The sequence below is a fragment of the Hemitrygon akajei genome, unplaced genomic scaffold (genome assembly GCF_048418815.1).
Source record: "Hemitrygon akajei unplaced genomic scaffold, sHemAka1.3 Scf000104, whole genome shotgun sequence".
NCBI classification, from domain to species: domain Eukaryota; kingdom Metazoa; phylum Chordata; class Chondrichthyes; order Myliobatiformes; family Dasyatidae; genus Hemitrygon; species Hemitrygon akajei.
The window spans coordinates 1,181,758-1,253,846 of NW_027331990.1; the positions used below are offsets into that span (position 1 = coordinate 1,181,758).

General features: G+C 42.5%; 1 protein-coding gene across 1 annotated transcript; it reads right to left on the reverse strand.

Moving 5' to 3' along the window:
• Nucleotides 1-2,441: 2,441 nt before the first annotated feature.
• On the reverse strand, nucleotides 2,442-58,207 carry LOC140723194 (uncharacterized). The gene is made up of 11 exons (XM_073037802.1): nucleotides 58,063-58,207; nucleotides 50,309-50,444; nucleotides 49,008-49,084; nucleotides 47,909-48,073; nucleotides 38,691-38,783; nucleotides 35,735-35,827; nucleotides 17,366-17,458; nucleotides 11,948-12,040; nucleotides 10,586-10,666; nucleotides 4,823-4,915; nucleotides 2,442-2,455 (listed from the first exon to the last, which is right to left on the reverse strand). The coding sequence occupies exons 1-11, from the start codon at nucleotides 58,205-58,207 to the stop codon at nucleotides 2,442-2,444; spliced, it is 1,083 nt and encodes a 360-aa protein (XP_072893903.1).
• Nucleotides 58,208-72,089: the final 13,882 nt, after the last annotated feature.

Sequence of the window (72,089 nt, forward strand, 5' to 3'; positions counted from 1 at the left end):
TACCTTCAGACCTCACAGTTTCTCAAGAACCTCCTCTTCAGTTACAGTAATTTCACAGCCTTCTCAAGGAACTGACACAAGGAACTTCCACCATACTGCCACACCACACTCAACTCCCTTTTACACTTTATGTATCTGAAGAAACATTTGGTATCCTCTTTAATATTATTGGCTAGCTTACTTTGTTTTTTAATCTTCACATTCTTAATGTTGTTTTCAGTTGTCTTCTGTTGGTTTTTAAAAGCTTCCCAATCCTCGAACTTCCCAATAATGTTTGCTCTATTCTATGCCCTCTCTGTGGCATTTGTGTTGGCTTTGTATTATCTTGTTAGCCATGGTTGTGGCATTTTTTTTTTAGAATATTTCTTCCTGTTTGGAAAGTTTATGTCCTGTTGCTTGTAAATTGCTTCCAGAAATTCCAGCCATTGCTGCTGTGCTATCATTCTTACCAGTGCCTTTGTCCAATCAATTCTGGCAAACCCCTCTCAAAATCCTCTGTAATTCTCTTTACACCACAGTAATATTGCTATGTATGACGTCATCTTCTCCTCAGATTTTAGAGTGAACTCAATTACCTTATTAGATTAGATTAGATTCAACTTTATTGTCATTGTGCGGAGTACAGGCACAAAACCAGTGAAATGCAATTAGCATCTAACCAGAAGTGCAAAAGGTTAGTATTATTTACCCAGAAGGGTTCTTTTACCTGAAGATAGCCAATCAATTCCAGTTCATTGCACAACACCCCTCCAGAATAGCTGATGCCCTAGTAGGCTCAAACATGAACTGCTCTGAAAAGTCATCTTGTAAGCACTCTAGAAATCCCTCCTCCTGTAACACAGCGTCAAATGCATTTTGTTCCTAATCTACCTGCATATTGAAAACCCCTATGGCTATTGCAACATTGCACTTTTGACATGCATTTCTAAATGCCATTGTAATTTGTAGACCACATCCTTATTACTGCTTGGGGGGTCTATATACAATTTCCATGAGGATATTCTTACTCCTGCAGTTCCACAATGATTCGGCACCTTCCAATCTTATGTCATCTCTTTCTAATGATTTGATTAAACTTCCTGCCTGTTCTTTCAATGCAATGTGTATGCTTGGGCATTAAACTCCTTGTTAAACTCTTCTTTCAGCCAAGATTCTGGGATGCCTAGAACTACAAATGTGCTGCAAATTCATCGACCTTATTCCATATACTGTGCACATTCAAATATAACATCTTCAGTCCTTTATTCACACTTTTCAATTTCATCCACATTTTATGTTGCAACTCATCCCATTGACTGCAATTTTGCCTTGTCAACAGTCTATCCTCACCACAAATTGCCTCTGTTTATAAACCAACTGATTCATGTTCAGAATTATTAACTGCCTTTCCTACAATAACTCTTGCATTGAAATGCTTACAAATCAGGACACTAGTCATACCATGCTCAACCTTTTGCCTGAGGTCTGAGGTCCTGAGGTCAAATTTTGTCTGAGATCTTACCAACATCTGACTCCATAGCCTCACCACTACCTTTTCTGGCACTCTGGTTCCCATCCCCCATCAACTCCAGTTTAAACCCCACATACAGTAATAATAAACATTTCTGCTAGGGTATTAGTCCCCATCCAGTTCAGGTGAAAGCCATCCCCTTCTGTATACATCCCAACTTTGCTGGAAGAGAGCCCAATGATTGAAAAATTTTATGATCTCCCTTCCACACCAACCCCTTAGTCACATATAAAACTGAAAATCATTTCAGTTGAACTCTTTGGTACATGGCTTGGGTACATCCCTGAGATCACAACACTGGAGGTCCTTTCGTTTAATTTAGCACATAATTCACTGAACTCCCTATGCAGAACCTCACTGTGGACCACGATTTCTGGCTGTTCACCTTCCCACTTAAGAATGCTGAGGACTGAATCCGTGATATTGACTCTGGTGCCCAGGAGGCCACATATCACCTGGGAATCTCGTTCTCACCCACAGATGCTCCTGCCCATTCTTTATTACCACTGCTTGCCTCTTCTCCTCCCTATCCTTCTCAGTGGCAGAGAACTGAATGCCAGACTCATTGTGACTAACCTCTGTTAGATATTCTCTCTCCAGAATTATACAAAGTGGTACAACTGTTGTTGAGGGTGATGGCCAAAGCGGTACTCTGTACTGGCTGTTTAATAACTGCCCCTTCCAGAATGGCACCAAGTTTCCTGTGTCCTACACCTTGAGTGTAAGTACCTCTCTATACATTGTAACTATCACACCCTCAGCCTTCCAAATGATCCAGAGTTCATCCAGTTCCAGCTCCAACTCCTTAACCTGGATTGGAAAAATCTGCAGCTGGATGCACTTCCTGCTGTCCGGGAATCTAGAGGACACCCTGTCTTCCCACATCCCACAAGAGTTGCATTCTGCTATCCTGTCTGGCATCTCCACTGTCCTAGCCGAGCAATTCTAAAGGTAAAATGAAAAAAAAAAGCTTAACCTTGAAGCTTTTCATTCATTTGTTTTCTCTTTCGAAAGCTTTCCTTCACTGAAACCTCGAAGAGCTGAAGCCTCAAGATCACCAGTAGATCTCTGCTCACCCAGATGAGGACCGCTGTGTTTACCCTTGCCTTCCTTTAATTTGCACTTTTTAATCAAACCTGAATGCCGATTGGTCACTGGTCAAAGCTATTTTTCATTTCAGTAACCCATTGATGCCTTCTGTAATTGGGAAATGTATCTGATTTAAATCCTCTCCTCTCAAAACTTGTGACATCCAGATTGGTCACTGGTCAAGCTCTTTTCATGTATGGGAAAAGCTTAGAGGAGTATGGACAGACACAGGCATTTGGATCTAACTCAGACAGACACCATTGTCAGCATGCATGAGTCAGGACAATTGGCCTGTTTCCATGTTGTTTAACTCCTCAACTGTATAGGCACCAGACTGTGATTACAGCACACACACCAGGAGTAGGACAAGTCACACGTCTGCCCCAGCTACATTACACACTGACAACATAGCACAGAGCCCTCACTCAGTCCATCTTCTGCACAGGTGGTCCCTCCCGCCTGAAGAAATCTGTCAATTTCCCTGGTCACTCAAATCCTGGACTTTCAATAAACCTCCCCTACTCCGTCTCTCAGCATTCACACCATTCCAGACATCAGGGTATCACATCGTCTCCCCAAGCCACACACATCAGACACCAGTCTCGCTCCCTAATCAACATTAAGTGTGTGTCTTCAGACTCCTGTACCACCGCTTTGATGAGGGCATGTGATGGGCGATGTTGTCTTTAATGCTGCTATTCAGACACCACACCACTTCCTTGTCACCTGTTTCTTACCCTTGGTTCCACACTTTCCCTCTCTTTGGCCTCCTTTTGATCCTCGCCCCTGACGAATTGCGGGGGGGGGGGGGGAAGATGGGGCGGGGATAAGGGGTGCAGATGGGGTATAAGTGGGGCAGAGGGGGATAAGTGGGGCAGAGGCAGGATGTGCGACAGAGGGGGGATATGGGGGCAGAGAGTGTTAGTTTATTGTAAAACTTAACCTGAAGAAGTTAGAGCCAAAGTTAGAACAAATGTAGGCTGGATATTAGTTAAGACAGTGGAATGCTCCTCCTTTAAGGTCTGGTATTTCATGGTACATAATGACAAAACCTGCAGAAAGTGCACATTCTTCTCCTGATTGACAAGACTGAGGAACTGCATCTGGGGCTAAATGTACTTAGGATCATTCTGGAGGCTATAATATTCATAGATGAGACTTCTCCAGAGGTGTTCACACCCAGAGTAGAGACCCCAGATAGTAGATAAGTGACCACCAGGGGAGTAAGCAGATCGTGCAGGGTTCCCCTGTGGCCATTCCCTTCAGCAACAAGTATATCAGTTTGGTTTCTGCTTGTGAGATGACATATCACAGCACAACGGCAGCAGTCAGGACAGTGGGAATAGAGGGGGTGGGGTAGAGGGGTTGGGGTACAGGTGTTGGTGTAGAGCTGTCTCGATACCCAAACAACCTGAACCTCTCTAAAATCAAGGGCACATGTTAAGTGCAGGAGAGAAAGTATTGAGCTAGTTTGTGATGGCACAAATTGCAGGAATCACAGAAACCTGCCTTCTATTGTACCCATAAATGCCCATCACACCCCACCATTTTGGGTTATACAGCACACATCCAATCACCAGTTACAGAATCCGACATCCTACTCCCATGAGCGGTCCTCTCAGCTGCATTACCCCATCAAAATCACCTTCTTTTTCATAAATAGGCCAGAACTCTCTTTGACAAGTACCTCCATTCACACCTGTTCACTAGTCACTCCAGAACAATTCGCTCCAATGCAACATCCAGGGACCCTTGGAACTGACCCTGTACGCTGCAATCACTCAGTCATCCACAGCATCTGTACATTCATTTCACTTCAGATTTATCTCAACACACGACTTTCTGTTCATTCTGTTTACCCATATATCATCATTCATAGATCATGGCAAGCCGACATATTTGTGTCCATTCGCATTAGTCAGACCCGTCACGCAACACTCTTCAGTTGCTCCGTCACTCCTCTTCTATTGATGCCTACATCACCCCACAAACACTCCATCACACTCAACCCTTTGAGGCACATTCTCCCCTTACTCCCCCATCAACGCTGATCACTTACTGTCTCACACACCCCTCTCTCCCTCCCTCCATAACCCATCTCCCTCAGTCACTCGATCAGTCAATCATCATTCTACCCTTAATAAATCCCATGTACTCCCAGATTCTGGTCTGGGATGATTGCAGAGGGGAAACTTGATAAACCTAAATCCCCATAATTGATACCTGAGCTTGTGTTTGGGTCCATGATCGTTGACAAATCATCGCCTGGCTCATAAGTTGTCCCCTTGGGTTGCGGAGTTGGTAAAGATGTTGGATCTTTAATGAACAGGGGTACATTGTGGGAACAGAGGAACAGACAATTGACCACCCAGTAGGAATGAAATTAAACAGAAGGAAACAAGGTGGAAATACTAGGCAGACAGTACAGTTCACCTATGGCTACACCCTCCAGAAAAAAAACATTGTTTTGATACTGTTGAGACAACTGATCACTCAGAAGAAAACAGCAGCAGCAGAAATTTCTCTGATTCAGGCTCAACAGGAATGGTTTACTGGACAAATGTGGGTATCACAAGATGCCACAATTGTGACATCTTTATGGCCCTGTCATATGGCATTATCATTATGTGCCGTGATGTATGATGTGGGTAATCACGGTTCTGGGCAATGTCTTTCCAAGACGGGTGACTCCAGCCATTACCAATGTGCCTTAGAGATTGACTGTGTGGTGTCAAGGGTGCAACACCAGGAGTTGTGATATAGAAACATAGAAAACCTACAGAACAATACAGGTCCTTTAGCCCACAAAGTTGTGCAGACAATTTCTCTACATTAGAAATTACTAGGGTTACCCATAGCCCTCCATATTTCGAAGCTCCAGCTACCGATCCAAAAGTCTCTTAAAAGGCTCAATCGTATCTGCCTCCACCACCATTGCCGGCAGCAACATTCCATGCACTCAGCACTCTCTGAGTATAAAACGTACCTCTGACATCTCCTCTATACCTACTCACAAGCACCTTAAATCTGTGCCCTCTTGTGGCAGCCCTGTGAAAACGCCTCTGACTATCCGCACGATCAATGCCTCTCATCATCTTGTACACCTCTATCAGGTCACCTCTTGTCCTCCGTTGCTCCAAGGTGAAAAAGTCGAGTTCACTCAACCTGCTTTCATAAGGTATGCTCCACAATCCAGGCAACATCCTTGGAAATCTCATCTGCAGACTCTCTATGATTTCCAAAACCTTCCTGCAGTGAGGCGACCAGAACTGAGCACAGTACTCCAAGTGGGGTCTGACCGGGGTACTATATAGCTGCAACATTTCCTCTCGGCTCCTAAATTCAATTTCACGATTGATGAAGGTCAATACACCATACGCCTTCTTAACTACAGAGTCAACCTGTGCAGCTGCTTTGAGAGTCCTATGGATGCGGAACCCAAGATCCCTCTGATCCTCCACACTGTCAAGAGTCATACCATCAATACTATGTTCTGCCATCATATTTGGCCTACCAAAATGAACCACCTCACACTTATCTGGGTTGAACACCATCTGCCACATCTCAGCCCAGTTTTGCATCCCATCAATGTCCCTCTGCAACCTCTGGCAGCCTTCTACACTATCCTCAACACCTCCAACCTTTCTGATATCAGAAAACATACTAACCCATCCCTCCACTTCTTCGTCCAGGTCATTTATAAAAATCAGGAACCAGAACAGATCACTGACCTCGATCCAGAATCTGCCCCATCTACAACCACACTTTGCCATCTGTGGGCAAGCCAGTTCAGGATCCACAAAGCCATGTCCCCTTGTATCCCATGCATCCTTACTTTCTCAATAAGCCTTGCATGGGGCATCTTATCAAATGTCTGGCTGAAATCCGCATGCACTACACCTACTGCTCTTTCTTCATCAATATGTTTAGTCACATCCTCAGGGTATTCAATCAGGCATGTAAGGCACAACCTGCTCTTGACAAAGCCATGCTGATTATTACTAATCATATTACACATCTCCGTATGTTCATAAATCCTGCCTCTCAGCATCTTCTCCATCAACTTACCAACCACTGAAGAACAACTCACTGGTCAATAATTTCCTGGGCTATCTCTATTCCCTTTCTTGAATAAAGGAACAACATCTGCATCCCTCCAATGCTCTGGAGCCTCTCCCATCCCCATTGTTGATGCAAAGATCATTGCCAGAGACTCAGCAATCTCCTCCCTCACCTCCCACAGTAGCGTGGGTACATCTCATCCGGTCCTGGCGACTTATTCAACAAAATGCATTCCAAAAGCTCCAGCACATCCACTTTCTTAAAATCTATATGGTCAAGCATTTCAGTCCTCTGCAAGTCATCACGACAATCACCGAGATCCTTATCCATAGTGAATACTGAAGTAAAGCATCAATTAAGTACCTCTGCTATTTCCTCCGGTTCCATTCACACATTCCTACTGTCACACGTGATAGGTCCTATTCTTTCACGTCTTATCCTCTTGCTCTTGTAGACTGCCTTGGGGTTTTCCTTAATCCTGCCCGCAGAGGCCTTCTCATGCCCCTTCTGGCTCTCCTAATTTCCTTCTTAAGTGCATAATCATTCAATTCTCCAACTTCCGGTAATTCCCTCCCTGTCCTTTTCCCCATGCCAGTTTCATCCTCCTCCAGCTGCCTATCACCTCTCTCATGATTGTGCCTTCTTCTACTCACAGTGCTTTTCCCTTAAATATTCCTTCTTCACCTTTCCTGCCAATTCCCTCCATGCTTCCCCTCCACCGCCCCTTGATCTTTCATCTGATTGGTTTTTCAACTGGCACCTACCAGCTTCTCCTTCCCACCCTCCTCACCCTTCCTTATAGGGCCCCTGCCCCCTTTCTCTTCAGTTCTGATGAAGGGTCTAAGCCCAAAATACTGACTGCTCATTTCCACGGATGCCGTCCAACCTGCTGAGTTCCTCCAGTGTTTTATACGTGTTGCTTTGACCACAGCTTCTTCAGAATATTTTGTGTTTCCTTCTTATGCTCCTTCCTGTTAGCCTTATACTCTTCTAGATCTCCAACAGTACCTAGTTCTCTGAAACTTTCGTAAGCTTTTCTATTCTTCTGGACTAGATTTACTACAGCCTTTGTACACCATGGTTCCTTTACCCTACCATAACTTCCCTGTGTCATTAGAATGTAATTAAGGAGCAGAACTCCACACAAATATTCCCTGGGCATTTGCCACATTCTTCCGTGCATTTCCCTGTGAACATCTGCTCCCAGTTTAAGGTTCCAAGTTCCAGACGGATAGCCTCATAATTCCCCTTACTCCAATTGAACAATTTTCTAAATTGTCTTTCCTATCTCTCTCAGGTGCTATTGTAAAGGAGATAGACTTATCATCATTATCTCCAAATGCTCTTCCAATGTGAGATCTGACACATGGCCAGGTTCATTTCCCAATACCAAATCAAGTACAGTGTCTTCACATGTAGGTTTATCTACATATTCTATCAAGAAAAGTTCCTGAACACACCGAACAAACTACACCCCATCTAATCCCCTTGCTCTTAGGAGATGCCAATCAATATTTGGGAAATTAAAATCTCCCATCACTACCACTCTGTTGTTATTACACCCTCCCAGGATCTGTTTCCCTATCTGCTCCTTGATATCCCTGTAACTATTGGGTGGCCTATAAAAAAGAAACACTCAGTATTGACCCCTTCCTGTTCCTAACCTCCAACGACACAGATTCCATAAACAATCCCTCCATGACGTCCACCTTTTCTGCAGCCCTGACATGATCTCTGATAACAGTGCCATGTCCCACCTGTTTTGCCTCCCTGTCATTTCTGAAACATCTAAAACCTGACACTTCAAGTAACCATTCCTCTCCCTGGGCCATCCAAGTCTCTGTCCATAGGACAATCAAAGCAGGTAGACAGAGTAGTTATGAAGATGTATAGTGTCAAGCAGTCATCAACTGTGGGACTGAGTTCAAAAGCCCTTAGCAAATGTTACAGCTATATTAATTTCATTCAACAAATTAATTTCATTCATTCATTCATTCATTCATCCATCCATCTTGGTCAGACCCCAAATGGAGTGAACTGTTGAGATCTGGTGACCTATCTACTAGAAGGATACAGATACAATAGAGTGAGTGCAGAAGAGATTTACAAGGATGTTGCCTGAATTTGAAGGTGAACCTTATGAAAATAGATTGAGGGCACTTGGCCTTTTCTAATTGGAGCGACGGAGGATGAGATATGTCCTAATCGAGGTATAGAGATGATGAGAGGCATTGATCGTGTGGATAGCCAGAGGCTGAAGAGACTAAAACAAGGGACCAGAGTGTAAAGGTGCTTTAAAGTAGGTACCGAGGAGATGTGAGGTGTGTGTTTTTCACACAAAGAGTGGTGGGTACATGAAATGCACTGCCTGCAGCACAGGTGGAAGTTACTAGAATTAGGTATTTTAAGAGCTTCTTCGACAGGTAGATGGAGCTTAGAAAAATAGAGGGCTATGCGCCAGGGAAATTCTAGTCAGTTTGTAGAGTAGGTTACATGGTCGGCAGAACATTGTCCGCTGAAAGGTCTGTAATGTGCTGTAGATTTCTATGTTCTAATGCTGAGTAGCAACTGCTGTCACTATGAACCCTCCACAATCTCTATCAGCACATCTACACCACAAGATTATGCGCTTCACTCCCTGCTCTACTCATTGCTTACTTACCCTACAAACACCGTTTACTTACTCCATCAGTCCTCTTCCATCAATGCCTCCATCAGTCGACAGACACACCACCACAGTCGTCCCTTCGGTGTCGCATCCTCCCCTTACTCCTCCCTCGCACATAAAGTCGCTCTTCACACCTCACCGCTTTATTCCTCCATCACGCCTCCATAACTCATCTCCCTCCGTCATTCGTTCACTCCATCACCATTCTCCCCTCAGCCATCCCATGCACTCTCTGATTCTGGTCCTGGATGATTTTAAAGAATAGTCTGTATAAGCCTAAATCGACAGAACTGACACCTGAGCTAGTATTTGGGTCATTGATTGTGAGCAAACCATCACCTGGCTTAGATGTTTCAGGAATAAAGTCATGCTATATTCTATTGTTATAAAAAGACCATGGATCTCTTTTAAATCAGGGACAGACGGTGAGTGTATGAGTGGAAGTGTTAAGGCATGAAGTGTTAATCTAGCTCGTGAAGGTACAAAACGGCAGGAATCACCAAAACCCGCCTTCTATCGTACCATAGATGCTCATCACACCCACCATATAAGGCTATACAGCACTCACCCAATCTCCAATCACTGCATCCCACATCCTACTCCCAATGGAGGTCCTCTCAGCTGCCAGATTCCCATCACTATCACCCCCTCCTTTTTCAAAAGTTGGATGGAAACCTCTTTAACAATTATCTCCATTCCTACCCTTTGCATTCATTGGTCACTCAGGAAAAATTCTTTCAGATGCAAAATCCAGGAATACACGGACCTGACCCAGTGTGCTACAATCACTGAATTATCCAGGGCCTCTTTGCATTCATTGCACTTCATGTCTATCTCAACGCACAACTTTCTGTTCATCCCCCTTACCCATGTATAAACATCTACTGCTCATGGCAAGCCAACATATTTGTCTCCCCAAGAGTTAGACTCATGATACAACACTGTTTAGTTGCTCCATCACTCATCTTCCATCAATGCCTCCATCACCCACAAACACTCCGTCACACTCGACCCTTCGGTGTCTCATTCTCCCCTTATTTCTCCCTCACCCTTATCACTTACTCACTCACACACCATCCTGTCCAACCCACACCACTCCCTCCATCCCTCCATAACCCATCTCTCTTGGTCAGTTGATCACTCCATCACCATTCTCCCCTCAGTCAATCCCATGCACTCCCTGATTTTGGTTTGGATGATTTCAGAGAGGAGTCTCGATGAAACTGAATCCCCGCAACTGATACCTGAACTTGTACCTGGGTCCATGATTGTGGACAAATGATCGCTTGGCTCAAGAGTTGCCCCCTCGGTTTGCGGAGTTGATACAGACGCTGGATCTGTAATAAATGGGGATAAATGGTTGGAACAGAAGAACAGATAATTGAGCACCCAGTTGGGATGAAATAAAACTGAAGAGAACAACCGACATTAAAAAAAAGAACTGCAGGTGCTGGGAATCAAAAACTGAAGCAGAAAATACAGGAATGATCTGTCAGTCAGTCGACACTCTGGGAAGAGGAACTGAGACCAACTTTAATTTTGTGTCCATCAGTCAACAGCGATTGACACAAAACTGATAAACTGTAAAATATCAGAGTGTCCTCATTCTCCAAGCTCAGCCCACTGCTTGAGTCATTACAAAATATTCACCATCCTCACTTCATAGTTTCCACATACCTCCATGTCACTACCATACCTTGCGGATGGGCACATTAATCCTAACATCAGGAAAAGCAGAAATGTTAATCAGACGGCACAGTTCACCTCTGGCTGCCCCCTCAAGTGCAAATTACTTTGATACTGTTGAGGCAGTTGATCACTGAAAAAAATAAAACAGCAGCAGCAGAAATTTCTCTGTTTCTGGCTCAACAGGCATGGTGGACAAGTCAATTGTAACCATCATTATTATGTGCGCTGTTGTATGACATCATCATTAAATGACATGTTGTATGATGTGGCCAATCACGGTCTCAATAATCATGACTGTTCTTGACATATTTTTCTATTGAAATTGTTCATCATTGCTTTTTACTGGGCAATGACTTTACAAGAAGTGTGACTCCAGCAATTGTCAATACGCTTTCGAAATTGTCTGCCTGGTTTTTACGGTCCTTAACCAGGATTAGTGGCATGCACCACTTGCTTACATGGCCATTGACCACCTCCTCCCACGCCTTCACATGACCCTGGATGAGGCTTAAGCAGTTGCTACAATTTGATCTATTCATCCCCCTTACCCATGTATAAACATCTACTGCTCATAGCAAGCCTACATATTTGTCTCGCTTCCCATTAGTCAGACCTGCAATGCAACACCCATGATTGCTCCATGATTCCTCTTCCATCACCCCACAGACACTCCATCACACTCTTCCCTTTGGTGTCTCATTCTCCCCTTACTCCTCCCTCACTCATGGTGCCCTCCGTCACCCCCCATCCCTTACTCTCTCACACACTATCCTCGCCAACCCACGCCACTCCCTCCATCCCAGATATCCCTCAGTCAGTTGATCACTCCGTCACCATTCTCCCCTCAGTCAATCCCATGCACTCTCTGATTCTGATTTGGATGATTTCAGAGAGGAGTCTGCATAAACTTAAATCCCCACAAATGATACCTGAGCTTGTATCTCGGTCCGTGATCGTGGACAAATCATCGCTTGGCTCAGGTGTTGTCCCCTCAGGTTGTAGAGTTGGTACCGATGCTGGATCTGTAATAAACATGGGAACACGGTGGGAACAGAGGAACAGACAATTGACCACCCAGTTGGGATGAAATAAAACTGAACTGAAGAACCGTGGATGAGAGTTAAGTTACACTAAGTTAAGCTACACTTTGATCAAGGGCGAAATGCAGGCTAGTGTAGGAAAGGAGAGTCTTGCACTTCATGTTGTAGAGATCTCCACCCCATCACCCAGTTAATAGGAAGGTTAATATGTAGCAGCGCAAGCAGGAGATTCAGTAACCATCAAAAGGAACCAGACAATGGTGTGATTACACCTTAGCATCAGGATCCAGATGACCTGAAACTCATCAAGAGATATAATGATGCCTCCACTTTGTGATTTTTATAAATGATCTGGAAGAAGAAGTCGAAAGATGGGTTAGTAAGTTTCCTGATGACACAAAATTTGGGGGTGTTGTGGTGAGCCGCAGAGCAGTCAGAGGTTACAACGGGACATCGATAGGAAGCAGAACTAAGCTGAGATATGGCAGATGGTCTTCAAATCAGTTAAGTGTGAAGTCATTGATTTTGGCAAGTTAAATTTGAAATCAGAAAATAATATCAAATGCACACTTAGCAGTGTGGAGGATCTGAGAAATAGTGGGATCCATCCCCGCAACACACTCAAAGCTGCTGCACAGATTGACAGAGCAGTTATGAAGATGCATGGTGTAAAGGCAGTCATCAACTTTGGGATTGAGTTCAAGAGCCGTGAGCAAATGTTACAGATGTATTAATTTCATCCATTCATTTTCCTTCATTCAATCACACATTAATTCACCTTGGACAGACCCCAACTGGAGTGAATGGTTGAGATCTGGTCACCTATCTACTGAAGGATATGGATACAATAGAGTGAGTGCAGAACAGATTTACAAGGATGTTGCCTGGATTGGAAGGTATACCTTATGAAAATAGGTTGAGGGCACTTGGCCTTTGTCAATGAAGCGACGGAGGATGAGAGATGACCTGACAGAAGTGTAGAGAGGATGAGAGGCATTGATCGTGTAGATAGCCAGAGGCTTTTGTCCAGGGTTGAAGAGGCTAAAACAAAGGGGCAGATTGTAAAGGTGCTTTAAAATAAGTATTGAGGAGATATCAAGTGTGTGATTTTCACACAGAGAATGGTGGGTACATGAAATGCACTGCCTGCAGCAGAGGTAGAAGTGACCAGCATTAGGTTCTTTAAGAGCCTCTTCGACAGGTAGATGGAGCTGAGAAAAATAGAGGGCTATTTACCAGGGAAATTCTAGTCAGTTTGTAGGGTACGTTACATGATCGGCAGAACATTGTCTGCTGAAGGGCCTATACCTAGTAGCAACTGCGGTCACTATGCAAACCTTCACAACCATACCTTCCCTCTCAATGACAAATGGAAAACACTTCTTTCAGCAATGCACCTTAAAAAGGAAACCTGTATTCTGTTGTAACTCCAGGATCACGCAAGAACAGAGAACTGGTAGATAATTGTCAGCCACAAGGCCACAGAATCCAGTTAATTACTGTTGTCTCACCTTCCCTTAAATCTGAGTTCCTCAACCATATGAATAATTGCCTCTCTCCTCTTTAGACATCCCTAACAATCCAGCCTCCTTCAACCTGGGTAGCAACAATATCCAGAGATTTAAATATAAGGACCTCTTCTTCTGACAAGAGAGCATCGTTCATGACGGTGGACTCACAGAAACCATCCAGACCCAAAGAGGAACCTGGCCGTGTACCCAAAACCCTGAATGAGGGTTAAGCAGTTTGAACACGGGTGAAATGCAGGCTAGTGCAGGAATGGAGAGTCTTACACTTCATTTTGTAGAGATCTCCACCCACCACGTAGGTAACAGGAAAATTAATATGTAGCAGGACATGGAGGAGATTCAGTGGACATCAAAAGGAACCAGAGGATGGTGTGATTCCACTTTAGTATCAGGGTCTAGGTGATCTGAAACTCATCAGGAGGAATAACGATGTCTCCACTTCATGATTTTTGTAAATGATCTGGATGAAGAGGTCGAAAGTAAGTTTGCTGATGACACAAAGGTTGGGTTGTTGTGGTTAGCTGGAGGGTTGTCAGAGGTTACAATGAGACATCGATAGAAGGCAGAACTAAGCTGAGATGTGGCAGATGGTCTTCTACCCAGTTAAGTGTGAAGTCATTCATTTGGGTAAGTCAAAAGTGAAGTCAGAATACAATATTAAATGGAAGACTTGTGGCTGAATGCAGGAACTGGGACATATCTTGGGAACATGGACAGACCCACCTGATCGGCATAAGTCCTTCACTAACTTCTTGAAACCTTCCTGCCTCTACACCCTTCTTCAATCTTCTGCAAGCTTTGCAAAGCCCTCAATTTATCAACCAAATAATTGACAAATAATGTAAAAGAATCGGTCTCAACACAGATCCCAGTAGAACACTGCTAGTTGCCAGAAACCAACGAGAAAAGGCTCCTTTTATGCCCTCACTTTGCCCCCTGCTATGCAGCCACTGCTTCGTCCATACAAGAAACTTTCCTGAAATACCAAGCGGTTATAGCCTTTAAGCAGCACCTTGAACAAAGACCTTCTGAAAATCTGAGGACGCAAGTACAACCGATTCTCCACTGCCTACCCTATATTTTTTATTTCTTCAGTAAATTCTAACAGATAAGTAGGCAAGATTTCCTTGCAGAAATCATGCTGGCTCAGCCTATTTTATCACATGCCTCCAAGTACCTTGAGACATCATCCTTAACAAACAACTCCAAGAACTTCCAAAACAATAATGTCAGACTAACTGGCCTACAGACAACTTCCTTCTTTCTCTCTCCCTTCTTGAAAAATGCAGAGACTTTTGCAATTTTCCAATCTTCCTTAATCATTCCAGAATATAGTGATTCTTGAAAATTCTTCAGTAATGCCTCCACTATCTTTTCAGTCTCCTCTTTCAGAACTCTGGGATCTACAACATCTAAACGAGGTGACTTATCTACCTTCAGACCATTAATTCTTCCGAAAAACATCGTCTCTCGTTATGGTAAACCATCTAGTCAGAGTCCCACTACAGAGTCTTGGGAGAGGCTACATTTCGACCACCCCTACCACTAACATGATGCTTAAGGATTTGTGGACAAATTCATGCTGTACCTTATTGTCACAAAAATACCCTGAATCTCTTTTAAATCAGGGACACATGGTGAGTGTAGCAGAGGAAGTATTGAGCTAGTTTGTGATGACATGAAACTACAGGAATCACAAAAAACCTGTCTTCCATATACCATAAATGCCCATCACATCCCACCATATAACGTTATACAGCAGTCACCCAATCACCAGTCACTGTATCTCACATGCTACTTCTACTAGCGGCCCTCTCAGTTCCCTTATCTCCATTAGAGTTACATTGTCCTTTGTCAAAATGTGGCTGGAGACTTCTTTAAAAATTACCTCCATTCCCACACTTTGCCTGTTCATGAGCCGCTCAAGAAGAATTCTCTTAGTTGCAACACCCAGGGATACTCGGATCTAACCCCGTACTCTACAGTCACTGATTATCCACAGAATCTGTACATTCATTTCACTTCATGTTTATCTCAACGCACTAACTTCTGTTCATCCCGCTCAATGATACATAAAGATTTGTTGTTTATGGCAAGCCTACATATTTGTCTAAATTCCTATTAGTCATACCCTTCGGTGCAACAATCTTCAGTTGTTCCATTACTCCTCTTCCATCAATGCGCTATCACCCCACTATCACTCCGTCACACATCCCTTCGGTATCTCATTTTCCTTTACTCATCCCTCACTCCTCAGTCTCTCTCACACTATTCTGTCCATCCCACACCCCTCTCTCCCACCCTCCATAACCCATCTCACCCAGTCACTCAATCTCCATTCTACCCTCAGTAAATTCCATGCACTCCCTAATTCTGGTTTGGATGATTTCAGAGAGGAGTCTCTTTAAACCTAAATCCCAACAACTGATACCTGATCTTATGTCTGGGTCCGTGATCATTGGCAAATCATTGCCTGACTCAGGAGTTGTCCCCTTGGGTTGTGGAGTTGGTACAGATGCTGGATCTGTAACAAACAGGGGTACATGGTGGGAACAGCAGAAAACACAATTGACCACCCAGTTGGGATGAAATAAAACTGAAGAGAACAACTGAAGTGAAAACACGACGGCAGGTGCTGTGAATTTAAATCTGAGTAGAGAACAGGAATACTCGGTCGGTCATTCAAAATCTGTGAGAAGTGGAACTGAGTCAGCATTTCATTTGGAAGCCATCGGTCAACAGCGATTGACACCAAACTGATAAACTCTCCAATATAAATGTGTCCTCAGTTTCCAAGCACAGCCCACTCACTGACTTATTAAAAGACACTCAACGTCTTCATTTCACACTATCCACAATTCTCCATCTCACTACCATACAATGAGAATGGACGGCATTCATCCTAACCCCAGGAAAAGCAGAAATATTAAGCACACAGCACAGGTCAACTGTATCCACACGTACAGACATGCTGGAGGAACTCAGCAGGTCGGGCAGCATCTGCGGAAATGAACAGTCAAGGTCTCGAACCGAGACCCTTCGTCAGGACTGAAGAAGGGGCCCTGTAAGGAAGGTGGGGAAGGGTGGGAAGGAGAAGGTGGGTGCCAGGTGAAAATCCAATTAGAGGAAAGATCAAGGGGTGGGGGAAGGGAAGCAGAGAGGGGATAGACAGGAAAGGTGGAGAAGGAATGTAAGGGGAAAGCACTATGGGTAGTAGACTACCCAGACAGTATATAAGGTATTGACAGTGTAGTCTCCAGCTCCTTGGTATTAGCATTGAAATCTCATTTTGCAATTATCCAGCCTTCCATGAACTTTCCAGGATTTACTGATTTTTCAAAGATCTTTACCCTTGCCTGTATAATCTCTTCAGGCACCATTTTCAGAATTCTGGGGTGCACTCATCTATCTTTACAATTTAGCTTTATAACCATGAATGTCCCAAGTTGAAATTACACTCTTTAGTTGCTCCAACACTCCTCTTCCAACAAAACCTCCATCACCCCACAAATACTCCGTCACACTTGTCCTCTCGGTGTCTCATTCTCCCCTTACTCCTCCCTCACTCATGATGTCCTCCCTCACCCCTCAACCCTTAAAGTCTTTTCAAGACCATTCTGGCCCTCCCAAACCCCTATCTCCGTCCCTCTATAACCTATCTTCCTCATCACTCGATCACTCCATCACCATTCTCCTCTCAGTCAATCCCTGATTCCCGATTCTGGTCTTCAATAATATGTGAGGAGTCTGTAAAAACCTGGATCCCCACAACTGATACCTGAGCTTGTATCTGGGTCTGTGATCATAGGCCAATCATCGCTTGGTTCAGGAGTTGTCCCCTCAGTTCGTGGAGTTGCTGCAGATGCTGAATCTGTAATACACAGGGGTACATGGTAGGAACAGAGGAAAATACAATTGACCACCCAGTTGAGATAAATTAAACTGAAGGAAACAGCTGACAATAGAAACAGAACTGCACGTGCTGGGAATCTAAAACTGAAGCAGAAAATGCTCTGTCAGTCAGTCAGCATCTGTGGGAAGGAGAACTGACTCAACTGTTCATTTTGGAGGCCATCTGTCAGCAATGATTGACATTAGACTGATAAAACTCTCCAATATCAATGTGTCCTCATTCTGCAAGCACTGTCTACTCCATGACTCATAACAAGACACTCACCATTTTCAGTTCATACATTCCAAATACCTCCATGTCACTACCATACCCTTCGGATTAATGCTAACACCAGGAAAGGCACAAATATTAAGCAGACAGTGCAGTTCACCTGTGGCTACCCCCTCGAAAACAAATTGCTTTAACACTGTTGTGGCAACTGATCAGTCAAGAAAAAACGGCAGCAGCATAAATTTCTGTGCTTCAGGCTCAACAGGAATGGTGGACAGGTCAATTGTGACCATCATCCTTATGTGTCCTGTCATATGACATCATCATTATGTGCCATGTTTTATGATGTGGTCAATCATGACCCTGGGCAATGTCTTTCCAAGATGGGCTAATCAGCCATTATCAATATGCTTTAGAGATTGACTGCCTGGCATCAGGGGTGCACAATCAGGACATGTGATATGCACCAGTTGCTCATGGGACCATCGAACACCTTCTGCCGCACCTTCATGTGTACCATGCACAAGGGTTAAGTAGATGGTACACTTTGCTCAAGGGTGAAATGCAATTAACTGGAGGGAAAGAAGAGTCCTATACCTCATTTGGTAGAGGTCTCCACCCCACCACTCAGCTGATAGGTGACTTAATATGTAGCAGGATGAATAGGAGTTTCAGTGACCATGAAAAGGAATCAGAGGATGGTGTGATTTCCCCCAGAGCACCAGGGTCTAGATGCGCAGAGATGCATCAAGGGGAATAATAACCCCTCTTCGTTGTGATTTTTATAAATGACCTGGGTGACGAAGTAGAATGATCGGTTAGTAAGTTTGCGAATCAGAGCTTGGGGCTGTTGTGCATAATCTGGAAGCTTGTGAGAGATTACAGCGGGTAACTGACAGGATGCAAAACTGGGCTGTGAAGTTACAGATGGAGTTCAACCAAGGTAAGTGTGAGGTGGTTCACTTTGATATATCAAATTTGAAGTCAGTGTATTATATTAATGGTAAGACTCTTGGCAGTGTAGAGGATCTCAGAGGTTTTGGGATCCATGACCATTGAACACTCAAAGCTGTGGCATTGGTTGAGTGTTGTTGACAAGGCGTATGCTGTGATTGCATTCATCAACTGTGGGATTGAGTTCAAGAGCCATAAGTTAATGTTGCAGATATATAAGACCTTGGACAGACAAAACTGTCAAACTCCTTCTGTAGCTTCTGCTCTCTCTCTAACATATAGAGAGGCTTTGAGAAAAGAGGAGCAGAATAAAGGGTGTAAAGGTAGTAAGGTAGAAGGGCTAAAGTGTGTGTACTTCAATGCAAGAAGCATCAGAAACAAAGGTAATGAATTGAGAGCTTGGACACATTCATGGAATTATGATGTAGTGGCATTACAGAGACTTGGCTGGCACCCGGGCAGGAATGGATTCTCAACATTCCTGGATGCTTTACAATGGATACGGGGGGGGGGGGGGGGGGGGAGGGGAGAAGGGAAGGCATTACAGGTCAGGGATACTATTACAGCTACAGGAAGGGTGGGTAATGTAGCAGGATCCTCTTTTAAGTCAGGAACAGTAAAGAAGCAGTTACTCTATTGGGGGTATTCTATAGGCCCCCTGGTCGCAGCAGAGATACCGGGAAGCAGACTGGGAGGCAGATTTTGGAAAGTTGAAACAATAACAGGGTTGTTATCATGGGTGACTTCCCTAATATTGATTGGCACCTGATTAGTTCCAAGGGTTTAGATGGGGCAGTTTGTTAAGTGTGTCCAGGACGGATTCCTGTCACAGTATGTTGACAGGCCGACTAGGGTGGAATGCAATACTAGATCTAGTATTAGGTAACGAAGCGGGTCAGGTCACAGATCTGTCAGTGGGTGAGCATCTAGGGGACAGTGAACACCGCTCCCTGGCCTTTAGCATTATTATGGAAAAGGATAGAATCAGAGAGGACAGGAACATTTTAAATTGGGGAAGGGCAAATTATGAGGCTAAAATCTAGAACTTGCGGGTGTGTATTGGGATGATGTTTTTGCAGGGAAATGTACTATGGACATGTGGTCAAAGTTTAAGGATCTCTTGCAGAATGTCAGGGATAAATCTGTCCCGGTGAGGAAGATAAAGAATGGTAGTGTGAAGGAGCCATGGATGACAAGTGAGGTGGAAAATCTAGTCAGATGGAAGAAGGCAGCATACATGAGGTTTAGGAAGCAAGGATCAGATGGGTCTTTGGAGGAATATAGGGTAGCAAGAAAGGAGCTTAAGAAGGGGCTGAGGACAGCAAGAAGGGGGCAAGAGAAGGCCTTGGTGAGAAGAGTAAAGGAAAACCCCAAGGGATTCTTCAAGTATGTGAAGAACAAAAGGATGACAGGACTGAAGGTAGGACCGATTAGAGATAAAAGTGGGAAGATGTGCCTGGAGGCTGTGGAAGTGAGCGAGGTCCTCAATGAATACTTCTCTTCGGTATTCACCAATGAGAGGGAACTTGATGACGCTGAGGACAATATGAGTGTGTTTGATGTTCTGGAGCATGTTGATATTAAGGGAGAGGAGTTGTTGGAGTTGTTAAAATACATTAGGATGCAAAAGTCTCCGGGGCCTGATGGAATATTCCCCAGGCTGCTCCACTGGGCGAGGGAAGAGATTGCTGAGCCTCTAGCCAGGATCTTTATGTCCTCGTTGTCCACGGGAATGGTACCGTAGGATTGGAGGGAGGCGAATGTTGTCCCCTTGTTCAAAAAAGGTAGTAGGGAATGGTCCAGGTAATTATAGACCAGTGAGCCTTACGTCTGTGGTGGGAAAGATGTTGAAAAAGATTCTTAGAGATAGGATCTATGGGCATTTAGAGAATCATGGTCTGATCAGGGACAGTCAGCTTGGCTTTCTGAAGGGCAGACCCTGATTAACAAGCCTGATAGAGTTCTTTGAGGAGGTGACCAGACGTAGTGGATGTGACCTACATGGATTTTAGCAAGGCACTTGACACAGTTCCACATGGTACGCTTATTCTGAAAGTCAGAAGGCATGGGATCCAGGGAGGTTTGGCCAGGTGGATTCAGAACTGGCTTGCCTGCAGAAGGCAGAGGATCATGGTGGAGGTAGTACATTCGGATTGGAGGGTTATGACTAGTGGTGTCCCACAAGGTTCTGTTCTGGGACCTCTACTCTTCGTGATTTTTTTTAACGACCTGGATGTGGGGGTAGAAGGGTGGGTTGGCAAGTTTGCAGACGACACAAAGGTTGCTGGTGTTGTAGATAGTGTAGAGGGTTGTTGACGATTGCAGAGAGACATTGATAGGATACAGATGTGGGCTAAGATGTGGCAGATGGAGTTCAACCCGGAGAAGTGTGAGGTGGTACACTTTGGAAGGACAAACTCCAGGCAGATTACAAGGTAAATTGTAGGATACCTGGTAGTGTGGAGGAGCAGAGGGATCTGGGGGTAAATGTCTACAGATCCCCGAATGTTACCTCACAGGTAGATAGGGTAGTTAAGAAAGCTTATGGGGTGTTAGGTTTCATAAGTCAAGGAATACAGTTTAAGAGTTGCGATGTAATGATGCAGCTATACAAAACTCTAGTTAGGCCACACTTGAAGCACTGTCAACAACACACACAAACTGCTGGTGGAACACAGCAGGCCAGGCAGCATCAATAGGGAGAAGCGCAGTCGACGTTTCGGGCCGAGACCCTTCCAGCCTGCTGTGTTCCACCAGCATTTCGTGTGTGTTGTTGTTTGAATTTCCAGCATCTGCAGATTTCCACGTGTTTGCACTTGGAGTACTGTGTCCAGTTCTGGTCGTCTCACTATAAGGAAGGATGTGGAAACACTGGAAAGGGTAAAGACGAGATTTACCAGGATGCTGCCTGGTTTAGAGAGTATGGATTATGATCAGAGATTACGGGAGCTAGGGCTTTACTCTTTGGAGAGAAGGAGGATGAGAGGAGCCATGATGGTGATGTACAAGATATAAAGAGGAATAGATGGAGTGGATAGCCAGTGCCTCTTTCCCAGGGCACCACTGTTCAATACAAGAGGACATGGTTTTAAGGTAAGGGGAGGGAAGTTCAAGGGGGATATTAGAGGAAGGTTTTTTACTCAGATAGTGGTTGGTGAGTGGAATGCACTGCCTAAGTCAGTAGTGGAGGCATATATACTCGTGAAGTTTAAGCGACTACTAGGAGGAATTTAATGTGGCTGTTATATGGGAGGCAGGGTTTGAGGGTCGGCACAACGTTGTGAGCCAAAGGGCCTGTAATGTGCTGTACTATTCTATGTTCTAGAAATATAGAAAACATACAGCACAATACAGGCCCTTTAGAAATTACCTGGGGTTACGCATAACCCTTTATTTTTCTATGCTCCATGTATATATCAAGGAGTCTCTTAGAAGACCCTACCGTATCTGCCTCCACCACCGCTGCTGGTAGCCCATTCCACACACTCACCACTCGCTGCGTAAAAAAAAAACAACTTGCCCCTACATCTCCTCTCTACCTGCTTCCAAGCACCATAAACCTATGCCCTATCATGCTCGCCATTTCAGCCCTGGGAGTAAGCTTCTGACAATCGACATGATCAATGTCTATCATCATCTTGCGGACCTCTATCATGTCACCTCTCATCCTCTGTTTCTCCAAGGAGAAGGCCCAGTTTACTCAACCTATTTTCATAAGGCATGCTCCCCAATCCCAGCAACATCCTTGTAAATCTCCTCTGCACACTAGCTATGGTTTCCACATCCTGCCATTAGTGAGGTGACCAGATTTGAGCACAGTACTCCAAGTGGGGTCTGACCAGGGTCCTATAGAGCTGCAACATTACCTCTCAGGTCTTAAATTCATTCCCTCAATCAATGAAAGCCAATGCACCGTATGTCTTCTTAACCATAGAATCAAACTGCGCAGCAGCTTTGAGTGTCCTACGGACTCGGACGACAGGAAACCTCTGATCCTCCACACTGCCAAGAGTCTACCATTAATGCTACTTTCTGCTATCAGAATTGACCTACCAAAATGAACCACCTCACACTTATCTTGGTTGAACTCATCTGCCACTTCTCAGCCCAGTTTTACATCCTATCAATGTCCCACTGTAACCTTCGACATCTCTCCACACTATCCACAACACCCCAATTCTTTGGGTCATCAGCAAATTTACTAACCTATCCCTCCACTTCCTCATCCAGGTTATTTATAAAAATCATGATGGATAGCGGTTCCAGAACAGATCCCTGAGGCACTCCACTGGTGACTGACCTCCATGCAAACTATGACCCATCTACAACCACTCTTTGCCTTCTGTGGGCAAGCCAGTTTTGCATCCACAAGACAATGTCACCTTGGATCCCATGCCTCCTTACTTCCTCAATAAGCCTTGAATGGGGTACCTTATCAAATGCCTTGCTGAAGTCCATTTGCACAACATCTGTGGCTCTACCTTCATCAATGTGTTTCGTCAAATCCTCAAAAAATTCTATCAGGCTCGTAAGGCACGACTTGCCTTTGACAAAGCCATGCTGACTATTCCTAATCATATGATGCCTCTCAAGACCTTCTCTATCAACATGCCAACCACTGAAGTAAGACTCACTGGACTATAATTTCCTGGGCTATCTCGACTCCCTTCCCTGAATAAGAGAACCACACCTGCAACTCTCCAATCCTCCAGAAACGCTCCCGTCTCCATTGATGATGCATAGATCATCACCAGAGGCTCAACAATCTCCTCCCTCGCTTCCCATAGTACCCTGGGATACATCCCGTCCGGTCCAATTGACTTATCCAACATGATGCTTTCCAAAAGTTTAGCATATCTCGTTCCTTAATATCTACATACTCAAGCTTTTCGTCCACTGTAGGTCATCTCTACAATTGTCAAGTTACTTTTCAGTAATGAATACTGAAGCAAGAATTCATTAAGCCCTTCTATCTCCTCTCGTTCCATACACACTTTTCCACTTTCACACTATATTCTCACGGATTGGTGCTATTCTCTCACGTCTTATCCTCTTGTTCTTCATACTTCTAGAATGCCTTGGGGTTTTCCTTAATCCTGTCCACCAAGGCCTTCTCATGGTGCCTTCTTCTCCCCTAATTACATTCTTAAGATCCTTCTTGCTAACCTTGTAATCATCTAGATCTCTATCATTACTTAGTTTTTTGAACCTTTAATAAGCTCTTCTTTTCTTCTTGACTAGATTTACACTAGCCTTTTTACACCACGGTTTCTGTACCCCACCATTCTTTCCCTAACTCCTTGGAACGTATCTACATGCTCAAGCTTTTCAGTCCGCTGCAAGTCATCACTACAATCACCAAGATCCTTTTCCATAGTGAATACTGAAGGAAAGTATTCATTAAGTACCTCTGCGATTTCCTACAGTTCCATACACATTTGCCCACTGCCACACTTGATAGTTCCTATTCTTTCCTTTTGCTCTTCACACACTTGTAGAAAACCTTAGGGTTTTCTTTAATGCTGCCCGCCAAGGTCTTCTCTTGGCCCCTTCTGGCTCTCCTAATTTCCTTCTTAATCTCCTTCCTGTTAGCCTTATAATCTTCTTTTTACAAAAATATATTTATTTATTAATTTTTAGAAATTACAAGAATAAATGTGATGATAAAATAGTAAGAAAAATAATATTAACTGTCCCCACTCTCCTTAACCCTCCCCCCCTTAACCTTTATCTAAAGAAAGAAAAAAAGGAAAGAAGAGAAAGATTGCCTGGGTATCAGAGGATCCCCACATGCTCCATGGAGTTCAAAATAATTTTGATATTTATTTTTACTTTCCCCAATTACTTTATAATTTTATCTTCAAAGGACCTATGTATTTAATCCTATCTTTTGTAAGTATGGGAACCAAATTTTCAAAAATATATCATATTCATTTCTTAGATTATACATAATTTTTTCAAGTTCAACACAACTATGTATTTCATTATTCCAACGATCCATAATTAAATATAAATCAGATTTCCAAGTAACTGCGATAACTTTTTTGGCTACTGCCAAAGCAATTTTTATAAATTTTTTCTGATACTTATTCAAATTAAGTTTCGGTATTGTCCCTTCAATGTCTCCTAATAAAAATAATAGTGGACTATGTGGGAGTTGTAGTCCAGTAATTTGTTCCAATAAAAGTCTTAAATTTATCCAAAATGGTTGAATTTTAAAACAAGACCAAGTAGAATGTAAAAAAGTACCAATTTCTTGAATACATCGAAAACATTTGTCAGACATATTTGAATTTAATCTATTTATTTTCTGTGGTGTTATATATAATTGATGTAAAAAATTATATTGTATTAATCTAAGTCGAACATTTACTGTATTTCTCAAACCATCAGAACATAATCTTGACCAGTTTTTTCCATCAATTTTAACATTCAAATCAGATTCCCATTTTTGTCTTGATTTATGAATTCCTAATTTAATTGTCTGTTTTTGAATCAAATTATACATACAAGATGTAATTTTTTTTAATTTTTCCTTTCTGAATTAATATTTCTATTTCACTAGGTTTTGGTATCAACATTGTTTGACCCAGCTTTTCTCGTAAATAGGATTTTAATTGAAAATAACAGAAAAGAGTGTTATTTGATATTTTATATTTTTTTTTATTGTTCAAACGACATCAATATACCTCCTTCAAAACAATTACCTATATACTAATTCCCTTTTGGAACCAATTATGTAAAAGTTTATTATCCATTGTAAAAGGAATAAACCTATTTTGAATTAATGTTCTTTTTGCTAATAAAGATTTCTTTATCTCATCGTCCATATTTACCTTATTCCATGAATCAATCAAGTGTCTTAATATAGGAGACTCTTTTTTTTCCGTATCCATTTGTATTCCCATTTATATATAAAATCTTCTGGTATGCTTTCTCCTATCTTATCTAATTCTATTCTAATCCATGCCGGTTTTTCTTCATCAAAAAAAGACGCAATAAATCTAAGTTGATTTGCTTTATAATAATTCTTAAAATTTGGAAGTTGTAACCCTCCTTAATCAAATTTACATGTCAATTTTTCCAATGATATTCTTGACATCTTTCCTTTCCAAAGAAATTTCCTTACATATTTATTCAGTTCTTGAAGAAACTTCTGAGGTAATTGTATTGGTAAAGTTTGAAATAAATATTGCAATCTAGGAAATATATTCATTTTTTCAGCATTAACTCTACCTATTAATGTTATTGGTAACATCATCCATTTATCAAGATCCTCTTTTACTTTTTTTTAATAAAGGCAAATAATTTTGTTTATATAAATTTTTACATCATTATCAACTCTAATACCTAAATATTTTATCCCATTTATTGACCATCAAAATTGAGTTGCTAATCGACATTGATTATAATTTCCTTTGGTAAGGGGTAAAATTTCACTTTTATCCCAATTTACTTTATACCCTGATACTTTCCCATATTCTTCCAATCTAAAAGATAATCTTTGCAAAGATTGCAATGGGTTTGTTAAATAAATCAAAACATCATCAGCAAATAAATTAATCTTATATTCTTCTTGATTAACTCTAAAGCCCCCAATATCTGAATTTGTTCTAATTAATTCAGCTAATGGTTCTATTGCCAATACAAATAAAGCAGGTGATAGTGGGCAGCCTTGTCTAGTAAACCTGGTTAAGCAAAATGGTGTTGAAATCTGACCATTTGTAACTACTTTAGCTTGACGATTAGTATTTAAAGTTTTAATCCATTGTATAAAAGATTTTCCTAACTTATATTTTTCCAATACCTTCCAATATAACTCGGAGTCCTGCCATGTGCAGAAGTTCGCTGATGACACGGCCATAGTGGGGTGTGTCAGGAATGGACAGGAGGAGGAGTATAGGAAACTGATACAGGACTTTGTGATATGGTGCAACTCAAACTACCTGCGTCTCAATATCACCAAGACCAAGGAGATGGTGGTGGACTTTAGGAGATCTAGGCCTCATATGGAGCCAGTGATCATTAATGGAGAATGTGTGGAGCAGGTTAAGACCTACAAGTATCTGGGAGTACAGTTAGACGAGAAGCTAGACTGGACTGCCAACACAGATGCCTTGTGCAGGAAGGCACAGAGTCGACTGTACTTCCTTAGAAGGTTGGCGTCATTCAATGTCTGCAGTGAGATGCTGAAGATGTTCTATAGGTCAGTTGTGGAGAGCGCCCTCTTCTTTGTGGTGGCGTGTTGGGGAGGAAGCATTAAGAAGAGGGACGCCTAACGTCTTAATAAGCTGGTAAGGAAGGCGGGCTCTGTCGTGGGCAAAGTACTGGAGAGTTTAACATCGGTAGCTGAGCGAAGGGCGCTGAGTAGGCTACGGTCAATTATGGAAAACCCTGAACATCCTCTACATAGCACCATCCAGAGACAGAGAAGCAGTTTCAGCGACAGGTTACTATCGATGCAATGCTCCTCAGACAGGATGAACAGGTCAATACTCCCCAATGCCATTAGGCTTTACAATTCAACTGCCAGGACTTAAGAACTTTTTTTTTAAAAGCTATTATTAATGCTTTTTAAGTTAGTGATTTAGATGCATATCATATTAGTACTGAGTTAAGTATTGTATGTAATTAGTTTTTGCTACAACAAGTGTATGGGACATTGGAAAAAAGGTTGAATTTCCCCATGGGGATGAATAAAGTATCTATCTATCTATCTATCTATCTAAATAAAAAAGTCCCATTCCAATCTATCAAATGTTTTTTCTGCATCCAAAGCAACTGCCACACTCATTTCCTCTCTTTTTTGTGCCAAATGAATTATACTAAGTAACCGGGTTATATTATCCATTGATTGTCTGTTTTTAATAAAACCTGTTTGATCCATATATATTAATTTTGGTAAATATTTAGATATTCTATTAGATAAAATGTTTGCTAGTATTTTATAATCTGTATTCAACAAAGAAATAGGCCTATACGATGTTAGTTTTATAGGATCTCTATCTTTTTTTGGCAATACAGTTATGATCGCTGTTACAAAAGATTGTGGGAGTTTATGCATTCTTTCCACTTGGTATATTAATTCCATAAAAGGAGGAATTAATAAATCTTTAATTTTTTAAATAAATTTCAGGAGGAAAACCATATTCTCCTGGGGATTTATTACTCTGAAGTGATCCTAAAGCTTCTTCAACCTCTTTTAATGTAAAGGGCATATCTAATCCTTTCTGTTCTTCCAAATTTAATTTTGGAAGGGTTATTTGTGATAAAAATTTATCTACCTCAGCAATCTTATTTTGTGATTCTGATCGATATAGTTCAGTATAAAAATATTTTAAAGTTTCATTAATTTCTAAAGGATATAAGTAACCTTATTTACACTTGTTCTAATTGCATTTACTGTTTTAGAAGCCTGTTCTGTTTTCAACTGCCAAGCAAGAATTTTATGTGATCTTTCACCTAATTCGAAATATTTCTGTTTAGTTCTCATAATTACTTTTTCTGTACAGTATGTCTGGAGTGTATTATATTGTAGTTTTTTTTATTAACAAGTTGTCTTCGTTTTTCTTCTGTCATATATCTTTGAGATTCTTTTTCTAACTTTATGATAACTTTTTCCAATTGATGTATTTCTGCTGCGTATTCCTTCTTAATTTTAGATGTATAACTTCTAATCTGACCCCTTAAATATGCTTTCATCGCTTCCCATAATACAATTTTATGCTCAACTGAATGTAGATTTGTATCCAAAAAAAATTGAATTAGCTTTTTCATAAAATCACAAAATTCTTGACGTTTTAATAAAATTGAATTAAATCTCCATCTATAGATTGATTCCTCCTTATCCATCATTATCTTTGTCATTATCAAGGGGGAATGATCTGACAGTATTCTTGCTTTATATTCCACACTTTTCACTCTATCTTGAATATTTTTTGATAATAAAAAAAATCAATCCTTGAGTAAGTTTTATGTTTATTTGAATAAAATGAATAATCTCTTTCTCTTGGATTAATTTTTCTCCATATATCAATCAGGTTTAAATCTTTCATTAATGGTAAAGTTAGTTTTGTTACTTTTAATTTTGTAGCAACTTTAGTTGACCTATCCAAAACTGGATCTAAACAAAAATTAAAATCTCCACCTATTAATATTTTATCATGTGCATCAGCCAAGTTCAAAAAAACTTCTTGTATAAATTTTGCATCATTTTCATTTGGTGCATAAATGTTCATAAAAGTCCATAATTCTGAAAAGAATTGACAATGTATAATCACATATCTCCCCCAGAATCAATTATTACATTTTGTATTTTAATTGGTAAAGATTTATTAACCAAAATTGCAACTCCTCTCGATTTTGAATTAAATGAAGCTGCAATGACATTTCCAACCCAATCTCTCTTTAATTTCTTATGTTCTGTTTCTGTTAAATGTTTTTCTTGTAAAAAAGCTATATCTCCTTTCATTTTCTTAATATATGTTAAAACTCTTTTTCTTTTCACAGGTCCATTAATTCCATTAACATTAAAACTTTAAAAATTAAGTAAGTTAGTCATTCATAATACCTTGGGAACTCTTTAAAATTCTCCATGTTGCTATGAGTCTCTCCCCAACCATCCAGGCAAAATAGAAGAAAGATAACTAATATATAAGAAAAAAAAACAAAATACCCCCCTACTAATGTTGCGAATAAAAAGAACACAACATCCCCCCCCCCATTTTACGGGTCATGGCAATCGCATTGTACACGTGAAACTCGCAGCCATCGATCAGGAGCTCCTCCAGCTCCCCCGCAAAAAAAAAAAGAAAATAGATTAGTGAAGAAAAAAAAGAAAATAATTCATGTCTCTACTCCCAATTAATACTCCTCGACTTTTTTTTTTCCTTATAAATGTCCATCAAGTCCAAACTTGTTTCAGTCTTCATCATTAGTCCATTTCATTTCTATAATTCTTTACTCCTCTTCATGGACATCAGGTAATTCTTCTACAAATTTCTCCGCTTTCCGGTAGTCAACGAAAAAACTTCTTTCTTTGTTATCCAGGAAAATTATCAATTTTGCTAGGTAGCTCAATAAAAATTTATAGCCCTTCTCGCATAAAGATTTTTTCACTGGATTAAATTCCTTCCGCCTCTTCAGAAGATCGTAACTTATGTCTGGATAAAAAAAATCTCTTTTCCCTTCTATTATTAATGGCCCATTTCTCTTTTTAGCACCTTGAGTAGTTGCCTTCAAGATCATTTCTTTATCTTGGTACCTTAAGCATTTTATCAAAATTGATCTTGGATTTTGATATTGTTGAGGTCTTGGTCTTAAAGCTCTGTGTGCTCTTTCAATTTCAATTACTTGACTTCCTTCTTTCATTTCCAAAATTTTCGGAATCCATTCTTGAAAGAATTTTATTGGATTTTCTCCCTCTGTACCTTCCATAAGACCAACAATTTTAATATTATTTCATCTACGAGAGTTCTCAAGCGCATCCATTTTTATCCAACATCCGTTTTCTTTCTATTGTCCAGGCAAGATTATTGTCTTCTATCTTATCTATTCTTTCAGTGTTTTCTTCCACGTTTACTTCCATCTCTTTAACTTTGTTATCCATCTTCTTTCGTTTTTCCACCACATTATCGAGTGTATTCTGCATCCTTCTTATATCTGTTCTTGTAGTTTTTAATTCATTCGTCATATATATCAGGATATCTTTTATGTCTCCTTTAATCTCTTCCTTCTTTTCCTCTTCTTCTTCCTCTGAATTTCCCAAAGAGTCTGTTTCTACTTCCGATCCACTTCCAATTTCACTTCCAGCCGTAGTTGGGATTTGTAGTTTTGTTAATATCTGTTCATGCTGCAACTTCCTGTCCCGCATCATCAGAAGTGCCATGCACTTTGCCGGGAGGAGATCCAACTTGAGTCCGAGGCTTCGCCGAGACGGTTAGATCTTTTTTCCCCGTTGATTTGCGCAGTCTTCGAAGTAGTAGCTTTCTTCTGTTTCAGTTTAGGAGCCATATCAAAAAATAATCCTGAGTTGCTTATAAATAGTTTCTAGTAGGTATGTGTTAACTCTTCTTCATTTAAACCCTATTTCATTACTTTTTACGAGGGAGCTGGATTCCCAACGTCTCGGTCATCACGTGACCCCCCCCCCCCCCCAGCCTTATAATCTTCTACATCTCTAACATTGCCTAGCTCTCTGAACCTTTCGTAAACTTTTCTTCTTGACTAGATTTACAGCCTTTTTACACCACGGTTCCTGTACCCTACCATAACTTCCTTGTCTCATTGGAATGTACCTATGCAGAACTCCACACAAATATCCCCTGAACATTTGCCACATTTCTTCCATACGTTTCCCTGAGAACATCTGTTTCCAATTTATGCTTCCAAATTCCTGACTGATAACCTCATATTTCCCCTTACTCCAATTAAATATTTCCCTAACATGTCTGTTCCTATCCCTCTCCAATGCTATGGTAAAGGAGATGGAATTATGATCACATTTCTACCTCAAAACTACCTGGCTCTACATCTATCACCAATTGTCTACAAACTTTGCAACAAAGGCATCAACTCTTTCATCCAAATAATATTTAAAAAATCTGTCTCAACACTGATGCCTGTGGATCACCACTAGTTGCCAGCAGTCAACCAGAAAAGGCTCCATTTATTGCCACACATTGCCTCCTGCCATGCAGCAACTGCTTTAACCATGCGGGAGTCTGTCCAGTAATATCACGGGATTATAGCTTTTAAGCAGCATCATATGTGGCACCTAGTCAAAGGCCATCTGAAAATGTGAGTACACAATGTCAACTGATTCTCCACTGTCTATCCTACTTATTTCATGTATAAATTCCAACAGATTTATCAAGCAAGATATTCTCAAGTAAACCTTGCTGATTTATTTCATCATGTACCTCCAAGTTTCCTGAGACCTCATGCTTAATAATCGTCCCCAACATCTTCCCAGCCACTAATGTCAGACTAATTGACCTACAGTTACCTTTCTTCTGATTCTCTCCCTTCTCGAAGAATGGAGTAACATCTGCAATTTTCCAGTCTTCCGTACCCATTCCTGGATGCAGTGATTCTTAAAAGTATTTATTAAAGCCTCCACAATTTCTTCAGCCTCCTCTTTCAGAACTCTGGGGTCTACGCAATCTGAACGAGGTGACCTATCTACCTTCACACACTTCACTCTTCCCAAGACCCTCCTCTCTCGTTATGATAACACAGTCCAGTCAGAGCCCCACCACAGAGACTTGGGTGAGCCTCCACTTCGACAACCCATAAGACTGACACGTGTGTTTGCAGATGGTTAACGAATTGTGGACCAAGTCATTGTGTATAGCCTATTGTTCCAAAAAGACCCTGAATTTTTTTTAAAATCAGGAACACAAGATGAGTGTAGGAGTGGAAGTATTGAGCTAGTGAAGGGACAAAAGTGCAGGATTTACCAAAACCTGCCTTCTAGCGTACCATAGATGGCCATCACACTGCACCATATAACGTTATACACCACTCACACATCAGCAGTCACTGTATCCCACATCCTACTCCCATGACAGGTTATTTCAGCTGCCTTAATTCCATCAAATTTACTTGATCCTTTTCAAAATAGTGCAAGACAGTACAGTAGTTAATAAACAAGACAATAGGCACAGCAAATGGCAAATTACAATATAATAAATAATATAAATGTAAACAATGTTTTAGCAGGAATTGAGAAAGAAATGAGCAAGAATTGCAAAGGGTGGAGTGGTATTCAGGAGGGAGGGGAGAGAGGAAGGGAAAGAGGGATAGGGAGGGGGAGGGGAAAAGCAGCAGGGGGAGGGGGAGAAACATAGAAACATAGAAAATAGGTGCAGGAGTAGGCCACTCGGCCCTTCGAGCCTGCACTGCCATTCAGTATGATCACGGCTGATCATCCAACTCAGAACCCTGTACCTGCTTTCTCTCCATACCCCCGATCCCTTTAGCCACAAGGGCCATATCTAACTCCCTCTTAATTATAGATAATGAACTGGCCTCAACTATTTCCTGTGGCAGAGAATTCTACAGATTCACCACTCTCTGTGTGAAGAAGTTTTCCCTCACCTCAGTCCTAAAAGGCTTCCCCATTATCCTTAAACTGTGACCACTCTTTCTGGACTCCCCCAACATCAGAAACAATCTTCCTGCATCTAGCTCATCCAATCTCTTTAGAATTTTATACGTTTCAATAAGATCCCTCCCCTCAATCTTCTAAATTACAGCGAGTATAAGCCCAGTCAATCCAATCTTTCTTCATATGAAAGTCCTGCCATCGCAGGAAACAATCTGGTGAACCTTCTTTGTACTCCCTCTATGGCAAGAATGACTTTCCTCGGATTAGGGGACCAAAACTGCACACAATACTCCAGCTGTGGTCTCACCAAGGCCTTGTACTACTGCAGTAGAACCTCCCTGCTCCTGTACTCGATTCCTGCTGCTATGAATGCTAACAAACCATTTGTCATTTCACCGCCTGCTGTAGCTGCATGCCTACTTTCAATTATTGGTGTACAATGCCACCCATGTCTCGTTGCACCTCCCCTTTTCCTAATTGGCCACCATTCAGATAATAATCGGTTTTCCTGTTCTTGCAACCAAAGTTGATAACCTCACATTTATCCACATTAAATTGCATCTGCCATGAACTTGCCCACTCGCTAACCTATCCAAGTCACCCTGCATCCTCTTAGCATCCTCCTCACAGCTATCACCGCCGCCGAGCTTCGTGTCATCCGAAAACTTGGAGATGCTGCATTTAATTCCCTCGTCTAAATCATTAATATATATTGTAAACAACTGGGGTCCCCGCTCTTGCGGTACCCCACTAGTCACTGACTGCCATTCTGAAAAGGTCCCGTTTATTCTCACTGGAGAAGGTGGGGAGGGGGGAGAGGGGGAGAGAGGGGGAAGGGTGTGTGTGTGTGTGTGTGTGTGTGTGTGTATGTGTGTGTGTGTGTGTGTGTGTGTGTGTGTGTGTGTGTGTGTGTGTGTGTGTGTGTGTTGGTGTCAGACTAGACTCTGGAAAGTGAGAAGTCTAATGGTTTGGGGGAAGAAACTGTTACACAGTCTGGTTGTGACAGCCATAGATAGATAGATAGATAGATAGATAGATAGATAGATAGATAGATACTTTATTCATCCCCATGGGGAAATTCAACCTTTTTTCCAATGTCCCATACACTTGTTGTAGCAAAACTAATTACATACAATACTTAACGCAGTAAAAATATGATATGCATCTAAATCACTATCTCAAAAAGCATTAATAATAGCTTTTAAAAAGTTCTTAAGTCCTGGCGGTTGAATTGTAAAGCCTAATGGCATTGGGGAGTATTGACCTCTTCATCCTGTCTGAGGAGCATTGCATCGATAGTAACCTGTCGCTGAAACTGCTTCTCTGTCTCTGGATGGTGCTATGTAGAGGATGTTCAGGGTTTTCCATAATTGACCGTAGCCTACTCAGTGCCCTTCGCTCAGCTACCGATGTTAAACTCTCCAGTACTTTGCCCACGACTGAGTCCGCCTTCCTTACCAGCTTATTAAGACGTGAGGCGTCCCTCTTCTTAATGCTTCCTCCCCAACACGCCACCACAAAGAAGAGGGCGCTCTCCACAACTGACCTATAGAACATCTTCAGCATCTCACTACACACCTTGTCAAAAGCCATCTGAAAATCTGAATACACAATGTCAACTGATTCTCCACTGTCTAGCCTTCCTATTGCATCAATAAATTCCAAAAGATTAATCTGGCAAGATATTCTCGAGGATACCTTGCTGACTTATTTCATCATGTACCTCCAAGTACTGTGAGGATCTTATCCTAAATGATTAACTCCAACATCTTCCCCTCCTCCAAGGTCAGAGTAATTGGCATACAGTTACCTTTCTTCCGCCTCTCTCATTTCTTGAAGAATGGAGGGACATTCGCAATTTCCCAGTCTTCCGGAACAATTGCCAGATGTAGTGATTCTTGAAAAATCCTTATTAAAGTCTCCACAATCTCTTCAGCCTCCTGTTTCAGAACTCTGGAGACTACACCATCTGAACGAAGTGACTTATCAACCTTCCCACCATAAATTCTTCCTAAGACCCTGCTCTCTCGTTATGATAACACAGTCCAATCAGAGCCCCACCAGAGAGACTGGTTCCATTTTGACCACCCCTAACACTGACACGTGTGTTTGCTGATGATTTATGCCCTATTGTTCTAAAAAGACACAATTTTTTTTTATTCCGGGACATGCGATAAGTGTAGGAATGGAAGTATAGAGCTAGTCTGTGATGGGATAAAACTGCAGGAATCACCAGAACCTGCCTTCCATTGTTCCATAGATGGCCATCACACCCCAACATATATGATTATACAGTACTCAACCAATCACCAGTCACTGCTTCCCACATCCTACTCCCATATGAGAGGTCCTCTCAGCTGCCTTATCGTCATCAACCACCTCTTCCTTTTCAAAATGTTGGCTGGAAACAATCACCTCCATTCCCAACCTTCGCTTGTTTGTTAGTCCCTCCAGAACAATTCTCTGAGATTCGGTCCTGACGCTGTATGCTACAGTCACTGAGTTATCAACAACATCTGTACATTCATTGCATTTCATGTTTATCTCAACACAACTTTCTTTTCACCCTGCTCACCCATATATCAACCACTTCTGCTCATGGTAAGCCTACAGATTGTTCTCCATTGCCATTAGTTAGACTTATGTTACAACACTCTTTAGTTGCTTCATCACTCCTCTTCCACCAATGACTCTATCACCTCACAAACACTATGTCACACTTGTCCCTTTGGTGACTCATTTACTTCTCCGGACCCATCGTGTTCTCCCTCACAACTCAGTCCCTCCCACACCATTCCGGCCCTTCCATGCCTCTCCCTCAATTCCTTTGTAACCATTTTCCCTCGGTCACTCAGTCACTACATCACTATTCTCCCATCGGTCAATCTCATTCACTTCCTGATACTGGTTTTGATGGTTTCGGAGGAGTCCGTATAAACCTAAATCCCCACAACTGATACCTGAGCTTGTCTTGTCCTCTGTGATTGTAGAAAAATCATCAGTTGACTCAAGAGTTGTCCCCTCAGGTTGCAGAGTTGGTACACATGCCAGATCTGTAACGAAAAAGGATACATGGTGGGAATGGAGGAACAGACAATTGACCAGCCAGAGGGGATGAAATTAAACTGAAGAGAACAACCGATAATAAAAACAGAACTGCAGGTGGTGGGGATATAAAATTGAAGCAGAAAACACAGGAATGCTCTGTCGGTCTGGGAAGAGGATTTGAGTCAAAATTTCATTTTGGAGCCAATTTTTCAACAGTGATTATCACCAGACTGATAATCTCTCCAATACCAATGTGTCCTGTTTCTCCAAGCACACACAACTCCCTGAGTCATTACAAGGAAACTCAGCATCCTCACTTCATACTTTCCACATTCCTCCATGTCAATACCATACCTTGAGGATGGACAGCATTAGTCCCAAGTCATGGTGAAGCAGAAATATTAAGCAGACATTGGCTACCCCCACAAGAACAAATTGCTTTAATACTGTTGAGGCAGCTGTTCACACAAGAAGAAGCAGCAGCAGCAGAAAGTTCTGCGGTTCAGGCTCAACTGGAATAGTGGACTGGTCAACTGTGATCATCATCATTATGTGCGCTGTTGTATGACATCATTATTGTGCGTCATGTTCTATGATGTGGGCAACCACGGTATCCATGGTCATGATTGCTCTTGGCAAATTTTTCCACAGAAATGGTTTGTGATTGCCTTCTTCCAGGCAATCTCGTTACAAGACGGCTGACTCCAGCCATTATCAATACGCTACAGAGGTTGTCTGCCTGGAGTCAAGGGTGAATAATCAAGACCTGTGATCTGCACCAGATGCACCTCCCATACCTTAACATGAGCCGGGACAAAGGTTAAGCAAGTTGCTACACTTTGATAAAGTCTGAAATGCTGGTGAGTGGAGGAAAAGAGAGTCTTATACCTCATTTGGCAGAGATCTAGACCCCACCACCCGGGTGATAGAAGACTTAATATGTAGCAGGACAAGCAGGAAACTCAGCAGCCATGACAAGGAACAAGAGAACAGGTACTGAAATGCAATGGGACTTAGGAGTCCTCGTGCAGGATACCCTTAAGGTTAACCTCCAGATTGAGTCGGTGGTGAAGAAGGCGAATGCAATGTTGGCATTCATTTCTAGAGGAATAGAGTATTGGAGCGGGGATGTGATGTTGAGGCTCTATAAGGCACTGGTAGGACCTCACTTGGAATACTGCGTGCAGTTTTGGTCTCCTTTGTTTAAGAAAGGATGTGCTGACATTGGAGAGGTTTCGGAGAAGATTCAGTAGAATGATTCCAGGAATGAGAGGGTTAACATATGAGGAACGTTTGACCGCTCTTGGACTGAACTCCTTGGAGTTTCAAAGAATGAGGGGGGACCTCAAAGAAACATTTCGAATCTTGAAAGGCATGGACAGAGTGGATGTGGCAAAGTTGTTACCCATGGTGGGGGGGTCTAGTACGAGAGGACATGACTTGAGGATTGCGGGGCGCCTATTCAGAACAGAGATGCAATTATTTTTTTGCCAGAGGGTGGGGAATCTATGGAATTTGTTGTCACAGGCGGCAGTGGAGGCCAAGTCATTGGGTGTATTTAAGGCAAAGGTCGGTAGGTATCTGAGTAGTCAGGGCATCAAAGGTTATGGTGAGAAGGCGGGGGAATGGGACTAAAGGGGAGATTGGATCAGCTCATGATGAAATTGCAGAGCAGACTCGATGGGCCGAATGGCCGACTTCTGCTCCTTTGTCTTATGAATTATCCACAGAATCCGTACATTCATTTTATGTCATCTATATCTGAACCCCTGATTTTCTGCTCATTCCGCTCACCCATATATCAACATCCACTGCTCCTGGCAAGCCGGCATATTCCCATTAGTCAGACCCTTCATGCAACATTGCTATTATTGCAGCTATATAGGACCCCGGTCAGAACCCACTTGGAGTACGGTTCATTCTTCCCAAGAACCTCCTCTCCTGCTATGGCAGAAACGTCCAGTCAAGGCTCCAGTTCGACAACCCCTACGATTGACACATGCTGTTGTAAATGGTTAAGGAATTGCGAACAAAGTCAGCCCATCCCCTATTGTTCCATTTAGATCCTGAATCTCTTAAATCAGGGACACATGGTGAGTGTAAGAGTGAATGTATTGAGCTAGCTTGTGGAAGGACAGAACTGCAGGTCTGACCAAATTATGCCTTCCAATGGATCATGGATGGCCATCACACCCCACCATATAAGGTTTATACAGCACTCATTCAATCACTGCATTCCACATCTTAATCCTATGAGAGGTCCACTCATCTGCCTTATCCCCACCAAAACCACCTCCTTTTTTAAAAGTTGGCTGGATACCTCTTTAAAAATTACCTCCATTCCTTCCCTTTGCTTATTCTACAGTCTCACCAGAACAAATGGCTCAGGTGCAAAATCCAGGGATGCTCGGACCTCACCCAGTCTGCTACAACGTTCGAATTATCCACAGCATCGGTACGTTAATTTCACTTCATGATTTTTCAACGCATGACTTTCTGTTCATTCCCTCCACTCATATGTTAACATCCACAGATCATATTTGTGTCCATTCCCATTGGTCAGACCCGTCATGCAACACTCTTCAGTTACTCTGTCACTCGTCATCCATCAATGTCTCCATCACCCCACAACACTCCATTACACTTGTTCACTCGGTGTCTCATTCTCTCCTTACTCCTCCATCACTCTCTCCCAAACCATTCTGGCCACTGCGCACCACTTTCTCCATCCCTCCATAATCCATCACCCGCGGTCAGTTGATCACTCCATCACCATTCTCCCCTCAGTCAATCCCATGCACTCCCTGATACTGGTTTGGATGATTTCAGAGAGGAGTCTGTATAAAACTAAATCCCCACAACTGATACCTGAGCTTGTATCTGGGTCCGTGATCGTGGACAAATCATCGCTTGGCTCATGAGTTGTCCCCTCGGGTTGCGGAGCTGGTACCGATGCTGGATCTGTAATAAACATGGGTACACGGAGGGAACAGAGGAAAACACAACTGACAACCCAGTTGAGATAAATTAAGCAGAAGAACAGAACTGACAATAAAAAACAGAACTGCGGGTGCTGGGAATCTAAAACTGAAGCAGAAAACACAGGAATGGTCTGTTGGTCAGTCAACATCTGTCGGAAGAGGAACTGAGTCAACATTTCATTTTGGAGGCCACCCAACATCTGTGATTGACACCAGAGTAACGAAGTCTCCAATATCTATCTGTCCTTATTCTCCAAGCACAGCGCATTCCATGAGTCATTATAAGGGCTGATTTATACTCATGCATACAGGCTGTGCTGCTGTACACACTGTAACCCTGATTGTCACTTCTGCGTCACTCTACGTCATAGTGAGCATGCGTCGGTGTGCGCCAAAACGCTAGTTGGCGGTGGGGTTTCTATGCCACCGTGTTGAGTTTCATCATGAGAGACATGGACGAGGAAATGTATTTGAAACATTTTCGCATGTCGGCAGGCAGATTTGACGATTTGGTTAATCTACTTCTTATCGGTGTACTAACAGCCTACAAACATGGCAGAGAAGCAACTGGAAATGCATTGGAGGAAATACAATGCTACCAAGCGGACCAATCACAGTTGTTTCAGTCTGCGTAGGGTACAGCATATATACGGCACAAATGCAGCGCGCAAGTATAAATCAGCCTTAAGACATTCACCATCCTCACTTTATTTTCCACATATCTCCATGTCACTACAATACCTTGAGGGTGGACTGCGTTAGTCTCAACACCAGGAAAGGTAGATATATTAAGCAGACAACAGTTCCCCCATGGCTATTCCCTCAAGAACAAATCATTTTGATACTGATGAGGCAGCTGATCACTCAAGAAAAAACAACAGCAGAAGAAATTTCTGTGGTTTAGTCCAAACAGGATGGTGGACAGGTCAACTGTGACCATTATCATTATCTGCCTTGTCTTATGACATCATCATTATTTGCCCTGTTATATGATGTGGGCAATCACAGTCTCCATGATCATTCTTGACATTTTTTTCTCCAGAAATGGTTCATCATTGCCTTCTTCTGGGCAATGTCTTTACAAAATGGGTGACTCCAACCAGCATCAATATGCTTTAAAGGCACTGTTTGCCTGGCTTGTTGTGTGCACCAGTTGCTGACTTAGCCATCGACCACCTCCTCCCACACATTTACATGACCCTGGATTATGTTTCAGCAGTGGCTACGCTTTGATCAAGGGTAAAATGCAGGTCAGTGGAGGGAAAGAGAGTCATATACCTCATTTGGTATGGGTTGTCACCCCACCACCCAGGTGATAGTTGACTTAATATGTAACAGGACATCTAGGAGATTCAGTGACCATGAAAAGGAGCCAGAGGATGGTGTGCACCAGGGTCTAGATATTCTGAGATTCAGCAAGAGCAATAATAACCCTTCCTCTTTCTGATTTTTATAAATGACCAGGATAAAGATGTAGAAGGGTGGGTTAGTACGTTTGCTGATCACACAAAGGTGGGAGGTATTGTGGATCGACTGGAGGGTTGTCAGAAGTTAGTGTGACATCAATAGGATGCATAATTCGGCTGGGATGTGGCAGATTGAGTTCAATCTAAATAAGTGTGAAGTGATTTTCGTCAACCAAATTCGAAGACAGAATATAATATTAATGGTAAAACTCTTGGCAGTGTGGAGGATCTGAGCGGTCTTGGGATCCATGTCCATAGGACACTCAAAGCTGCTGTGCAGGTTGTACGTTTATTGTATCATGGTATTCATTAACCATAGGACTGAGTTCAAGGGCTGTGAGGTAATGTTACAGTTATATAAGACCTTGGACAGCCCCCACCAGATCTGTCTAAATCCTTCTGTAGCCTCACTACTTCCTCAAAACTACCTGCCTCTACACCTTTCACCAATCGTCTGCAAAATTTGCGATAAAGGTATCAAATCTATCATCCAAATAACTGACAAATAATATAAACAGAATCGGTCTCAACACATGCCCTTGTGGAACACCGCGATTCCCCAGCAGCCAACCAGAACAGACTCTGTGTATTCCCACCCTTTGCCGCCTGTCATGCAGCCACTGCTTTGGCCATGCTAGAGTCTCTTCCGGAATACAACACGCTTATAGCTTTTAAACAGTGGCATGTGTGGCACCTTGCCAAAGGCCTTCTGAAAATCTGAGTACACAATGTCAACCGATTCTGCATTGCCTATCCTTCTTGTTATTTCTTCAATAAATTCCAACAGATTTGCCGTGCAGGATTTCGACGAAACTATGCTGACTACGGCCTATTTTATCATGTGCCTCCAAGTACCCTGAAACCTCATCCTTAAAAATCATCTCCAACATCTACCCAACTGCTAAGATCAGGTCTAACTGGCCTGCAGTTATTTTTCTTCTGCCTCTGTCCCTTCTTGAAGACTGCAGTGACATTTTCAATTTTCCAGTCTTCTGGAAACATTCCAGGATGTAATGATTCTCGAAAGATCTTCAGTGATGCCTCCACAATCTCTTCAGCTACCTCTTTAAGAACTGTGGTGTAACAGCTATGCAAGACATTAGTCAGGCCCCACTGGATATACTCTGTTCATTTTTAGTCACCTCACCACCGGAAGAATGTGGATACTATAGAGACAGTACAGAGAGGATCTGAAAGGATTTTGTCTGGATTGGAAGGTGTATCTTATGAGAATATGTTGAGTGCCTTTTCTTGTTGGAGTGACAGAGGATGAGAGATGACCTGATTGAGATGTATATGATGATGAGATGCAATGATCATGTGGATAGCCAGAGACTGAAATTTCTAAAATGAGTGAATTACATCCTCTTAAGTTTCTGATCTCTTTGATTGGCCACTGCCCAGATTACAAAGGAGGAATGTTTGCTAAGCTAAGGTATATTTGGGTGGATAAATCCTCTGGAACTGTCATGGTGTTCCCTTGTACCCTGCAGGAGGAAAGTGCAGAAATCCCTAGGAATCGAGCAGAATTCAAATCATTGCTCACAACACGAGGTGCTGGAAGATTGGAGAGCAGTCGTTCTGTTGTTTAAGAAAGGTGCTAAAAATAAACCTGGAAATTCAAAACCTGTGAGTCTGACATCAGTAGTGGGAAAGCTATTGGAAGTTATTTGGATAAACATCGACTAATTAATGATGGTTAGCATGGTTTCATGCTCGTAGATAGAGTCTAGCTAATCTTCTCGGGTTTTTGAGGAAGGTACCAGGGAAGTTGATGAAAGCAGCGGTATGCTGTCTACATGGACTTCAGCAAGGCATTTCACAAGGTCCTGCATGGGAAGTTGATCAAGAAGGTTCAGTCGTTGAGCATTCAAGATGAGGTAGTAAATTGTATGCGACATTGACTTTCTGTGAGAGGCCAGAGTGTAGTAGTACATGCATAAAGTGCTGGAGGAAATGGACCACGTGAATTTAACAGTCCAAAAATAGACAGTGAGATCAAATTCACCTGGTCCCTTTCGCGATCTCACTCTCTGTCTCCGGGGGCAGCTTAACCATCGATATCTATTATAAACCAACAGACTCCTACAGATACACGGACTATACATCATCCCACCTTGCTACTTATAAAAACGCCATCCCCTTCCCTCAATTCCACCGTTTCCACCCATTTGATCTCAGGATGAGGCTTTTCATTCCAGAACAAAAGAAATGTCCTCCTGTTTCAAAGAAAGGCTTCCTTCATCCACCATCAATGCTGCCCTCAAATGCACGTGTTCTAATGCATGGACACCTGCTCTACCACACTCTACCAGAGATAGCATTCCTCACCTAGGATAGGTGAGGAATAGGATAGGTGGTCTCATCTACCACCCCACCAGCCTCCGCGTGCAGCACATAATTCTCGGAAATTTCCGCCACCTCCATCTGGATCCCGCCACCAAACATATATTTTCCTCCCCCCAATTTCTGCTTTCCGTAGGGATCGCTCCCTGTGCAACAACAGACAGGATCTCCTGGTTGCACCCACTTAATCTCTGCCTCACATTCCCATTTGGATATGTCCATACATGGGCTCCTCTACTGCCATGACGAGGCCAAACTCAGGTTGGAGGAGAAACAGCTCATATACCGCCTGGGTAGTCTCCAGCCCCTTGGTATGAACATCGAATCCTCCAACTTCTGGTAATTCCCTCCCTCTCCCTTCCCCATCCCACTTTCACGCTGCCTCCTCTTCCAGCTGCCTATCACTTCTCTCAATATTCTGTCTTCTTCTACTACCCATAGTGCTTTCCACTTACATTTCTTCTTCACCTTTCTTGTCTCTCCCCTCCCTGCTTCCCCCACCCCACCCCTTGATCTTTCCTCTGATTGGCTTTTCATCTGGCACTTACCAGCCTTCCCCTTCCCTCTCTCCCCCCACCGTCTTTATAGGGCCCCTGCCCCCTCCTTCTTCAGTCCTGATGAAGGGTCTCGGCCCGAAACGTTGACTGCTCGTTTCCACGGAATCTGCCCGACCTGCTGAGTCCCTCCAGCTTGTTTGTACGTGTTGACTAGTGACTAGTGGAGTGCCATGGGGTTCGTTACTGGGTCTGATCTACTTTGTCATCAATATCAATGATCTGGATTATAAAGTCGTTAACTGGATCAGAATAATTGCAGATGACACCAAGATTAGGGATGTGGTGGCCTGCAGTGGGATCTGGACTGGTTTGAAAACTGATCTGTAAAACTGCAAATGAAAATTATTGCAGAAAATTGAGAGGTATTGCACTTCAGTAAGACCAACCAGGGTAGGTCTTTTTTATACACAGTGAATGCCCAGACACTAAGTCCATAAATCACTGAAAGTGGATTCATGGGTTGATAGATCGAAAATAAAGTTTTTGGAACATTGGCCTCATAAATCATAGTAATGAATGCAGGAGAATGGATGTTATGCAAAAGCTGTATAAAATATTGTTGAGGCATAGTTTGGAGTAATGTGTGCAGTTCCCAACACCTAGCTATTATTAATGCTTTTTGAGTTAGTGATTTAGATGCATATCATATTCTTACTGAGTTAAGTATTGTATGTAATTAGTTTTTGCTACAACAAGTGTATGGGACATTGGAAAAAAGGTTGAATTTCCCCATGGGGATGAATAAAGTATCTATCTATCTATCTATCTATCTAATTACAGGAAAGATGGAAATCAAGTATGTAGAAGATTGAGAGGTGATTTGATAGAGGTGTACAAAATTATGTGGGATATAGAAAGGGTAAATTCAAGAAGGCTTTTCCCACTAAGGTAGGGTGATCATACAACTGGAGGTTAAGAATTAAAGGTGGAAAGTTTAAGTGGAATATAAACAGAAACCCCTTCACTCAGAGGATTATGGGAGTGCAGAACAAGCTGCCAGTGCACGTTGTGCATGCAAGCTCGATTCCAAGATTAAAGAGAAGTTTGGACAGGGACATGGCCGATTGGGGTGTAGAGGGCCATGGTCCCACTCCCGGTTGATGGGAGTTTTAATGGCTTGGCACGGAGTAGATAGACTGAAAGGCATGCCTCTATACTGCACTCAACTATGACTTGAGAAGGAGTAAGTGGTAAAGTAAAAGTAGTAAAACAAGCAAAGCTAGTAAGAGAGGTCAAAGTACTAACTGTAGAACAGATGCAGTGAACTCGACAACTGGAATGATGGAAACAAAGCTGCAATCTGTGTCACAGATCAACATACGGGATATTTGAGAGAGGTGCAAGCTCAATACTCCAACTGGGAGAAGTGGATCTGGATGGAGAATGGTGGAAAGTTAAACAGTGCTCGAACATGGAGATATGGTACTTGTCATAGACTAGTAGTTCCAACTATGTTGCTTCCCTATCCAGCATAGCAGATTCCTGGCCTAGGACACACTGGAGAGGCAGATTGATCCAGAGGTGGTGGAACATAATGTTCAGACATCAGGACAAGCTGAATGAATGAATGGAACTGTCAAACAACATCCATATATCATGAGGACAGTGTTCCATGCCCTACAGCTGTTCCTATGGTCTCATGTAGCAACAGAGCAACCACAAGTAGGAAAACTAAACTGAGTCCATTCGAAGTGGCAAAAGTGCATTCTATGTCCCTGACAGAAGCCTTTGGACTCAAGGAGGCTGATATACACATTATGGCAGACAGTTAAATTTTAAACATCTTGAGGACTTTTACTTCTTTCAAACAGTTCAGTTAACCGCTGTGTGAAATGAACCCAAGTGTTCCAGTCTGGTTCAGAACAAGTTTTTGCAACATGGAGCGATCCAACAGGATGAGAACACCCTGATTAACAAAGAAATGTATAAGCAACCACTGGAAGCTTGATGGGATGGTTGTGATCAAATACCGTTAATTACAAACTGGGCAGTGAGAGTAGAACGTAAAACTGGATACACACCAGCCATTGCAAACGAGCTATAGTAATCCCAGATGAGGGCAACAACCATGGTCGATGGGCTAGTAACCTCCACACGGAGAATATGCTGCTCGGCTACAGTGAGAAAATCAGCCAGGAGGTTTCCAGCAATTTGACAAGTACCGTACATTATGAAGTTTATTCTAGTATTAGCTGTTGTTATATTTTGCCTATTATCCACGCTTACAAGGAGTTCTAATAATCACTTTTATGCTTTAACATAGTTTAAAATATTTTACTTATACAAGAGTAATCATAGATAAACTAGTTCAAAGTCACATCTTCCAGTAGTGTGCCTACTGATCTGCCTAAAATGGCAATAATAATAATAACAAACTACATAATAATTTGAAGAATAAAGAGTCTGATATTTCCACAACTTGAGGTTTTGAATATTTCCTACTTAATGCAGATACAAGATTTTCTGCCTCTAAATTCTGAGATGTAATTATTCTAAATGTGTGATTTAGAATCAGTGTTGGATTAGACTGTTTAATGTAGTCTTTTGGAAGCTTGACCATTAATTATCTGCATGGTTTTTGATAGCTACTTATATCTTTGTAACTATGTAGTTTGTTACCCTAGTGGCCATCATATGTTAAAGTTGCTGACATGAATGTTCAATATGCACCTTCGTGGCCACATTTGTATATGTCCAGAAAGCTCCAGAAGCTTCTATGTTGCTGCATTATTTAAACAGTGCGTATGTGATTGATTGACTATAATTTGGATGGAATGTTTCTTATCTGTGGGTAGAAAAACACCTGACCATATGGCAGTGCCATCTGCTTCTTTTTATGGACTCTCTTTTCTGCTACTAGCTGGTGAATGTCCATTTTCAATTTTCCTTTGTACTGTCAACATTTAATAAAACAAAGTGAAGCAACAAGTTTTGTGCCCCTTTCCTGACTTGCAAAAGAACTTTGGATTAAAACAAATCAGAAACCAACAGCTTTTAAAACAAAATCAACACAAGGCAATGAAAAAGCCACAAGGAGAGAAAACATGAAATATGAAGATAAGATGGCCAATAGTATAAAAGAGAATAGAAATAATTGAGATATATAAAAAGTAAATAAGAGGAATGAGTGGATATTGGATCACTGGGTAATTACACCAGAGAAGTAATAATGAGGAACAATGAAATGGCAGTAGACCTGAAGCATTTTGCATCAGTCTTCACTGTGGAAGATACTACCAGTGTGGCAGAACATTTAGAGTGTTATTTTGGTAGGTAAATATGATGGCAGGATATAGTATTAATGTAAGTCTCTTGGCAGTGGAGATGATCAGAGGGAGGCAGTGTGTAGTCTGAGTTCATAGGACACTCAAAGCTGCTGTGTAGATTGACTCTCTGTGGTTAAGAAGCTATAAGGTGCATTGCCCGTCATCAACTGTGGGATTGAGTTAAAGTGCCGAGAGGTAATTTTACAGCTATGGGGGACCTTGGTTAGGCTCCACTTGTAGTACTGTGCTCAGTTCTGGTCACCTCACTACAGAAAGGATGTCAAAACCATAGAAAGGGTGCAAAGGAGATTTACAAGGATGTTGCCTCGACTGGGGAACATTCCTTATGAAAATCAGTTGAGTGAACTTGCATTTTTTCCTTAGAGTGACAGAGGATGAGAAGTGACCTGATAGAGGTGGAGTTGTATCAGATGACGAGAGGCATTGATCGTGTGTATAGTCAGAGGTTTTTATCCCAGCGCTGAAAATACTAACATTAGAGGGCAGAGGAGATGTCAGGGGGTGGTGAGTGTGTGGAATGGGCTGCCAGGGTTGGTGGTGGAGGTGGATACAATATGGTATTTTAAGAGACTCCTGGATGGGTACATGCAACTTAGAAACATAGAGGTCTATGGATAATCCTAGGTAACTTCTAAATTAAGTATTCAGCACAGCATTGTGAGTCGAAGGGCCTGTATTGTGCTGTAAGTTTTCTAAATTTTCTATGTCCTCTGGAGGTTGGTAGGATATTGATTAGTCAGGGTGTCAAAGGTTACTGGGAGAAGGCAGGAGAATGGGATTGACAGTGAAAATGAATCAGCATTAATTAAATAATAGAGCGGATTCAGTCAGCTGAATTGCTTAATTCTGCTCCTATATGTTATGTCTTATTGCAGAGATGGTGGCTCAGATGCTCAGCAACCAAGTTTGAATCCTAACTTCAGATGATATCTATGAAGAGGCTTCATGATCTCCATGACGAAGCAGGTTTTGTGTGATTTTCTTAACATCAAAATCAACATTTATCTGACTTGGGAAGACAAAAAAGGGAATGATATTACCCATCTCCGGTTCGGGTGATTAAGAAAAGATGTTGGCTCAGTCTGAGAGTTGGAGGATAAGCCAAGTCACCGTATGGAGAAGTGGATGACTTTACCCAGAGGGGATGGAAAAGAAGGGAAGGATGAATGATATGGTCCTCAAAAAGGTGGAGGGACTCACAGGAGGTGGAGGAGATTGCTCAAGCTTGGTGCTCAGCAGTCATGTGGCACATGTCAGTCTCAGTGTGGGAGTGAGGACATTACATGTCAGACCAGGAGGATGAGATTCTGATAAGGCAGATTGTCTTAAACTGTGGGTACAGGAGAAGTGACCGATTTTGTGATAGACTGGAATATTCAGCATATAATTAACACTCCTCCCACGCCCACCCCCATGGTGTGTTAATGTTAATGGAGAGCGGTACCGTACCTGTACAATAAACTCTGTAGCAACAGAATGTCGGCTTCAGCCAGTACACAAAGAAAGCACCACAGTTTTTGATCTTGATTGTCCGCTTTGTTGCGCAGTTGTTTTGCTCCCAGCTGAAGCAGACAGTCCTGTGGACCTCCCCCTCTCCGATGCTGGGATGGCTACCTGAAATGGGGGTTTGTAGACATCGTAAAATATACCCGTCTCCCCGGTGCAATGGGAAATGTGCAAACAGACCCACTGCAAAGCCATTGTTCACAACCCGCAGTCTGGACCGGGCTCAGTCAATGTGAGCTGCTGACCTCCCCACAGCCACACCTCGTCTCAGAGGACAGCTTCTGATAATGAGACCTTGTGGGTCACTGTCCAATGAAACACAAGTCCTTACCCTGGTGCTTTGGCACCAATGAAGCTATGTGAAGATGACCCACTGTTGAATAACTCCAAAGAGAATCAGAGACCCCCGCAAGCTCAGAAAATATCTAAAATATCCAAATCTGATGACATGAAATTTAAAATAATTACAACATGAAAATGAAGGAATGATTTTAACTGAAAATTTTGCAGTTTTATCACTCAGTAGCAAATCAAGGCAATTGGACGTGTTTATAGGTCTGAAAAACACAGGGATTTGTGTTTTTTTAATCTTCAAGACAACATAGCAAGTCCAGTTTCCTTGATTTGTAACTGCTTGAAATGCAATAACTTGGGTGACTGAGAAACTTCATAGACATAACAGTTTCATTGAAAAATTACATTGGTTTATTAATTACCTCATGAACTATGGGCTGCTGTGGAATACATTCAACACCCTGGATGCTGCTCCTTCACTGAAATTGCACCAGGTCTTAACTAGAGTGGGTTTAACTGGCAGATCCAATGACCAGCGACATGTAGTACCAGGGATCTCCAGGAAGCTGATGCCCCACTGTTCAGTTCCTTGTAGATCCAGGCTTGTAACATGGCTTACATCACTGGAGAACATTTCTCAGAGATGACGAGATCTGTTTATGTATAAGGGGTCATCTGACATGAACTGTGTCTAGTCTGCCTTACCTGAAAAGTAACCAAGATCTGTTGTTGCACACGATGACCTTACCGTTTAACCAGCCTGGACCTTTCCCGGAGCACTTGTATGGTGGAACAACAGTCTCAGGAATCCTCCACCCACCAGAACTGAAAAAGAAATAGCATCTCTGTCCTCAACTGACCAACCACTGTGAGAACAAGCAGGAACTGCAGCCCATTCCATTGGTTTAATATTGTCCCTAATCTCAGGAAACCCTGTTTGATATTTGATGTAAAATATTCTGCAGATGCAGGAAATCTTGAGCAACACTCGTGAAGTGCTGCAGAAACTCAGCAAGCAAGGCAAAGTTCAAAGTAAAATTTATTATCAGAGTACATTCCATAACCACATACAACTCTGAGGTTCCTTTTCTGTGGGCATACTGAGGAAAATCTTTAGAACAATAACTGTAAACAAGATCAGTAAACTGTAAACCCCATGACTGTGAACTGTAAATAAACTGTGCAAATGCTGATATTAAGTGCAGCATTTGTGGACAATAAACACGTAAGATTTTGAGCTGAGACACTCCAACCAAACTGGAAGGGAGCAGAAGCAGAAGATAGCCTACTCACCCCCTTCTCTTCTCCTCCCTGGCCTCTTGTCTGGGTCATCACCTCCCTCTGGCTCCCACCTCGTTCCCTTTACTGCACTGTCCACTTCTGTCAGATTCTTCCTTCCTCAATGCTCTGTCTCTTCTAAGCATCAAATCCCAGCATCTCATATTGTCCCCAACTTTGCGCTCTCCTGGTCTCATCTATCACCTTCCAGCTTGTACTCCTCTTCAACCCCCCACATCTCTGTAACCTTTCTTTCCAGGCTGGATGAAGGGTCTTGGCTTAAAATGTTGAGTATTTATTCCTGATTTATTTATTTATTTATTTATGCGTGACCTGCTGAGTTTCTCTAGTATTTCCCAATTTGTGCTTTTCTCTATTCCATCAACGTCTCATCATTTGGAAAGGGGCTGTGAGCTTTCCATTTCCTACATTTATTCCCAGCCACATGACTGAATGATGATCCCAGAATTTTTGCACCCACTCCCTGTTCCATGCCTGTAACTCCCACTCCAGGTTTAACTGAGAACCCCGTCTCCGTATCCAAAACTTGTCCCATTTCTTTGACCAATGACTCCAATCCCTGTGTCTCCATTCCATTCTACAGGACGATCGCATACAACCACATTCATTCCTTGTCCCAGACACAAAGATATTTATGAACGCTGTCACATCCCTGTAACAAAATAAATAAATTCCCCTTCACATTCCCCTTGTTACCCCACGTTTTCTGTGTCATTGATAGATATTAGTTTAATTGTCCTCTGCCATTACCTCTTAAATCGGTACCACCCCTCTGTCCGGGTTTCATCATTCATGTATCTACTGCATTCTTCCGATGAACAATCCGTGCTCCTCCAGGGCTGATCCAGGATAGTGTGGTTTACACACGGATCACCGAGTGTGGAATCTGCAGCAAGAGTATGCTCCGTGTCAATGGTACAAACAATGAGGTTTATTAGCCTTATTGAATAACATTACTGTTAGTGTTAATGCTGTTTGTAGCTTACCCCAGCTCCACCACCCTCAGTTGCTCTCTCTAAAATAATGGTCATCTACTCACATAAATACTGTCAGTGCAGTTTCAACAGTCTGCTCTTTATTGAATTGGTGGCAGTATCATTGGATTATGCTGTAAAGAAACATCCATGCTGACGGTGACTATCCCTCACTCCTATCAGGCCCAACATTGTCCATAGCCCTTCTTTGCCTAAATGATTCAAACTCATCTAGACATAAATTCTGCCAACAACCACTCTCCGAGACAGTGCAATCCATGTATTTGCTGCTACGTGGGTTAAGGTCTCCTTTACAAAGCCCATAAATCACTGCTATACATTCCCTAGTCCTTAATTTTATCTACCACTGATACAAGACCATAAGATGTAGGGGCAGAATTAGGCCACTTGGCCGATTGAGTTTGCTCCACAATTTCAACGTGGCTGATACATTTTTCCTCTCAGCCCCAATCAGAATTAGAATTATGTTAGTTATTACCGGCATATGAAGTGAAAATTGTTAACTTCGTAGCAGCAGTTCAATGCAATACATAAAATAGAAGAAAGTAATAATAATAATAATAATAATAATAATAATAATAATAATAATAATAGTAAATCACTTATTTATTATACTTTATACAGTAAATGTATATTGAATAGAATAAAAAAAATTGTGCCATAAAACAGGAATACTATTTTTTTTTAAACTGAGGTAGGATACAATATCTATTTAGGAATTGGATGGCTGCTCCTGAATCGCTGATTGTTTGATTTCAGGCTTCTGTACCAGGTCCTACCTGATAGTGACAGTGAGAAAAGGGCATGCGCTGGGTGGTGGAGGTCCTTAGTAATGGACGGCGTTTTTCTGAGACACCACTCCGTGCATATATCCTGAGTACTTTGTAGGCTAGTACCCAAGATGGAGCTGACTAAATTTCTACAGCTTCTTTCAATCCTGTGCATTAGTTTCACCCTTTCCCCATCCCAGACAGTAATACAGCCTGTCAGAATGCTCTCCACAGTACATCTAGAGACGTTTTTGAGTGTATTTGTTAACATACCAAATCTCTTCAAACTTGTATTAAGGTATTGTCGCTGCCTTGCCTTTTTTTTTATAACTGCAATGATATGTTGGGACCAGGTTAGGTCCTCAGAGATCTTGACACCCAGGAACTTGAAACTGCTCACTCTCTCCACTTCTGACTCCGCTATGAAGATTGATATGTGTTCCTTCGTCTTACCCTTCCAAAAGTCCACAATCAGCTCTTTCGTCTTACTGATGTTGAATGCCGGGTTATTGCTGCGATACCACTCCACTAATTGGCATAACTCACTGCTGTACCCCCTCACTTCACCACCTGAGATTCTACCAACAATGGTTATATTGTCAGCTAATTTGTAGATCGTATTTGAGCTATGCCTAGACACCCAGACATGTGGGTATTCGGGATAGGAAGTTGAGGATCCAATTGCAGAGAGAGGTACACAGGCCCAGGTTCTGCAACTTCTAAATCAGGATTGGGAGAATAATGGTATTAAATGCTGAGCTGTAGTCGATGAACAGCATCCTGACGTAGGTGCTTGTGATGTCCAGGTTGTCTATAGTCGCGTGGAGAGTTATTGAGATTGCAACTGCCATGGACTTATTGTGGCAATAGGCAAATTGCAGTGGGTCCAGGTCCTTGCTGACACAGGAGGTCAGTCTAGTCATGACCAATTTCTTAAAGCACTTCATCACTGGCGATGTGAGTGCTACCGAGCGATAGTTTTTTAAAGAGGCTCAGGTTATTCATTTTAGTCACTGGTATAATTGTTGCCTTTTTGAAGCAAGTGGGACCTTCCACCCGTAGCAGTGAGAGGTTGAAAATGTCCATAATTACTCCCACCAGTTGGTCGGCACAGGTTTTCAGAGCCTCACCAGGTACTCCACCTGGACCTTCCACATTACAAAGGTTCACTCTCCTTAAAGACAGCCTAACATTGTCCTCTGAGACAGAGATCACAGTCATCAGGTACTCCACCGGGACCTTCCGCCTTACAAAGGTTCACTCTCCTTAAAGACAGCCTAACATTGTCCTCTGAGACAGAGATCACAGTCATCAGGTACTCCACCGGGACCTTCCGCCTTACAAAGGTTCACTCTCCTTAAAGACAGCCTAACATCATCCTCTGAGACGGAGATCACAGTCATCAGGTACTCCACCGGGACCTTCCGCCTTACAAAGGTTCACTTTCCTTAAAGACAGCCTAACATCGTCCTCTGAGACAGAGGTCACAGTCATCAGGTACTCCACCGGGACCTTCCACCTTACAAAGGTTCACTCTATTTAAAGACAGCCTAACATCATCCTCTGAGACAGAGATCACAGTCATCAGGTGCAGCAGGGATCTTCACAGCTGCAGTTGAAATCTCCCTTTCAAAGCGGGCATAAAAGCATTGGTAGTGAAGCATCGTTGCTATTCATGCTATTCACTTTCGCTTTGTAGGAAGTAATGTCGTGCAAACCTTGTCAGAATTTCCGTGCATCCAATGTCGCTTCCAACATCATTTGAAATTATCTCTTTGCTCTTGAAATAGCGCATCACAAATCTTACCTAGTTTTCTGGTACAGACCTAGATCGCCGGACGTGAATGCCACAGATCTAGCCTTCAGCAGACGAGTTACCTCTTGGTTCATCCACTACTTTTGGTTTGGGACTGTGCAGTAATTCTTTGTGGGCATACATTCATCCATACAGGTTTTAATGAAGTCAGTAACAACTGCAGCATACTCATACAGGTTCGAAGCTGAATCCCTGAATACAGTCCAGTCCAACAATTCAAAGCAATCCTGTAAGGGCTCCTGTGCTTCCCTTGTCCAACCTTCTTGGTCCTCACTGCTGGCACAGCAGTCTTCAGTCTCTGCCTATACTTAGAGGGCAGAAGTACAGCTAGGTGATCAAACTTCCTGAAGTGAGGGTGACGAATAGTACGGTAGTCGTTCTTGATGATCGTGTAGTAATGGTCCACAGTGTTGTTTCCTCTGGTATTGCAAGTGATCTGTTGACGTTAACTGCATTGCGACTTTTTTTCCAGACTGGCCTATTTAAAATCTCTCAAAATACTGGTGGAGGTATTAAGGTGCACTGTTTCGTGCATGTTCATCCCATTGTTCAGATCATCTAAAGCCTGATTGTCTTTGGCATGAGGTGGAATGTGTACTGCTACCAAAATGACCCCAGAGAATTCTTGTGATAGGTAAAAGGTCACACTTAATCGCTAGATATTCCAGGTCTGGTGAGCAGAATTGGGACAATACTGATATGTTTTGTGCACCAAGATGAGTTCATCATGAGGGATACTCGTCAACCTCTGCTTTAGAGACACTCTATTGATCTAACCTGATGGTGTATGGTCAACCTGTCAATCTGAATCACTGCATCCAGTATAGAAGGAGTTAACCAGGATTTCATGAAACAAGGGACGCACTGTCCTAATGTCCCTCTGATTCACTACCCTAGCTCTGAAATCATTCATTTTTATTCACCAGAGACTGCACGTTTGTTGGCAAGATGATCTCCTGCCTTCTCCACATATCCCTTCATGGCCCTGACCCATCAAGAATCTATCAGACTCTGCCTTAAGTATACATAAAGACGGCCTCCTGAGTCATCCGTAGCAACGAATTCCACAGATTCACCACTAACTGGCTAAAGATATTCCTCCATATCTCTGTTCTTAAAGGGTGACACTATGTTCCGAGGCGGTGTCATTTGGTCCTGGACTCTCTGACCAGAGGAAGTATCCTCACTACATCCACCTTTCATCAGTAGACAGGCTTCAATGAGGTTTCCCCTTATTCTTCTGAATTCTAGTGAGAGCATGCCCCGAGCCATCAAACATTACTACAAGCTGTTCAATTCTGGACCCTCAGCAGTTTCAGAACATCCTTCTAAAATAAGGTGCGCAGACCTGCTCATCATACTCCAAGTGAGGCCTCACCAGTGCTTTATAAATCCTCAACATTGCATCCTTGCTTTTATATTCTACTCATCTTGTATTGAATAGTAACATTGTATTTATCTTCCTCACCACTGACTCAACCTGCTAATTAACCTCTGCGGAATCCTGTACAAAAACTCCCAAGTTCGTTTGCAACTCAGATTTTTGAATTTCTCTCCATTTAGAAAATGTCTAACCTTTCATTTCTTCCAACAAAGTGCAAGACCATACACTTCCCAACACTGAATTCAATCTGCCATGCTTTTGCCCATTCTCCTAATCCTTCTCTCACCACTATAATTCCTCAAAGCTACATGCCTCTCCACCTATCGTCATATTGTCTGCAGACTTTGCAACATAACCATTAATTCAGTATCATTGACATAGGAAATGTTACCTGCAGCTTAACCTCTCAGTACCCTTACATTTTATACACCAATATAGTATTTTTCTTCTTTGCCCAGGAGAACATGCCTAATCTCTCCATCATAATTGAATCACTCCAACCTGGTGATCTACCATTGCATTACCCCTGCATTCTTCCCATGGTCTGCTGACCAAAACCACCCCAATGTCTGACCAGGTTTTATAAAGTTATGCATTCTGTACCCCAACTAATAAAGATCTGTATCACATATTAATTCACAAATAGCTGGCTTGTCATCTCCATAGAATGTCCACACATTGTCCTTCAATCTTCCTTCATACTCTAGCATTCATGGTGTGCATTAAAGTCTTATTAGTCGTCCCAACCTGAATGCATTTATAAATTAATCTAAACTAATCTAATCTGTATCAAATTGCATTTGCTAGTCCATGCAGCATCTTCAGACATCTTTACTGTACCAATACATGGATCTCTCTGTGTAGTCTGACAAACTCCAGCACCGTAACACACTCACCAATCTTCATGCCGTCAGGGAATTTACTATCACACCTCACATGTCTACACCCAAGTAATTCAAGTATATGCACCTCCATTCAATTTATAGAGTGGTGGGTACCTGGTACACCCTGGCAGGAGTGGTGGTGGAGACAGATACATTGAGGACATTTAAGAAACATAGAAACTCATTTAGATGATAGAAAGAAAAGGAGAGTCATGTATGAGGGGAGGATTCGGTTAAAGACCAGCACAATGTCATGCACTGCAGAGCCTGTACTGTGCCGTAATATCCTACGTTCTGGAATTACACTGCATTCCCAGTGATATCTCAGATAATGCTGCAGAGCAGATTTACTCGGTAACTGCCTGGTACGGGATGTGACAGTTTGGGCTTGAGAACAAACATGAGGAAATCTGCAGATGCTGGAAATTCAAACAACAACACACACACAAAATGCTGGTGGAACACAGCAGGCCAGGCAGCATCTACAGTGAGAAGCGCTGTCGACATTTCGGGCCGAGACCCTTCGTCAGGACTAACCGAAAGGAAAGATAGTACGAGACTTGGTTGAAAGTAGTGGGGGGAGGGGGAAATGCGAAATGATAGGAGAAGACCGGAGGGGGTGGGAAGAAGCTAAGAGCTGGAAAGGTGATTGGCGAAAGTGATACAGAGCTGGAGAAGGGAAAGGATCATGGGACGGGAGGCCTCGGGAGAAAGAAGGGTGGGGGGAACACCAGAGGGAGATGGAGAACAGGCAAACAAGTAAATATGCCAGGAATGGGGTAAGAAGGGAAGGAGGGGCATTAACGGAAGTTAGAGAAGTCAATGTTCACGCTATCAGATTGGAGGCTACCCGGCCGGTATATAAGGTGCTGTTCCTCCAACCTGAGTTTGGATTCATTTTGACAGTAGAGGAGGCCATGGATAGACAAATCAGAATGGGAATGGACAGTAGAGGAGGCCATGGATAGACATATCAGAATGGGAATGGACAGTAGAGGAGGCCATGGATAGACATATCAGAATGGGAATGGACAGTAGAGGAGGCCATGGATAGACAAATCAGAATGGGAATGGACAGTGGAGGAGGCCATGGATAGACATATCAGAATGGGAATGGGACGTGGTTTTAAAATGTGTGGCCACTGGGAGATACTGCTTTTTCAGCGGACCGAGCGTAGGTGTTTAGCAAAACGGTCTCCCAGTCTGCGTCGGGTCTCACCAATATATAAAAGGCCACACCAGGAGCACTGGACGCAATATACCACACCAGCCGGCTCACAGGTGAAGTGTCGCCTCACCTGGAAGGACTGTCTGGGGCCTTCAGTGGTGGTAAGGGAGGAAGTGTAAGGGCAGGTATAGCACTTGTTCCGTTTCCAAGGTTTAGTGTAAGGAAGGAGATTGGTGGGAAGGGATGGAGGGGACGAGTGGACAAGGGAATCTCGTTGGGAGAGATCCCTGCGAAAAGCAGAAAGAGTGGGGGAGGGAAAACTGTGTTTGGTAGTGGGATCCCGTTGGAGGTGTGGAAGTTACGGAGAATTTTTACGTTGGACCTGGAGGCTCGTGGGGTGGTAGGTAAGGACAAGGGGAACCCTATCCTAAGTGGGGTGGCGGGCGGATGGGGTGAGGGCAGATGTGCGGGAAATGGGAGAGATGCGTTTGAGAGCAGAGTTGATGGTGGACGAAGGGAAGCCCCTTTGTTTAAAAAAAGGAAGACATCAACGAAAAAGGATTTCAGGACGAAGGAGATGTCTCCTTTTAAATGAAATGGATATTGTAAATTACCTATCATTCATTGCCAATGGGAAACAAGCACAAGGGAACTCTTAGGAAATTATGAAAAATAAAAAATGTTGCAGGGTTACAATGAAATAAGCAAGAGGGGGTAAGGTGGAACACTGAAGGCTAGTAATAACACAATGGGAGGAATAGTCTCTGTCATTCTTTGAAGGCACACAGTCAGCCATTCAGGATCAGCTTCTTGCCTTTTGCCATACGATTTTTAAATGGACCTTGAGGCCATGAACACTACCTCTCTACTTTGTTAATATATATTGTTCCTGTTTTTTCACTTTAATCATTACACACACACACACACACACACACACACACACACACACACACACACACACACACACACACACACACACACACACACACACACACACACACACACACACACACACACACACCTGGAATTGATTGATTCATTTATTTTTTTCTTTCCATATTATCTTGTACTGCAGCTGCTAAGTTGACAAATTTCATGACACATGCTGGAGATAATAAACTAGATTGTGATCCTGGCATGACATGTACAGAAGACAATTGTTCAGTGTTCATGAAACTATGAGTCACTCCACCAAAGAAAAGATGCAATGGTAAAACTGAATGTGCAGAATCCACGTAGGAAAAAACACTCTCTTCCTTGGGTGTGTAATAACTAAACAGAGACTAACCTGTAAAACATCATGACAGTGTAATTGTAAGGGTCTAGCCACATGTGCAAAAAACATGCTGCATCAAACTCTACATGTTGGACAGTCTGCTTCAGAGGAACGTATGAGACAGAGTCCTTTAGGGGTACTGATGACTCAGGATATCACAGAATTTCCCCTCCCCCCTCACACCTCTGTGTGAATGAGAGCAGTGACATACCTGTACAGTACACAAAGTTAACACCAGGTGTCGGCTTCAGCAGGTACACAAAGTAGCCAATGCAATTTTTGATCTTAATATGCAGGCAAGTGTTGTTGCTTCCAGGTGTGCTGTTTCCATTCTCGGTGAAGCAAACACTTCTCATCACCTCCCCCTCTGTCACAGTAGGATGGGAACCTGGAATAAGGTTAATACAAGTTTAGTTGTCATTCAACCATCCATGAATACAGACAAACAAAACATGTTACTCCAGGGCCGAAGTGAAAAACACAGTGCCAACGGTAATACACAGCACAAGGCACATATAACATCTATCAGATAGCAGTTAAACATACAATCACTTAATAATATAATATAGTCCATTCCCGAGACCATGAATGTGTTGGCAAGAGCAAGCCCGCAGCAATATGCAGTTGAACCCAGTCCAGCTGATCTTGCACTGAGTGGCCACTGGAGGGCAGCACGGATGCCAACACGGTCACCACGTCAACTGCGTCGGGCACTGACTCAGATACCTCTGTCCCAGACAGCTGCAAAAAGGCGACACCACAGCATGATGCCTGGTCCTCATGACAGCTGATCCCAACAATAAACCAGTGAACTAGACATTCAGCATTCCATATTACCAATGTCCAACAGGGCCTTGCGATCATATTAGAAACAACTATAACCCTATCACAAGCTGTTAGACTGAACATCACCTTCGCGCACCAATTCTAACACAGAACCCAACAAGTCCAGTTCCACCACCAAGGAGCAACCTACTGATGAAGTAGACCTGCAGTACTTGAAGTAATTCTTAATTCCCAGGTTATGATTGAAAGTAAAAATGGTTTTAAAAAAGACATCTCTTATTGGTTCTTCATCTGTGTGTGCTGCCATCTTACCAGACGGCAAACAGAATAAATTGTACCCAGCCCCACAGGGAGTGTGAATTTGGACCATTCTAATGCAGTGTTCAGATTAACCGATGATCTGGTCTGGCCTCAGTCAATGGCAAGCTGTTGCTTTCAACCCCACCCCACCCTGCAATCCAAACTCGCTGCCACAGATCCTGCACCCCGAGACCAGCTCCTGCTGGTGAGAGCCTGTGGGCCCAGGGCTTGGACAAGAAACTCCACCCTCACCCCTGATGCACATTAGACAGCCGGTGAAGCTGCACCACCAGGCCAAATGATCACATTTCAAATAAAACATTGTTTCACAGAGAGCCCTTCACATGTTCAACACTTATTACAGTTAACCATAATACCAAAATAAAAATGGTTAGGTAACTCTCTAAATTTGGCTCCAGCTGCTAAGGGCTTGTAGTTCTCCTTGTTTACCCTGGCGGTCACTGAAGCACTGGAAGATTTGGAAAGCCAAGTGTTAAGTTAGTGTTAGGCAAAGGTATTTTATGCAGCATGCACAAAAAGCTGGAGAAACTCAGCAGCCCAGGCAGCATCTGTGGAAAAGAGTAAAGAGTCAGTGATTTAGGCTGAGAATTTTCATCAGGACCGGGGAGAAGAAAAGATGAGAAGACAGAAGAGTAATGTGGGGGAAGGGGAGGAAGAACTACAAGGTGGTAGGTGATCGGTAAAACCGGGAGAAGGGGAGGGTTGAAGTAAAGATCTGGGAAGTCGATTGCTTAAAGAGATAAAGGGCTGGAGAAGGGGGAATCTGACAGGACAGGGCAGAAGACCATTGAAGAAAGGGAAAGGAGAGGAGCACAAGTATTTAATGGGCAGGTAAGGAGATGAGATGAGAGAGGGAAACAGGGATGGGTGAATGGTGAAAGTGGGAGCAATTAAGTTAAATTGTAGAGCCAACAGAGGATAAAGTGGGATAGAGGAAAATGAGTCTCTGAAAAGAAGTATTTGAAAAGCATAGCTTCCCTCTGCACAGTAGGGGACTGGAGCCATTTGGCATTACAAGAATGCTAATGAAGGATTGTAGCGTAACAGTTAGCGTATACTAATTCTGAAGTGTTGCCGCGTGGCCAAGTGGTTAAGCTGTTCGTCAAGTGATCAGAAGGTCACTAGTTTGAGCCTTAGCTGAGGCTACATGTGTGTCCTTGAGTAAGGCACTTAACCACACATTGATCTGCGACAACACCGATGCCCAGCTGTATTGGTTGCCCTTCCCTTGGACAACATCGGTGGTGTGGAGTGGGGAGACTTGCAGCTTGGGCAACTGCCAGTCTTCCTTTAATAAAAAACGTGGCCCAGGCTTGCACCCTGGAAACTTTCCAATGCACAAATCCATGGTCTATCAAGACTAACGGAGGCCGACACACACTAAGTCTGAGTATTATTGACCTGTTATGTATAGATTCATCATGCAAATAGGGGTCTGAAGAAACACAATATTACCAATTGGTCAGTATCTGTAACTACTTCTGTACAGAAATGGCACTTCTATGTTCAAACTTCAGAACAGTGGTGGGCATAAGTAAAAGCAGCATGATTGAGGAGTTAATTGGTGACAAAGCCACTACCCAGCTAAGCAGATAAGGAAGTCAAAGACTATTGAGATTCAGTGATACTCAGGGACATTCACTGGTCTTGCAATCATATTGTTTTGAAGCATAACTCTGAGGGTTCTGATACTACTGAATATTAATAGATAGAGTGGATAGCCAGCGCCTCTTCCCCGGGGCACCACTGCTCAATACAAGAGGACATGGCTTTTAGGTCAGAGGTAAGAAGTTCAAAGGGGATATTAAAGGAAGGTTTTTTACTCAGACTGCTTGGTGCGTGGAATGCACTGCCTGAGTCAGTGCTGGAGGCAGATACACTAGTGAAATTTAAGACACTACTCAGCAGATATATAGAGGAATTTAAGTTGGGGCGTTATAAGAGAGGCAGGGTTTAAGAGCCGGCACAACATTGTGGGCCAAAGGGCCTGTACTGTGCTGTACTATTCTATGTTCTAATAGTGAGGGACTTGACCTTGTTTACAACCTCTCAATGTTTCTCACTGCAGAGTTTAAATGTGAGGGATGTCCACTTATCATAAAGAGAAAAAAAAATAATTGTGGATTAAACTTATTTTTACTTACAACACACCCTAACCATACTTACTGCACATATTATAAATATGTATATATGTGTTTCTGTACTTGGGAAAATACTTTACATTTAATCTTAAAAATTCAAACAATTTAAACATAAATTTAACATAAAAAGAATTTGGAACACAAAGATTTAGAAAGCACAAATTAAAGACAGATAATCAGCAATGATAAGCTGAATTCAGATGATCTGAAATAGAAACAGCAGCACTTTAAGTAACACTATTAGCTCATGAGCTCCGGGTACCCTGAGACAGGTTGGGCTGCTTGGGAACTGCTCCTGCACGGCAAGCAAAGGAGCCACAGAACCTTTCCTGGGTCTGATCCGGAGTGATCTCAAAGCTCAAAGTGCATTTAATAGCAAAGAATGGACACTGTATACAACTGTGAGGTGTGTCTCCTAATAGGCCATCCCAAACAGTAGAAAAAAACACAAGAGAACCTATTAAAAATAAACTCATCAGCCATCCAATGTGGCAAACAATAAAAGTAAGCAGATGGCATTCTGAATTGTAGTTTACAAAGTGAATCCACAGCAGAATCAGGAACCCAGTTGTTGCAGACCGTAGTCTCAGTGTGGTCAGCAGTCAGACCCACAGCACCACTGCCAGAAGTGAACAGGAAAGTGGTACTCCACTGCCAGACTGCATTTGTTTTCAGGGCCAGTATATGGTTTGATTGACTGTTGGATGCATCTTTCAGGGACGTGGAGACCAGTGTCCATGCTTTGGGGCTTGTGCAGAGATCTGGGTCATCATTCTGACCCTCCTCAAAGGCAAAGCCTTACTGTTGTGAACTCTGAGCCTACCTTCCAACCAGCCTTGTCTCTTCCCGCAGCAACAATACTGTGGAACTGCTGTCTCGGGAATTTTCCATCTGCCGGAACTGAAATAACAATTGGAGAATGGATTCCTAAATTGATGCAGAGCATTCACTTTGAGAATTGAACCCTATCTTCAACCCTGTCTGCTTTCAACCTTCCCCCATGCCATCTAATTTTCTTTTTTGATTCTCCATCCCTATTTTCCATTTCTCTCTCCAGGTCAACCACTCACTGTGCAGAATGCGTCAGCTCTCTTATCCCTAGAGTTGCCCGCTGCTCCATTGTAACGACCGATAATCTGCTCTTCCAGCAATTACCCCTCCCACACCCTTCAACCTCCATTCATGGTGGGTTTCAAGTCATTATTCCCTCATTACCTGCTGAATCTGTACCATCCTTGTTCAAGTCTTGTGTCAGACATACATTGTTCACTCATGCTGGGAGAATTCATTCTCCTCCAGGGATGATCCAAGATGCTGTAATTTACACACGGATCACCGAGTGCAGAGTCTGTAACTGAGGGACAGGGTGACGATGATTAGCTTTAAGGGTCGCCTGATATCACGCAACATCTTATTCACCTCCCCCATAACTTCCACCATCCCCACAGGACAAGCAACAGTCTTGCTCTCCAATCAATGAACAACCCTCAAATGAATGGTGGTAACTTTGCCTCTTTCCAAACCTTGGCTCCATTGCACTTGGTCCAGTACACCCACAAACTCACATCAGTGATAACCTGATGGGTAACAGAAAGAGCATCCCCAGCTCTTCACTCTGGGTGTACTGGAGAACGTTACTCAAATGCACTCAGAGTTGTGGTAATGCAGGAAGCCCCATCATCAATTTCTGCTGAAATGGTTGCCTGTATTCCGCACTCTGATGCTGATCAAAGTCCTGTGGGCCATGTCACCATTTCCCACCACCATTCCCCAGTGTTATCCTCATCCCCAGCTACACTCTCCCCTATAACAAGTGCCATTCACACTCTTTGTCTCACAGAGCATAGCCCACCTCAGTTCCCTGCCACCCTCCTGCACCTCTCTCAATCCTGTCCTTCGCTCTGCCACTCTTCTCTGTCTCTCCTCCATTCAGTACCACCATTCCAATGTCTCTCTGGTATTCTCAGATTTTATATATTTATCTTTTCATTTTTATTTTTTGGATACAGTTTGGAACAGGCCTTTCCATCCCTTCATTCTGCATTGGCCAACATCTCTAGTTTAACCCAAGCCCAGCTGCGGGACAATTTACAACGACCAATGGTACATCTTTGTACCATGGGTGGAATCTGGAGCACTCAAGGAAACCGGTGCTGTCACAGGGAGAACGTACAAACTCTTGTATGTACAAATTTACAAGACCATTTGGATATTCACCCCATCGAGTCTGCTCTGCCATTGCATCAGGGCTGATCCCAGAGCCCATTCATCCCCACCCACCTGCACTCTCACTATATCCTTTGATGCCCTGACTGATCGGGAAACTATCAACTTCTGCTCTAAATACACTCACAGACATGGCCTCCACTGCAGTCTGTGGCACAGCATTCCACAGATTCACCACTCTCTGGCAAAAAAAATCCTCCTTACTTCTGTTCTAAAAGGTCGCCCCTCAATTTTGAACTGTGCCCTCTTGGTCTGGATACCCCCACTAGAGAAAACTTACTTTCCACATCCACCCTATCAAGTCCTTTCAACATTTGGTAGGTTTTATTAAGATTCCACTGCATTCTTCTAAATTCCATAGGCATCTGACCCAATGCTGCAAAATGCTCCTCTTATGTTAACCCCTTCATTACTGGAGTCATTCTTGTGAACCTTGCTCAACAGTGGGAATTGAACCTGGGTTATAGGTACTGTACGGTGCAGTGCTTCCATTGTTACTAGGCTGCTAATCGCTCATGATTGCCACAATCACCACCCCCTTTCACATCAGCATTCAGACCTCCAATTTCTTCCCTTCCCCTTGGGAAGGCTCATGATCCGATTTTAAACCTGGTCATCTCTCAGTGAATTATATTTGCCACCTTCTTCTTGTAACCACATTTCACATGGTGTTTCTTAAAAAAAATATGTAAATTAATTAGCCACCATATATTGCCCCGGTATATGGTTGAATGATATGCATGTGGGGAGAGCAAACTACAATCTTCGTAGCATTGTTGAGAATGGGTCAGCACATTCTTAAAGGACCGAAAGGCTGATGTCCCTGCAACAATTGTCTGTAACTCAACAACATAATTAGTGTTCAAATGCACCATTGCCATCTACCACCCCATGAATAAGAGTTCAACAAAAAAATCAATCCTGAAACAGTGAAATAAACAGAGATAAACATTGCCAGTGATGTCACCATAGCCCCTGTCTCAGTGGATGTGTTCAGTGATAGGGGAGTCTAGAACAGTGGGTACAGCCTCAGAATAGCCATTTGGCATACAGTGCCATTGCATTAAGGCCAGGACCATCAGGCGTTTTACACCAGGCCATCAGATTTATCAATACACATTGATCCGATTGTATATCTGACCGACATTGATCTAACTGTACATTCATGTATACACAACAATTAGATATACAATCCTCACAAAATGCTGGAGGAACTATGCAAGCCAGGCAGCATCTATGGAAAAAAAAGTACAGTTGATGTTTTCCCCATCCCCTTTTCTATCTGTCCTTGCGTGCTCATCGCCTCCCTCTGATGCTCCTCCCCTTTTCATTTTTCCATGGCCTTCCGTTCTCTCCTATTAGACTCCCACTTCTCCAGTCCTGTAACTCTTCCATCCATCAATTTCCCAGCTCTTTCCATCATCGCTCCCCTTCTGGTATCACCTATAATCTTGTATTTATCTCTCTCCTCTCCACCCACTTTTTAAATCTACTCATCTATTTTTCTCCAGTCCAGTGTCAGTCTGAAATGTCAATTATACTCATTTCTACAGATGCTGTCTGGCCCACTGAGTTCCTATAGCATTTTGTGTGTGGTCCTTGGATTTCCAGCATCTGCAGATTATCTCTTGTTTGAAATATACAATGTTAGTATTTGGGTAATATCCTCACACATTTCCCTTCTTTATAGTTTGTACAATGCACTGAAGGTGCAACATAAGTGGGTTTAGACCATTGGATGTAAGAAATAAAATATCTTCACAAACAATGTGTCCATTTAGAATGGAGATGAGGAGGAATTTCTTTAGCCCAGAGAATAGTGAATAGGTGCATTTTATTGGCACAGTAGGGTGTGGAGGCCAAGACATTGGGTATATTTAAGGTGGAGGTGATAGATTATGGGCATGGAAGCAGGAGATTGAGCTCAGAGGGAAACAGATCAGCTATGATGAAATGGCAGAGCAGACTTGAAGGGCCAAATGGACTATTGGTTCTCCTATATCTTACAGTCTTATGGTGCCCAGTAAACTCAAAGAACAGTCTCTGCTTCAGCTCCCATTCTGCGTGGTCACTCTGAGAGTTACCTTCCACACAAGAAAACAAGTCCTGTATTCACGCTCTGTGTTTCAATGTGGGAAGCCCTGCAGGCAATGGCCAACCTCTCCTAGCTTAGCTGCTAGCATACATGGATATCAGGACAAATTCCCAGCCTCTTAATAGTCATCCTTCATTGATGTTTCCTGCTGGAGTGTTTGGTGTGCTTCAACTGTGTAAGAACGCAGTTCAATAAAACTGCTGTGCCTCAGGTTCCTCTAAATTTTCACAGAGTTTCAATATCTGAAACAAACTTAAAGAAAAGGGAAGAAACACTACACTGTTGAGGGCAAGGTCCTCAGCATAAGTGCTGAGCGGAGAGATCTTGGGATCTTGGCTCATAACTCCTTGAATGTAGCTACACTGCTCGATAACGTGGTTAAGGTGGCTTATGGAATGCAAGCTTTTATTGGTCAAGTCATTGCATTCAGTCACAGCATTTGCCTCATTCTGGAGGTCAGGGAAAAGTAAGTGAGCTGATCACTAATGGCACACTGGAAAATTCAGGCCACTCCGGCTGTCAAAAGACTTGGATGCTCCAAAAATGCACTGGGCTTCACACAGACACACAGATGTACAGAGCCAATATGAAGAGAAACATACCCGTACAATACACACTATATAAGCCCGGTGTTGGCTTCAGCTTATACACAAAGTAAGCTGTGCAGTTTTTGATTGTGATGTCCATTTGCTTAGTGCAAGTGTGTCCCTGCGGGTTACCTTGGACCCAGTTGAAACAAATGGTCCTGGTCACTTCGTCTGCTCCCACATCAGGATGGGGATCTGGAATGAAGTTTATAAACACTGTGAAATGAACCCACTCCATCATCAGGATGGGGACCTGGAATGAGGTTTATAAATACTGTAAAATGGACCTGCTCTTATGTCAGGATGGGGACCTGGAATGAGGTTTATAAAGACTGTAAAATGAACCCGTTCTCACTTTGGGATGAAAACTGGAAGGAGGTTTACAAACACTGTAAAATGAACCTGATCCCACGGTACAAAAAGGAATAATATCAGTACCTACCAAAGCACAGTGGTTCATAATCCAAGCACCGTTCTATTCTCTGTCAAAAGTTCACACTCCCCTCCCCATAATCCATGCACCCTGAGGTCACTTCATGCTGGTAAAGCCCTTGGACAGGGACTCCCAACCTGAGGTCCACAGACCCCTCCTCAGGCAGCGGTGTAGGCAAGGTCATTGGATGTACTTAAGGTGGAGCGTGAGAGATCCTTGATTAGCCATGGCATCGGATTTTACGGGCGAAGGCCGGGAAGTGGAGCAGAGGAGGGGTAAAAGGATCAACCATGATTGAATGGTAGGGCTGGCTCGATGGCCAAATGGCTTAATTCTGTTCCTATGGTCTTACTGAGAGGGGTACATGGCGTAAAGGAATGTTGTGAATCCCTGTCTATAAGACCATAAAATATTGGAATGGAATTGGGCCATTTGGAGATGGAATTGGGCAATGGAGGGCTTTCATTGTTGGCTTAAACACTATCGTCATGAAGGGCAAAAGGTAATTTTTAACCAAAGAAGAACTTTCAGTGAAGTGGTGCTCTATTCAATCTATAAGGGGGTCAAGAAGGTTGATCCACAACACTCCTGCAAACCTGCCCCTCTTCTGGACTCCATAGAGATCCACAACTGGAGTGGAGACTGAGTAACTGTGAGGAAACCACTCAGTGAACGCTGCTGCTTACCCTACTGCAGCCAGCTAAAGCCCTGACTCCAGCCAACATTGCTCTCTGGAATATAAGAGACTGACATTGTCAATCTTGCCCAACTCAATAATCACTGTGGTAAATTTTTGTAAACCTACCTTTTAACCAGCCTGGATTCCATGTAGAGCAGTGAAAGAATGGAACCGTAGTCTCAGGAATCTTCACATTGCCATAACTGAAACAATGATCACGGAGTCATTCCCAGATCAGGAACTGTGGTCTATTATATCCACACACTGTCCAGCTCTGCTCAGATCACAGGAAACTCAGTTTGTCCTTTGCCCCCTCCAAATTCTTGTGCAAATAATCATTTCCTCAAAGATGAGTGAGGGAGTTTCCTCTTCTCTTCACCCACACACTGGCACCCCAAAGAAGTGACATCCCTCTCTTCTCTGCATGACCATTCGATCACATTTTACCCTCATTGTATACATACTGAATGCAGAAGGAAACCATTCAGCCCATCAGATTCAGACTGTACCCTTGGAAAGTCATCCTTTCAGCACCATTCACCACCTCCTCTAACCAAAAAATACCTACAAAATACAAATGACTCATTTACATCTTTTGTTATTATAATGCACTCTGTCGTATGACCATGGCCGATCAAGGTCTTTCCATGATTGTCATTTGTAAACCTTTCCACAGAAGTGATTTGCCATTCCCTTCTACTGGGCAGTGTCTTTACAAGATGGTGACTCCAGCCATATCCATACTCTTCGGAGATTGTCTGCTGGCATCAGTGTTCACATAAACAGGACCTGGGATATGCAACAACTGCTATACAACCATCCACAACCTGCTCCCCAGCTTCATGTGTCCCAGATCATTGGCGGTGGGCGGTGGGGGGGGGGGGGGGGGGGGTTGGTGAGGTCTAAGCAGTTGGGACACCTTGCCCAAGGGGGACCACAGGCTAGCAGAGGGAAGGACCGCCTTACACTTCCTTGGGTATCTCTACCCCACCAACTGATACATTTGCTTTAGCTAGGGAATTTAGAAGGTAATTTATATTGCTAGCTCACAATGCAGTATATAGAAACAGCCAGGAAGAAGATGGCAAATTCACTCACAGCATTCTATTAGAATGTAATTGGGTTAGAAGTATTTAAAGTTATATCTTCATCTGCAATAATACCAAACAAGGCAGTAAGGGGATCTGGGTCAAATTGGACCCTAGAAAGTTGTGAGAAGGTATGGAATATTTCCTGCCAAAACTTTTCAATTTTACGGCAAAACCAAAATGTATGAATTGAAGAGGCATCAGCAAAGTTGCATTTATTACAAAGTGGAGAAACATTTGGATAAAAACTGGACAACTTCTGTTTAGAAATGTAAGCTCTATGAACCACTTTAAATTGTAGAAGAGAATGACGAGCACAGAAAGATGATTTATTAACCCATTTAAGAATTTTATTCCATCTATCATCAGAAATCTGACAATTTAGGTAATCCTCCATGAACTTTAGAACTTTAAATACTTCTAACCTACAGGTTTTAGTTTTTACCTCTCTTTTAGCAAGGAGAGCAATCTTGCTTAAATGGAAGCAGTCTGCCCCTCCTACACATCTTCAATGGCTACGTGATATTATGTCTTATTTAAATTTAGAAACGATCCGCTGCTCAGTCATAAATTCAAAACAATCTTTTTATGATATCTGGGGACCTTTCCTAAATTACTTTTCCAATTTATAAAGTTTAACAATGCACAGACTTTTATGAATATTTTTATCTTCTCTTCTTAAGCGAATATGTTTTCTTTTCGAATTTATCCATTATCAACCTTCAGCTTTTTTCTTTGGTAGTTGGTAGGGGGTTGACTTTTTTATATATATATTTTTTCTATGATCTATGACCTATCTTTAATTTTTTTATTACAGAGTAGTATACCTTTATGTGTTATGCTATAACATTTTGATCAATTTTATCACAATATATGAATGTACAAGTTATGTTGAGATGTATCTATGTGTTGCACTCTATAAATCTTGTGTTTTTTCTTCTGAATAAAAATATTGTAAAAAGGAAAGAATGTAATTGAGAACCCAGGACTGCTGAACCTCACCTGCTAAATCTGTACCATCCTTCCGTAAGTTTTCCGTCATCCATCCACCGACCACTGCACCGAGTTTCAGAGCAATTCGAGCTCCTCCAGGGCTGATCCAGGATGCTGTGATTTTTACACGGATCACCGGTGGTGGAGGCTGCAACAGAGGGACAGAATGATGGCTGGGTTTTATGTAATATCCACTGTTCATTCAGCCTTTGCTATCCTCCACACAACTCCATTCCTACAAGTTTTTGTGAAGTGGGAGGAAAGACAGAACAGGGAAGAAACTACGTTGCTTTTCAGGGAACGTGTGTTTCTGGGGGGAATTCAGGAAGGTGCAGGATAGATACAACCCAAAGATGAGGAAGTATTCTATAGGAAGAATGAGGGAACCGTGGGTGACAAGGGAAATTAAAGACAACATTAAAGCAAAAGAGAGAGCATATAATTGTGTAAACATTAGTTGAAAGGTCACGGATTAGGAAGCTTTCAAAGATCAACAAGTCAACTAAAAATAAATGAGAGAACAGATGAAATATGAAGGTAAGCTTAACAATAATATCAAAGAGGATACCAGACGAGTTTGTCAGATACGTAAAGAGTAAAAGAGAAGTAAGAATGGACATTGGACCACTGGAAAATAACACCAGAGAGATAAGAATAAATGAGGGATGAACTCAATGAGTATTTTGCATCAAAATTTTGAGAGAATCAGGGGACAGAAGAGAGTTGCCGTTACTATGGAAAAGGTGCTTGGGAAGCAGAAAGTTCTGAAGTTAGATCAGTCACATGGACCAGATGATTAAGCCACAGAGTTCTGAAACAAGCAAGTGAGAGACTGTGGAGAAATTAGTATCGATTTTTCGCAAATCACTAGATTCTGAAGCAATGCAAAATTGTAAATGTCTACCTACTCTTTAAGAAGTGGAGGAGTCAAAACAAAGGAAATCAAAGGTCATTTAGCCTGACTTCAGTGGTTAGAAATATGTTGGATGCATGTGATAGAGTAGGCCAAAGTCAGTATGGTTTCCTTCTGGGGTGATCTTGCCAGACAACTCTGATGGACTTCTTTGAGTAAATAGCAGACAGGATAGACAAAGGAGAATTGGTGGATGATGTTTACTTGAATTATGAGAGGCTTTTGCCAGGCTGCCATACGTGAAGCTGCTTAACAAGATAAGGGGCCATGGCATTACAGGAAAGATATTAACTTGGATAGAATATTGTCTGATTTGAAGCAGGTAAGAAAAAAAAGAATAAAGGAGGCTTTTTTTGATTGGCTGTTGATGATTGTTCCACAAGGGTCAGTTTTGGGACCATTACTTTTTTACATTACGTGGCCATGATTTGGATGCTGGATCTGATGGTTTTGTGACTAAGTTTTCAGAGAATAGAAGGTATGTGGAGGACAGATAATTTTGGGAAGCAGGGAGTCTGTAGGAGGGCTTAGACACATTGGGGAATGGGTAAAGATGTGACAGATAGAATAATGTCGGGAAGTGTATGCTCATGCAATTTGGTAGAAGAAATAAAGGCATAGTCAATTTTATAAATGGGTCGATTTTTTTTTAATGAGAGTTGCAAAGGGACTTACTTGTCCTTGTGCAGCATTCCCTAACGGTTACCTTGCAGGCTGAGTCGGTGGTTAGGAAGGTAAATGGACTGTTACCATTCTTTTTAGAGGGCTAGAATATATGAGCAAGGATGTCATATGGAGGTTAGGCCAATCTTGGAATATTGTGAGCTCTCTTGGGCTTATTTAAGAAAAGATCCAGCGGAGGTTCCCAGGAGATAATCTGGGAATGAAAGGATTAAATCTATGACGACTTTTATGACTCTGGGCTTTTCTAGCTGGAATTTAGAGAAATGTGCTAGGACCTGATTGAAACCTCTTGAATATTGAAAGCCCTAGATAGCATGGACATGGAGAGGATGTTTCCTTTTGTGAGTGAGTCTCGGACCACGAGAGACAAACTGAGAATAGAGCAGCATTCATTTAGAGCAGAAATGAGGAGGGTGTCAGGGTGTCAAAGGTTATTGGGAGAAGACAGGAGTATGGTGTTGAGAGTGATAATAAAACAGCCATAATGGCGTGGCAAAGAAGCCTAGACTGGCTGACTGACCTAATTCTGCTCCAATCTCTTTTGCTCTTATAGAACATTCAAACCCCAACTAACTCCCTGAAGCAGGCAGCTCAGTCTGTCACAGAAAAGCTTACACTGATACTTAAAAGTCAGAAACAAAACTGATGATGTTATATATGCAATAAAACAGTAAATGCCAGAATAAAGCAATGGGTTAGAAACCCTCACGGAACTCAGGTTTCAGTATGAAATCACTTCATTCAAATAATATCATGTAAATCCTTTACGTAAGCAGAGTGTACTGAATAACTGAATTAGAAATGCTGAAAAACAGTGATTAATTTTTGAACTGCCAAAATGATGAAGAGTCTAAAATCAATGTGTTTCTTTTTTGATTTAATTTACTCGACAATGCATTGTGTTTTCTAATTTTCCTGCAGCATGTTGAATATCCCTGTACAATTAAGTCAGTACTGTTCCACAAATCAGCCCAAATCTACGTTCTCAAGTTTCCAAAATGCAGCTCAGAGCTTTCAACAAGATGCAGGGGTATGGGAGTACAGAGGAATCAGCCAAAGGAAGAGATATGAGTGGGGAAGGCAACGGTAACAAGCAGTGCAGCAGAGAGAAAGAAAACATTTTTGTGTCTTTTCTCAATTGTTCAATTTGTAATGGACGTGATCAGGGAAAGAAATATGATGAACAATATGAGACCAAGTTTTCTGGCAGGCTTATGATAGTGTCAAGCCTTTGTGTTGGGAGAAGAAACAACCAAACGTTCTCAATTACAAATTTCAGATGAAATACAAAG

Bases quoted from the DNA above. Each gene is read 5' to 3' on its own strand.
- LOC140723194 (XM_073037802.1), bottom strand. From the start codon at position 58,207: ATGAGAAGTGTTTGCTTCACCGAGAATGGAAACAGCACACCTGGAAGC. The intron at 17,459-35,734 runs GTATCAGTTGTG...TGTGTATTACAG, and splicing joins AGAGGACAAGACAAGCTCAG to ATTCAGCATCTGCAGCAACT. The intron at 10,667-11,947 runs GTATCATTTGTG...CATTTATTACAG, and splicing joins GGACCGAGATACAAGCTCAG to ATCCAGCGTCTGTATCAACT.